At 57.0% G+C, this 68,797-nt stretch overlaps 2 protein-coding genes and 2 long non-coding RNA genes across 4 annotated transcripts in view; 3 read left to right on the forward strand and 1 right to left on the reverse strand.

Annotated features, from left to right (window-relative positions):
* The window catches only part of LOC118720569, a 23,150-nt gene extending 21,916 nt beyond the window's left edge, over positions 1-1,234 (forward strand). Inside the window, exon 3 of the long non-coding RNA XR_004988469.2 lies at positions 1-1,234. This exon is cut by the window's left edge and continues 33 nt beyond it. This is a non-coding gene — a long non-coding RNA (uncharacterized LOC118720569).
* A 4,044-nt stretch (positions 1,235-5,278) lies between these two features.
* On the reverse strand, positions 5,279-9,169 carry LOC118720568 (testis, prostate and placenta expressed). Its single transcript, XM_036440641.2, has 7 exons — positions 8,947-9,169; positions 7,861-7,922; positions 7,422-7,596; positions 6,683-6,744; positions 6,407-6,471; positions 6,089-6,121; positions 5,279-5,432 (listed from the first exon to the last, which is right to left on the reverse strand). The coding sequence occupies exons 1-7, from the start codon at positions 9,167-9,169 to the stop codon at positions 5,402-5,404; spliced, it is 651 nt and encodes a 216-aa protein (XP_036296534.1). The 3' UTR covers positions 5,279-5,401.
* Positions 9,170-13,612: 4,443 nt separating this feature from the next.
* CNGB1 (cyclic nucleotide gated channel subunit beta 1) lies at positions 13,613-54,969 on the forward strand. Its single transcript, XM_045582903.1, has 32 exons — positions 13,613-13,670; positions 15,619-15,822; positions 17,401-17,440; positions 18,137-18,236; positions 18,323-18,365; positions 18,546-18,582; positions 18,881-18,956; positions 19,178-19,217; positions 19,579-19,762; positions 21,472-21,547; positions 22,396-22,432; positions 26,303-26,394; positions 26,466-26,716; positions 31,263-31,290; positions 31,944-32,211; positions 34,786-34,948; positions 35,873-35,980; positions 36,527-36,684; positions 38,243-38,398; positions 39,678-39,886; positions 40,089-40,139; positions 40,353-40,439; positions 41,686-41,750; positions 42,439-42,561; positions 45,754-45,895; positions 46,749-46,908; positions 48,128-48,225; positions 48,312-48,395; positions 49,577-49,695; positions 49,902-50,048; positions 51,846-52,062; positions 54,252-54,969. Exons 2-32 carry the CDS (start codon positions 15,627-15,629, stop codon positions 54,483-54,485), a joined length of 3,789 nt encoding a protein of 1,262 aa, XP_045438859.1. The 5' UTR covers positions 13,613-13,670; positions 15,619-15,626; the 3' UTR covers positions 54,486-54,969.
* Positions 16,692-18,231, forward strand: LOC123652499. The gene is made up of 3 exons (XR_006741877.1): positions 16,692-16,859; positions 17,368-17,440; positions 18,137-18,231. It is a non-coding gene; the product is annotated as an uncharacterized LOC123652499 (long non-coding RNA).
* Positions 54,970-68,797: the final 13,828 nt, after the last annotated feature.

Raw genomic sequence — 68,797 nt, forward strand, 5'->3', positions numbered from 1 at the left:
GTCTTGGGGAGAAGCCCAGCCTCGTGATTAGTCTTGGGGACCAGGAGGGCGCCCCATGAGCCCCAGGCCTCTCTGTCCGCGCCAGCCAGGGGTTACCGACCGGGGAGATGGATAGGCGGGCTGCACACCTGTGGGCTGCGTCTGCCCGCAGGGCAGTCGGCCTGGCCAGAGGGAGGAGGCTGAGAAGTCCTCCTCCAGGGAGGACACCCAGCCAGGGACCGTCCACAGGGAAAGGGGGAGGGGCGGGAGGTCTAATCCCAATACTTTAGAAGCGCCCCTCCCCCCTCTGCGGCCTGGTTCCGAGCTCTGCTGGGGAGGGTGCTCTCAGCCGGACGGAGATGCCCATGTGATGGAGGGGGACTGTTAGGCCACGCGCATGATCTCCCCAGTGGTTGTGGACAGGTGTCCTCCCCCTTGAATTGCGTGAACCCAAGTGTCAAGGGTATGGCCTCCATCATATGGCCTGCGGACCCAGGGCGGGCAGGTAAAAGGACTGTGCTGATGGCCAGCCCACAGGAACCCTCCCCCGTCGGGGACTGCAGCGGTCTCGCATTGCCCAGACGGCCCCGGACGACATCCAGCCACTCCCAAGGCCAGCGAGTCCTCCCTCGGTTCTCCCTGCCTCTGGCTGCCCACACTGCGCGTGGAGCCGAGGCGTGGGCAGAGGGAGCCGGCGGGGAAGGGGTTAAGGAGATCAGTAGGTGGACGGAGTCCGCTGATGTCACTGGATGCAGAGGCCCTTGGGAAGCCCAGAGGACCTTTATCATGGAAATGATTGTTTAGGCCCCAGCTCTGCCCCCGCCTCTTCCAGCTCCTGCCCCGTCCCTGGTCCCGGATCTTAAAAGGAGACTTTAATCAATGCACCACGGACCCAGAGGAGCAGGGAGCCCCGCCCCGCCCCCCCACTGTCCCCTTAATACGCCTGAAAAGCACACCCACCTCCTCCGTCTGGCCGGGTCCCCTTCCCGACAGTCTCAATGCCTCAGAAGACATTGAACCCAGGCTGCCCACAGTCCCAGCTGCTCCCTTTTTTCTTTTCACCTTGCTTTCTGAAAGCTGTTGTTATACTCTCCGTAACATCGTCTGTTTTAATTTCATGTCGTTCTGGATCTTCTATAAAAACGTGAGCATTTGGATTTTTAAAAAGAACGTCTCCATTTTAGATAGCCCCTTTTGATGTTAATATATATAGTGAGTCCAATGTACGCTTTAGAAGTAAAGACATTGACCATCACAGACCACAGCGCTGCGTGTCCTGGTGGTTCTTCCCGGGGGGCGTGCTGGGATGCGGATGGGGGGCAGAGAGGGTGCGGGCCAGGGTGGCAGGCTGGAGACTGGGACCCAGGCCCGGTTCAGATCCTGAGTTTTGAGCCTTGTGGTTGGGTGACTGGGCAAGACTCTGGAAACTCCCTCGCCGGGACTCATCTGTAGAATGGGGAGCCTAACCCTTCTCTTGCTTGGCTGTTGTGCGCATTGAATGGAGTCATGGTGGGGGCCCCGGTGGGGGAGCCGTGAAGATGCTGACAGTACCAATGGCAGGCTACCTGGGACCCTCAGACACGGCCCTGCAGCCCTGGGTCCGAGGACTAGCAGGTCACGGATGGTCGGAAGGCGCTTGCTCAGCGCCCAGTGGAAAACCAGCGCCTGCCTAGAGCAGTGATGGACCCAGAGCGGTGCCTGCTTTCACCCGCTTCCACTTGCCCTGTGATCCATCTGCATGCCCAACCCATCCCTCCTACCTACACCCCTTTTCTCCTGTACCCCAGCCCTGAATCCCGGCGGACCAACTGCAGCTCAAGCTTCTTCCATTTCTCCAAGGCAGGGGCGGAGGTGGGGAAAGAGAGGGAGGAACAGCCTTCCCAGGTCAGGCGTCTGAGGGCCAGCGGAGGGTGGTCAGCAAAGACACGCTGTCCCGGGGGTGGGGGTGGGAGTTGAGGCTGGAAAATCAAGAAGACGGGGAGCTGCCCACAAAATGAGCACAGAGGGCTTAGTGGGAAGGCTGGGGGGGACCCCCGATAGGACCCGGACCTCACGCTTTTATTTCCTCTGCGTGTAGCCACAGGACAACCTGCCCCTGAGCCTGAGAAACCTCTCTGCAGGCGGCCACCACTCAGCAGGAGGACGCCCGGTCCTCTGTGCCTGAGCCAGGCTCGGGTCCAGCTTCCCTTCCAGCTGCATGCCCCCAGGCAAGCCCCACCCACCCCACGGAGATGCCTGGGAAGCACTGGCAGGGGGCTGCTGACTTACAGCTTCGGCTGCCCTGCCCGAACGGAGGACGGTCTGCGCGCAGCAGAGGTAGGAGCAGCCCTGGCTGGGAATGAGTGGCTGAGCCCACGTGGAGCCTGCAGTGACTTTTCCTCCCTTTGTCACCACCCCAGTGATTGGATAGAGTGTCGGCCTGCAGCCTGGGACCCTCCCTCCAGTCCTCTCCCTGCCCTCCCTCCTTCACAAACCACTGAGCCGCCTAGAGCTCCCCCACCTGGCCCTCAGCCTCTGCTCCAGCTGGGCCCACCCAGCGCCGTGAGGGAAGCCTGGAGGCTGTTTCCAGTCCCAGCCCTCTGATGACAAGGGCGCGCGGGCCTCTCTCTGCCCCTCTCGGGGCCTTCATTCTCCCTCTGAAGCAGCCAGAGGTCTCGACCCCTGATCTCCAAAGGCCCTTAGGACCCAATGGCTCTGATTCTGGGGAGGTGACAGGATCGATCCATCTCTCCTCCTCCCTCCGTGTCTCTCCTGGCCTCCCACCTGCCGCCCTCCGGCCTCCGTCTGCGTTCTCTCGGTTGTCAGTGGCGGGAACGGCACAGACGGGCTCACGCAGCTGCGCCATGCACCTGGCCACACACACGCAGGTGCCTCTCTCTCCTGTCCCGAGTCTGAGGCGACTCTCCTTCTCTTAGAGCAGAGGTGGGGAATGTCCGGCCCGAGGGCCATATAAGGCCACGGAAACCCCGTTCGGTCTGGCCCGGCCAAAGCAACTGCAGGCGGGACTCAACATTCAACAGATCTAGGAGGTTTCTTTCACAGCAACGTAAATTTCTATGAAGTGAATGACGTTAAGCAGATGGTGATATAAATATCCAGATGGCCCTCGGCAGAAGCAAGGTTCCCCACCCCCGTCTTAGAGCGTGGCATTCTCACAGGGGGATTCAGACGTGGTGGCCAGGGTGGCAGCCCAGCACTGTCTTCCAGTCTCTGGGTGATCATCCCCTTTGCCCCAGCCACTGACGGTACGGCAAGAGGGTGGCACCTTGTGGGGGGGGGTGTGTGTGACATCCGGATGCCAGCCAGAGCTGGGAGGAGCAGGAGGGGGAGGCCGACGTAAACTCTCCCTTTTGGAGTTAGTAATTCCCGCTGGCTGGGGGGAGGGCACTGCCCTGGTGGGGGTGAGGGCATTCTCCCAGGGTCCACAGGTCATCGCCGGGGCGGGCAGGGCCACCAAAGACAACTTCCCCGGGAAGCCATCACCCTGGCAGCTCCCTCCAATGCCCACCGTGCGGCTGGCTCTGTGCTCGGCCCGGCAGGCGACAGTGGGAGGGGACCCTGTGCTTGTGTACTGTGGCGGCGTGATGGAGCGTGCGCAGTCTCAGCTGGCTAGTGTCCCGCCGCTGTCACTCATGTGGCAGGTTGTTGACTTTCTGAGCCTCATTTTCCTCGCCTGTGAAATGGGGCCAGTATTGCTCTCCCCTGGGCTTAGGGCGAGGGCGTGGGAGAGGTGACCTGTGAGCAGTGTTTGGCACGTAGAGGGGGGTGAGGGGGCAGAGGAGGGAGGGGGCTGGCCAGGCTCTACAATCTGAATGCCAGGGGTGTCCCACTCCCCTCCACACCCTGTTCCCAAGACCTGTCCCCTCCCCCAGCTGGCCTGACCCCATGCCATCCCCCTGAGATGGGAGGGCAGACCCTTGAGATGTGCGGGGCTGCCGGAGGCCATGCGGTTAGCGATAAGGCGCCTGGCACTGCGGGCGCTGGCCAGACGGGTCTGGGACCGCACAGGCTCCAGCTCCAGCCACTGGCGCCCGGGGCGCTGGCTCCCACCCACTGCAGCTGACCAGGAAGCCGGGACAATGGCCGGCACTGGAGCTGGCACTGGGTCTGGCCAGGGGAGCTCTTTCCCAGCAGGCAGCGGGGGCGGCCAGCCCTCTGCTTCCTCAGAGGCCCAAGCCACTGGGCTCTGTCCTCCCATCTGTGCAGAGCAGCTTTAGAAAGAGCCCGGGCCTCCGCAGGCACCTGGTGCAGGCCCTTCTCTGGTCTCCAGTCCTCCCTCCTGGCCTCTCAGCCCCCTGCTCCCCCTCCCCCCTTCAGAGGGGGCCTCAGACAGGACAGGGCCTCCCAGCCTGGGCCAGGCTCCCTGTGATAAGCTGCCACCCTCACGCTGGCTGGCGGGTTTCTTTGTTCCTTGAAGGTCATGCCTCCAGGAAAAGCCTGACCTTCCGCAGATTCACAGGTTCCGGCTGGAATGCCTGGGGCCCCAGGAGAAGGTGGAAGGAGGGGGGAGGGGGGGACTGTGGGTGTCCCTGTCACTGAAGGCGTCCATCCCCACCGGCCAGCACTGGGAGCCGACAGCGTTTGCTCACACCGTCTGTCACTGGCGGGGCCTGTGGGGCAGGAAATTCGCTCCTCTGAGGGGCCTGGGGCAGCATCTTACTTTGTCTCTCAGCTGTGTTGGCTGTACCGCAGGGAAGAGCCCCCAGGCCTGGTCAGCCCTCCGAGCTGGCCACCACCTCTCCAGTCCTCTCCCCGCCCCCCAACGCCCCTCTCCCCTTCCCCCGTTCACTGTATGGTGTCTGAAAAAATCCCCTTTGAACCTCCTCTTTTCTCTTTAGGGCTCAAGTTCCCAGTCTGAGGCGGAGGGGACTTGCTTGTGGGGCCATAAGCAAGGGACAGGGGCACAAGGAAACCCCAATTCTCTGCCTGTTGCTGCATCTCACCCCTAGCTGGGCCTCGGGGTGTAGATTCTGATTTTTTCTCAGGATCACCAGACTTTTTCTCCATCTCCCCCCCACCCCCCCCCCCCCAGTCCTGCAGGAGTCAGGAGAAGCAGGAAAGGGTAAGATATTGTATTCTGTAGGTCCTGGCCACTCCCAGGCCCTGCCACACACACACACACACACACACACACACACACACACACACAGAGGCACACACACACACAGACATACACAGAGATACACACATGTACACACACACATATACACCCAGACACAGGCACACACACACACAGAGGCACACACAGAGACACATGTGCACACACATGCACACACACTCACAGGATATGAGCCCGCCGCCTCCCCATGGGAGCATTAAGTTTATTCCCAGTGAGGATGGACTCTCAGGGAGATGGGGCTGTCCGGCTGGGAACTGAGGTGGCACGGCCCAGCAGCCTGGGCAGTGGCCTCCTCCTCACAGACTAATGCCAGGGGATCAGGTAGTTGACACGACTGTGGAGAGAAACAGGGGTGAGGTGGGCGCCTCCGGGATATCCTGGGGGAAAATCAGGATGTCCACCCCTGTCCTTACCGCTCTGAAAACACAGCTTCCGCCCTGTCTCTCTGTGGCTCAAGAACCTTCCATGGCTCCCTAGTTCCCTCGTTATATTTCCAGTTGCTCTGCCTGACATCCAAGCCCCCTCCCTTCAGGTTTGCCTCACCTTTATCTCCCTCTCACCCCCAGCCATGCACCAAATTACTCACTGTCACCCCTTAGGGAACCGCCCTGGCAGGGTCACATGTCAGTAACCGAATCACACGTGCCCCTGGGTGTGCACCCCAGCTCCCACCAGCTCTGCATCCTCTCCAGCACGTGTCTTATATCTGCCTGCTCTCTGGCCCCTGTGTCCTCTCAGGCAGCCCCCCCAACCTGCCCGGCCAGGGGCACACTGGGGGGCACAGAGAGCTTGTCCCCCCCACCCCAGGTGGGTGCACTGTCGCCTGGGCGGGGCCCTGGGAGGCAGCCGCTCTCTCTGACGTGGTTGGGGGCTCCCCATCCCTCAGGAGCCTCCCTCAGGAGCCCAGGCGGAGGGAGAAGCCCAGGCGGAGGGAGAAGCCCAGGCGGAGGGAGGAAAGGCAGGCGCGGGGCGGGGCGGGCGGCTACCTACCTGTACTTGGAGCCGAACTGCCGGTACACATTCCTGCAGGAGAGGGAGGGCGTGAGCCGGGGTGGGAGGCGCATTCCCATCTTAGGGAGCCTCCCTCCCAGAGACCCGGCTCCCACCTCGGAGCCGCCAGGCCCCAGAAGGATTTCGCCCACCCGAAAGGGCGAGGTTGCCAGGGGACTGGAGGACAGGGGGCTCCATTGGGCAGTAGTTCAACAGTTATTCGTTTTGAAATTGCGATTTCCTTGCGGTGTATTGGAGCCAACCAGTTTTCCCTCGCCCCACAGGAGTCCGGGGTGGGGTGGGCTGTGGCTCACTTACAGGGAATCGAAAGGCAGGGGCTTCTGTCCGTAGCGGTCCAGGCTGGGGTTCTGGTTGAGACAGTACTGGGGCAGGCCGGAGGGATGGGGGCGGCCCGTGAGCCGGGAGACACGCACCCCCCAACCCCACCCGTGCATGCCCCAACCGGCGCTCTGGGCGGGAGATTTTGGCCCTGAGGACTGGGAGACACCCCTCTGCCCACGCCCCATCCCGGGCTAGCCGCTCCTCCCTCCCCCCGCCGGGCCCCCAGGGTCGGGCCAGCGCAGCCCTCCCTACCCGCCAGTTCTGGGTCAGCTCCGGCTTCAGGTAGCGCACCGCGTAGCCGCTGAAGCTCTCCACTGCGGAGGGAGAGAGCGCCATCTCCCGGCACCAGCACACCGAGCAAGCCCCGCCCCCTCACCGGAGCCCCGCCCCTCTCTCAACTGAGCCCCGCCCTCGAGCCAAGCCCCGCCCTTCTCTCACCTGAGCCCCGCCCCCGAACAAAGCCCTGCCCCTCTCTCATCTGAGTCCCGCCCCCAGACCAAGCCCCTCCCACACCTGCTCCTAGAACGATCCCGCCCTCTCACCTGAGCCCCGCCCCTGGGCCAAGGCCCGCCCCTCTCTCACCTGAGCCCCGCCCCTGGCCCCAGCCCCGCCCACACTTGCTCCTAGAACCGGCCCCGTCCTCTCTCTCACCTGAACCTGGAACCTGTCCGGTCTCCACTGAGTGGTGGGAACAAGCCCCGCCTCCAGACCCTGCTTCGCGGGTCGCTGAACCCACCCTGGGCTCAGCCTCAGCCCCAAAGGCTCCTGGCCCGGACCTGGCTCCACCCTGTCCCTAAAAGGAACCTCGCTTCCATATCCCTCAGTCCGTCCCAGCCCTTCCCTCTCTCCGTACCCCACTGCTCCCCAGCTTCCCCGCCCTGTCCTTGCTGGAGCGGCCCTTTCCCCTCCGCCCCATCCCTCTGTCCCCTGTCCGTGGTCAGCGCTGCGGGTCCCAGACTCCCAGGGCATCCTCCGCGCCCGGGAGACTCACCCCTCTTGCTCGGGCAGGGCAGCCTGAACTCGCCGGTAGACGACACGAAGCGGGACCAGTCCTCGATGGCGCGGGTGAATCTGGGCCAGCTGGCTCGGCTGATGCCCGGAGCGATGGGCGCCAGTTTCCCCTCGCGGCTCCTGTGGCGGATCTTCTGGCCGGTGGCGGTGATGTCCTGCCCGGGCGATGGGAGTCAGGGCCCCGGGGGCAGAGACAGAAGCCTGGGAGGCCGGTGCAAACTGCCCTGGAGGGCGGAGCTGACCGAGGGCCGCCTGCAGCCCCTGATGGAGATGGGAAGGGGACCAGGGTCCCCCGGGGCGGCAGCCGAGGAAGCACACAGAGAGCCCAAGAGCAGAGGTGCCTGGGGCTGGGTGCAGGCGTGGCCTGCCTTCCTTTCCCCTGAGCAAACCCAGGGCCAGGGCAAAGGACACCCGCTCACCAAGCACTGCAGGGGCTTGTTGGGGACACCGAGGAGTGTGTACTGTGCGTTGTCAAAGTCATCTGAAGGAGGAAGAGAAAGGCAGAGGGGATGTCTCCTGCACAGCAGTCACGGGCCCACACCAGAAGAGGTTTGGCCCACACTGCTTATAATTTCTTTTAGGGGAAAATATTTGACAACTTTAAGAAAACTAAGATAAAGTGGATTTTTACTTTATATGGCTTACAACAGAATAAACTCCAAGAGATCAAATATTTTACTATTAAGAAAACAGAAACTATAGAAGTACTAGAAGGGGACATGGGTAGCCCTGGCCAGCGTCGCTCAGTTGGTTGGGTATCATCCCATGCACTGGAAGGTTGCTGGTTTGATCCCCGGTAGAGGGCATGCAAGAGGCAGCTGATTGATGCCCCCCCCCCCCCGCCCCCTTCTCCTCTCCGTCCCTCTCTCCCTCTCAAAAAAAAAAAAAAAAAAAAATCAATTACAAATCATCTTTAGAAAAAAAGAAAAGAAAGACAATATGGGTACATTTCTTCCTAATCTTGGGGTGGGGAAGGCCGTGCCAACTCTAAATCTGGGAACCTTAGAGAAAAAGTTGGTAACTTTGGCTCCTTAACAATAAACCTCTGCATTGCAAAAACAACACGAGAAGTCAAAAGACAAATGGAAAAAAAGTTTCCACTTGTTTTCCAGGTGGAGAAGGGTTGGGCAGAAGTTGTTATTAGTGCTTATTTTTTTTAAAATTCCTGCTGCTGCATCTACTGACCTCTGCACAGTTGTTCTCCATGAATAATAATAACATCTGCATCAATATGCTCAATCTGTTAAGACCTGTTAGGTGCCAGGCAAGAGTCTAATTACTTTTCCCGCCTTTTCTCGTTTGAGCCTCACACTCGGCCTTGGGAGGCAGGTGCCATCCTCATCCCCATTTTACTGATAAGGAAACGGAGGCTCAGGTCTTGTGAGGTCTCCTGGGTAGGAAGTAGCAGCGCTGAGCCTTGGATGCTTCCACCTGCCACTCATGGCCTCGCATTCCCAGATCTCTTTCCTCCGAGCCATCCAGCCCTTTGCCAAAGGCCCACTGACCCTTGCGGCAGTAGGTGGTGGTCTGGCAGTGCTCGTCCGACAGGCAGGCCCTGGCAGAGTCCATGTCCATGCGGCGCAGGGTGGGCAGGGCCGGGTGGTAGAGCTGGTGCTTCACGCTGGCCAGCTGGTTTCTCCGCCGCTCCATGGGGAGCAGGAAGGCGGGGGACGCATACAGGTGGGTGGTGCCATCATCCCAGGGCATCAGGTCGATGATGCGGGCCATCGCTGGGGAACAAAGAGTTCAAAGGGGTTCACCCTGGGCTCGGGTCAGCCGGACACCCTTCCACGTCGGAACACCACCTTGGCCGGTGCTGATGTGTCTTCTGGCCCGGCATTTATTGAGCACCTACTGTATGCCAGAACTTAATTTTATTTTTTTCATGAGCTCCCAAGGGGTGGCAGGGACAGTCAGACAACATGGCACACACACGGGATGTGCTAGGGGCTCTGACAGGGTCAGGACAAGGGTGTGTGTGTCTGGGGAGGCTGGGGTTGGGGCATTCGGGGAATGGTCTAGAGGTGGTGGCATTTGAGTCTATTCTTAAATAACGAGCAGGAAGCGGCAGCAGCAACTGGGTTCAGATTTAGCTCGGAACGGGAACTAATTATGGACTTCTGGCCTTCGCTAAGGCCTCTGGCATTTACTCAAAATTCTGCAGGGAGACACGTGCATTTTAAAAGAAGGGGAGAGACAAGATACGAATGAGGGAGACATTCCTGCCAGGGCAGTGCCTCCCTTTAAAAAGCAGGTAGCCGAAACCGATTTGACTCAGTGGATAGAGCGTCGGCCTGCGGACTGAAAGGTCCTGGGTTCGATCCTGGTCAAGGGCATGCGCCTTGGTTGCGGGCACATCCCCAGTAAGGGGTGTGCAAGAGGCAGCTGATCGATGATTCTCTCTCATCCATGTTTCTAACTCTCTGTCCCTCTCTGTAAAAAATCAATAAAATATATTTAAAAAGAATTAAAAAAAATAAGAAGCAGGGAGTCCCAGGAGCCATTCTGCCTTTTCAAATCTAGTGAGGATTTGCTGACTTAGCTCATTTCCTTCCCATGCCCCCGTTAGAGGCCAGAGATGGAGGAGGTGGGAGGTGGGCAGGAGGCGAGGACGTAGGGCCATGGGAGAGCAGGGAGAGGGCACAGGGGATGGACGGGCTTGCAGGGGGAGGGCCAGGGAGTGGAGCAGGGAAGGGATGCTACCTGATCTGCAGGCCTCAGGCCCCAGGTGGTCAGGCTTATCGGGATTTTCTCTTCTTCTAGATGCTTGGGGCGGGGAAGAGGCAGGGACACGGGCCAGGCCCAGTGCCTTATAAGACACCTTATCCAGGAGGGCAAAGAATGTTCTGCAGGGACAATGCCCATTGCACCCTGATTGTGAGGGCACCCACTCCTTGGCAACCCTGGCAACCACAGGCTCTGGGGACAAGGGCCTGCAGCCAGGGGTCCTCTGTTCCTCCCTCCCATCCCTGCCCAGCCCTCTATCGCAGCCTTCCTGAAGGCTGCTGTCCCCTGGGCCACAGGCCAGGCATGTTGGGAAATGTCAGACAGGGAGCCGGGCTCCCTGGGGAGGGCCGTGCCAGGGCTGGCCAGGGCAGGCTGTGTGATCCTGGATGAGTTACTGTCTCTCTCTGGGCCTCAAGGCTCCTGTCTGTGTTAAGCAAGGGCCCCAGGCCCTGCCATGAGGGGTGTCTGGGGTCTGGGCGGGTCCTCCCTCCCTGTAAACCTCAGGAAAGAGGGCACTGTCCCCCCTGCCAGCCACTGGGGCTCCAGAGTGGAGATTAGTGGCGGCCAGTGTCCAGAGTCAGCATAAGGGGATCAGGGAGAGTGGTGGCCTCAGCAGAACGGAGATTAGCAGGTGATATATCATCCCCAGCCCCCTGCAGCCTCCCTCCCTCCCTCCCTCCCTCCTTCCCAGAAAGCAAGGTCACGAGTGCCCAAGCCCAGGACCCCGAAGCTCTGGGGCCAATTACCACCTTGGTCACAATCAGCGAGAAAGACCCTCAGGCAACGGACCCCTGGGAGAGCCTGAGCTATTTGCATATATTGGCATGTACATTGCATATGCCTGCCTGGGTGCTGAGCCTGTGAGTACACGTAGGATTAGGCACTATGAATGGAATCGAACCTGGGACCTTTCAGTCCACAGACCGATGCTCTATCCACTGCGCCAAACCAGTCAGGGCTCCATGAGATACTCTTGAGAATGCAAAAGAAACGGAGATATGTGCTATCATGTGGATGATCCTCAAAAACGTTATGCTAAGAACATTATGAAAGAAATCACACACAAAAACACTCCACAGATTGTGTGATCCATTTATATGAAATTAGAGGCCCAGTGCACGAATTCGTGCACAGGTGGGGTCCGTTGGCCATGCTGGCGATTGGGGCTGATTGGGGCCGATTGGGGCAGGCCAACCAGGGGGAGGGACCATGAGAGGTTGGCCAGCTGCCGGAGGTTGGCGGTGGGAGCACACTGACCACCAGGGGCCAGCTCCTGCATTGAGCATTTATCTCCTGGTGGTCAGTGCAGATCATAGCTACCAGCTTTTAGGCTTTTATGTCTATAGATATGCATGAAAGGCAAAGCCTGGGAGACAGAAGGCAGATTAGTGGTTGCCTGGGGCTGGGGCGGGACAGGAAGTGACATGAGGGATCTCATGGGGGTGGGGTGGGCGTGTGATGGGAATGTGCTAAAACTAGAGGGTGCTAATTTCCTAGCTTGGGCATGTTACTCAAGCTCATTGTACACTGAAACGGGTGAAATTTATGGCATGTAAATTATATCCCTTAAAGTGGTCCTGAAAAATAGATGCTAACTAAAGAAAGCAAAAAACAGAGTCTAGAAGCTTCCAGTACCTCTTTCCAAGTCACAGCCCCAACTTCCTACAAGTGGTAATTCGTTTTCCTGCTGCATAGTTTAACCATGACTTATCTTTTTTTAAAATATATTTTATTGATTTTTTACAGACAGGAAAGGAGAGGGATAGAGAGTTAGAAACATCGATGAGAGAAACATCGATCAGTCACCTCTTGCACACATACCCCCTACTGGGGATGTGCCCGCAACCAAGGTACATGCCCTTGACCGGAATCGAACCTGGGACCCTTCAGTCCGTAGGCTGATGCGCTATCCACTGAGCCAAACTGGTCAAGGCACCATGGCTTGTCTTTACCTTCGTTCGCAGCCACAGACAAGACAGGCTAACATGGCCCATCAACTAAAAGCCCCCTGTAAGATTTTCTTGTCGTGGCTTACAGGCCTACATGACATGCCTGGGCCTAATCTCCTGCCACCCTCCCTACACCCACTGAGCCCTCGGCCCCTGGCCTCTGGCCCTTGCCTGCTCAGGTGCATCCAAGCTCATTCCAGCCACAGGACCTTGACCTTGGCAGTGTCCTCTGCCTGGACCACCTTCACTCAGATCTTGCTTTTCCTGTCTCAGCTCAAATGTCTACCTCTTCACAGACACCTGCCAGGCCCTACTCCCTGCCCTTTTTGCTTCCTTCATGGGAATCAGCAAAATTTGCAATATTTCTTTTGTAAAAATATGTTTTTATTGATTTTTTTTTTTAGAGACAGAGAGGAAGGGAGAGGGAACGAGAGAGAGAGAGAGAGAGAGAGAGAGGGAGAGAGAGAAACATTGATGAGGGAGGAACATCAACATCGATCAGCTGCCTCATGCACACCTTCTGCTGGGTATTGAGCCCACAACCTGGGCATATGCCCTGTCCAGGAATTGAACCGTGATCTCCTGGTTCATAGGTCCACACTCAACCACTGAGCCACACCAGCTCGGCTACAATATTTCTTGTCCTTCATCTGTTGTACTTCTGTCCCCTCCGTTGAATAGAAGCTCCAGGAGGGCAGGCCTGTTCAATGTGCCAAGGTTGGTACGCTGAGTGGCACACAGGAAGAGCTGGAGAAATACGGTGGATGATCATGTTAGGTTCCCATCCCTTTGCTGAATATCCCGCTACCCCTCTGTCCGTCCAGGCCCTGCCGCCTCCCTGCATCCCTCTTTACTGGGCCTTTGAGCCTCTTGTCCTCCTCCCTGAGATCTCTGTCTCCCCTCGAGGGTCCCATCTCAGGTCAGGTGGCCAGCTCCCCCCAGTCAGTCACCCAGCAGTCCTTGGATCTTTCCTAAAGGCCTGGCCCTGAGACCACAGTGGTTCCGGCAGAGCCCAAGGCAGGGGCCTCTGAGGCTCTGCCTACCCCAGCTGCCCAGGATTCAAGGATTCTGGACCAGAAAGAATCTTCCTGAGTTCAGCCTTGGGGCTGGGGGGCTGGGGGGCTGGGGTGATTACTGAGAGTGTACAAGCTCCTGTCACTTTGAGGAGTTTCCCAGGACCAACTGGAGACCCCAAGCTGTCATTCTCCGACCAGCCACTCTGCAGCTTGGCCAAGGTATGTGGGGAGCCAGGCCCCTGTACCCCTCCCCACCCAGGCTCCCAAACCTGTCTCTTCCCCCGCCCCGCAAGGCTCCTTGCATGGACCCCAGATCCCTGCTGGCCTCTAGGGGGCTGCTAAGGTTGGCTCCCTGAGCATCCACCTTCTCCTCCCCCAGCTTTCATTTGGCACCAGTTAATCCTTTGCACACGGCCCGCCCTGTGCTGTCAATCAAGGGCCCTCCTGCCCGGTGCTGTCAATTAATCCCTGTCTGAGAGGGCGGTTGTGAGTGGCGGGGAGAAGGCACTTCCTGGCTGGTTGCCGGCCTCGGAGCAGGTACCTGGGGGTGGGGTGGCGGTGGGCCTGCTGGTGGGATTCCCGTGCTCTCCTTCTAGCAAGGCCTTTGGACACGGAGAACCCGGCGAGGCTGGGAACCAGGGCTACCCTCCCTCCTCCCCTCTCCCTCCCTCCCAGTGAGCCTCAAACCTTAGTGTGCATCTGGCTCCCAGGGCAGCCTGTGAAATGCAGATTCTAGGCCCAGAGAGGGCTTGGGGGCCTAGGAATCCACATTTCCGCCAGCTCCTCACCAGATTCTGAAAGGCTGGTAGGAAGGAGACCCTGAGAGGGCCAGCCCAGGACCGTGGTCAGCAAACCGCAGCTCGCTAGCCACATGCAGCTCTTTGGCCCCTTGAGGGTGGCTCTTCCACAAAATACCGCGGCCTGGGCGAGTCTATGTTGAAGACGTGGCGCTAGAAGAAGTTTAAGTTTTAAAAATGTGACTCTCAAAGGAAATTTCAAATCATTGTACTGTTGATATTTGGCTCTGTGGACTCATGAGTTTGCCGACCACTGGCCCAGGACAACAGCCACTACCTCTACCTCCCCCCACAACACCCCCTCAGCAGACATGGATGCCTGGAGGGGTCATGGTGGCCCAAGGTCACTCTTTCAGAGGCTGAGCCTCTCACAGGGGAGGCTGGCTGCGGAGGGAGGCCGGGTGGGGACAGAAGTCAGGTCTGTGAGCAGGAGAGGCAGCATGGCCCCAGGCCTCAGGGAGCGGGGCCCTGAGGCCGGGATCCTGGGCCTGGGTCTGCCCTGTCAGCCTGGGGCTGGGATCCTTGGTGGAGCAGGGACAGAGGAGCCCTCTGCCAACACCTGGCTGCCCAGGGCAGGGGCGGGCACACCAGCTGGGCATTGCCTGGAAGGGCCGGTTCTGGGCTGGGAGTTCGCATAGTGTGCCCGGTGTGGTGGCCCTGGGCCGGGCCCTCCTTTAGGGATCTGATCTCGAGGGAGGGGGCTCCCGGTCCCCGAAGGTAAGTGACACCAGAAACTGAACCCAAATAAGGCTAACCTCTCCCAGTGAACCGGGCAAGAGGGGCCTCGCTGGCATTTTACTGTAAAACATGGAAGTCAGGAAAATAGGTTAGTTTTGTCTGTATTCAAACGGATTCCCCCCCGAAACCGGTTTGGCTCAGAGGATAGAACATCAGCCTGCAAACTGAAAGGTCCCAGGTTCGATTCCGGTCAAGGTCATGTACCTTGGTTGCGGGCACATCCCCAGTGGGAGGTGTGCAAGAGGCAGCTGATCGATGATTCTCTCTCATCGATGTTTCTAACTCTCTATCCCTCTCTCTTCTTCTCTGTAAAAAAAATCAGTAAAATATATTAAAAAAAAACACCCAGAAAACAAACAAACAAAAAAACGGATTCTTCACTTACTTATTAGAATGTATTTATAAAAATTTGCTAGGGGAGTATGCTGAACGTGATCTTCCACAACAAGCATCTTTACTCCAAACAACAGTCACAGCTTCCAGTGTGTGCCACTCGCTGCTCTAACCAGTTTATTTCATCCTTACACTCGCCCCGTACAAAGTAGGCGCTTCTATCCCATTTTACAGGCAAGCAAACTGAGGTATGATGAGTTTCGCTCATTTGCTCACGGCTGGAGCATGTAAAACTTCCCGTGTTAGTAGTTCAGACAGATCCACAAGATTCCATTATTAGATGGAGTGTAATTTATTCAACACGCACCCCTCTTACAGGGGAACACTGAGGTATTTTCCCATGACCAGTCCCCTGCCGCGGGATATTTGAATTTTTTCATCTTTTGCTGTAACGCTGTTGTGAGCAGCCTCTTTCTACACATGTGCTTGTGGGCCTGACTATTGCTACGTGGCGATACGATTGCAAACACGTTCTAAAAGATGGGAGGAAAGGGAAATGGTGACCCCTGGAAGTGGCCCCCACATGGTGGGGGGCCTGAGGACGCTGTGCTCTCCAGGTGCCAGGATGTTGGGCTGGGTCCAGAGGGTGCTGCCTCAGCCCCCAGGGGCCCCTCAGAAGACCAGGATGGAGGAGGAGGAGGAGGAGGAGGAGGAGGGGGCACAATCAGAGCCAGAGCCAGAGCCCGGCCTGGAGGCGGAGCTGGAACCAGCGCCAGAGCCTGACCCAGCCCCCCAGGAGGCCACGCTGGTAAGAAGGGAGGGTGAGGGGGGACCTGGTCCATAGTAGAGAGTTCAGGCTTTGCAGGTCACTCCATCTCTGTTCATTGCTTAACTCTGCCACGGACGCGTGAAAACAGCCACCGGCCATACGGAAACAAAGGAGCACGGTTGTGTTCCAATAAAACTTTATTTACAAAATGCGCAGCAGGCTGGACTGGGCCCTCGGGCGTTGTTTGCCCGCCTCTGGAGCAGTGGTTCTCAGCCTTTCTAATGTGGCGACCCACAGGTGGAGAACCGGGAGCAGGGCCACCTGAGACCATCGGAAAACACAGACATTCACATTATGATTCATAACAGCAGCAACATTACAGTTATGAAGTAGCAACGAAAATAATTTTATGGTGGGGGAGTCACCACAACATGAGGAGCTCTATGAGAGGGTCGTGGCATTAGAATAGAGCTGTCAAACATGCATGCATGCTCATGTATGTCTGTGCCTGTATGTAAATGCATGTGAGAGTGAGTGTGCCTGTGTCTGCGTTTGCTGTACACGCACGTAAGTGCATGAAGCAGCAGGAGGTGCTGCTGCAGAGGCCGATGAGGGGCAGGGGGCAGGGGCCGGCTCCCCGGGGCTGCTGGAGGAGGTGGAAGGCTTGGCCCAGGAGAGGGAGAGCCTGACTGGGGCTTGGGGGGGTATGTGCTCCTCTCACCTCCCTCTTCCCCTGCAAGGCTACCCAGCTCTCTAACATCGCCCTCTTCCCAGGCCGCTGACATGGGGCAGCTCCCTGGGTAGCTTCTTGGGGACCTGGGGGTGTGTGAGGGCCCCACCCTGAATGAGGGGCCCCTGGGACTGGAGGAAGGGGAGGCCGCCAGGGTTTACAGAGACGATTATGACAACAGAGTTGTTTGGTCCTGTGGGAGGTGGGAGGTGGGAGGGTCCCTTACCGGTGGGTCCGGGGCTGCCCTGCCGGAACCGGACTGGCCTCTCGAGGGCTCACATGGTCCTCTCTGAACCCCCAGCCCCCAGAGGAGCCATCGGGAGGGGAGGACGGAGCTGTGGCCGCCCCAGGCCCTCAGGGTGAGTGCCGCTGCCCCGGATGGCAGGGCCCCGGTGGGACGGGCTGTGCTCCCCCCTCGGCCTGCAGAAGAGCCGGAGGCTGGCATTCCGGCTTCAGGGAGGCTCAGAGGAGCGAGGGGTGGGCTCCTGGGCACTTCGTGGCTGAGCTGAGCTGGAATCCCAGCCTCCTGACCTGCTTGGGGCTCTCCCCTCTCCCTTGCCTCTGACTTGACCTCCCAAACAGGGTAGAAATGGGCTCTCCAAGGCCCCAGTGTGGGAGACTTGCCAGGCCGGTGTGGCTCAGTGGTTGAGCATCGACCTACGAACCAGGAGGTCACGGTTCGGTTCCCGGTCAGGGCACAGGCCCGGGTTGTGGGACCGATCCCCAGTGTGGAGCGTGCGGGAGACAACTGATCGATGATTCTCTCTCTCATCAGGGATGTTTCTATCTCTCCCTCTCCCTTCCTCTCTGAAACCAATAAAAAGTATCTTAAAAAATGTATATGAAATGTGGGGCCTCTTTTTCCAGAGACCCAGAAAGCCGTCCCATCTCCGCCCTCAGTCCTCCAGGCCTGGGTGGCTGTGGACCCCGGAGTGAACAGGTACTGTGAACCTTCCCCCTCCTGGGGGCCGGCCCCCCACCCCAGCTAGGGAGCCATTTGGGGGTGGGGCCCCACCCACACTGCTCTCCGATCCACGGTCACTCCCAGGCCAAATGTGGGGCATTTGGGGAAGAAATAGGTGGGTGGTGGTCTCTAGCCAAATAGGTGGGTGGTGATCTCTTGCCAAAATGGGCCACACGACCAAGAGAAGTGAGGGTGGGGCTCTCGGTGCCAGAGGGAAGTAGCCAGAACTTCCAGCTTTTCCATGAAATCCCTGCTCGGCTCACACATTATCCGAGGCAGTGAGCCCGGGACCCTCAGAGCTAGCATGACCAGCCTTGGCCACAAGGAAGCGACCCTCTCCTTCCCCTCTCCGCCCCCCTTCCCCCCAACCCTCCATCCTCTGGAGGCAGGATGTGTGCCAAGTGCAAGGCGGGGAGCCCTGAGCCAGGCCAGGGGGAGGCGGGATGATGGCGAGAGCTGGCTGCTCTCGAGCATGGGCTCGGGATGGCATCGGGCACACCCAACTCACAAAGACTTGGTGCCACTCCTGAGGCTCAGGGGGGGACTGAAGGCTTGTGATTCCAGCCAGTTGCTTTAGGTAGAAAAACCCAGGATCTTTGTTCAGTTGTATGGCCACTCGGACCAGGCGGGGCTGGGGAGGCTGAGGGGGGCGTGTGCCTCTGTCCCCCGCAGTCCCGGTGCCTGGCTGCTGACCTGGCTGAGGAAGGGTGCGGCCAAGGTCATCCCACAGCCCGTCCACGGCCCTGCAGCCTGCTCCGAGGGCCCCGCTCAGGTACCTCCGGGACTGGGAGGGGCCCCGGGAGGCTGGCGCACCTGGGCTCTGCCCACAGCTGTCTGTCTGTCTGACTGTCCCCACAGGCGGGGGCTCAGATCCTCGGGCACGGCAGCCCAGGGGCCTCAGGTAAGGAGGGACGGTGGCTATAGAGCTGCGGCTGAGGGGCCACGGGCATGGGCCTGGCCCAGGGGAGAGTCCACGGGCCGAACTTTATGGGACTGGCCTTGGGTTCGAACCTGGTTTTGAGTTGGGGAGGGGGCCTCTGGGCAGGCCTCTTGCTGCTGACCGCCATGCTTTCTTCTGTAGATGGATCCAATGAGGCCTCCAGGGCAAAGGACACTGGGTGAGTCCCCATCCCTGAGCCTCATCTGTAGTGTATGTGCATGTGTGCGTGCGTGCGTGCGTGCGTGTGTGCGTGTGTGTGTGTGTGTGTGTGTGTGTGGAGAGGGGCGGGGGCGGTTAGGGAGGATGAAGGGGGGGCGGGCAGTGTGCAAAGAGCCCAGGGTCTTGTGTTTAAGAGAAGGGTCCACCACCACCTCAGTGTGTGACCTTGGACATGCCATTGGTCTCTTCTGGGCCTCACCTTTCTCATCCACAAAATGGGGCTATGGGTTCCTGGCTGACCACGGGCCCCCGTGCAGGCCAGCGCCCTGGCTGCTCAGGTGGTTGGAGCAGAACCTGGAGAAAGTGCTGCCTCAGCCTCCGAAAGCCTCCGAGGTGAGTGGAGGACTAGGGGCAGCAGGAAGCGGACCACCTGGATGGGTCTCTGGGGTCTCAGGCAGTCTGTCCCCACCCCTTCCCGGAGGGTCCCTGGTGGGAGGGGTGCCTGGAGGAGGGCCTGGATTGAGGGGAAGGCTGGGTGGTCGCACGGCTGGCCAGGGGCGGGGGTAGGTGTGGCTAGCCCTGCTCCATGACCTCTCTCCCTGCTTATGATCCAGGGCTGCAGAGACGAGCCTGCAGACGCTGCCTTGGGCCCAGGTACAGGCAAGGGACCTGGGAAGGGGCTGTCTGAGATGGTCACGGGCTGGGCTGGGGTAGCCCTGGGGCCCAGGGGTCCCGGCGAGGGAGGGGTTCAGGGCTTGCTGGTCTATTGTGGGGGGCACTAGAACCCCCTTCCCAGTCCAGGCTGAGGAGCCAGTGGCCTGGGACAGCCTAGTGAGGTCTTGGACATGTCTCTCTGCTCCCTGGGCCTCCGTCCATGTCTGTCTGCTGATGGGGGTGGTGGGTGGTCCCCAGGGGCTCCCCATTCAGTCATGGTTACTACCCCTCAGATCTGGTCCCCTGGGTCCTTCAGGGGTCCCCTGGAACCCGGTCCGAATCTCCTCTCCCTGCTGCTCAGAGATGTCAGAATGCCCCTTGGAAACGGAGTCCATGCTGCAGCCCCCAGAGAGTCCCCCACTGCCTGCTCCTGGCCCCCCAGAACCCCAGGAGGAGCCTGAGGAGGAGCCTGAGGAGGAGTCCGCTCCAGAGCCCCAGCCCGGCTCCCAGGCTTCCTCCCTGCCACCCCCCGGGGACACTGCCAGGTGAGCCCCCTAAACGCCACACCTCCCGCGGGGAGCAGCCCAACACCCGACCTTCGACAAATTCTTTTATTTTTTATTATTATTATTTTTAAAATATATTTTATTGATTTTATACAGAGAGGAAGGGAGAGAGAGAGAGAGAGAGTTAGAAACATCGATGAGAGAGTGTCATTGATCAGCTGCCTCTTGCACACCCCCTACTGGGGATGTGCCCGCAACCAAGGTACATGCCCTTGACCGGAATCGAACTCGGGACCCTTCAGTCCCCAAGCCGACGCTCTATCCATTGAACCAAACCAGTTCCGGTGCCAAATTCTTTTAAAAGTTATACAAGTGACACATGCCCCTGGGAGGGAACTCAAAGGGGTTTCCAGGGCCCCTGCCCAGGGCCACCCCATCAGCGGCTTCTCAGCCTTCCCGGCATTTTCTAGGCACAGACAAGATTGCGTGGGTTTCACTTTTATTATTATTTTATTTTATTTATTTATTTTGAAATATATTTTATTGATTTTTTTTACAGAGAGGAAGGGAGAGAGATAGAGAGCTAGAAACATCGATGAGAGAGAAACATCGACCAGCTGCCTCCTGCATACCCCCCACTGGGGATGGAGCCCGCAACCAAGGTACATGCCCTTGACCGGAATCGAACCTGGGACCTTTCAGTCTGCAGGTGGACGCTCTACCACTGAGCCACACCGGTTTTGGCATGTGTTTCACTTTTAAATGCACCTGCCCTGACAGCAGCAAACCGTGCGTGCTGTTCTGCACCTTGCTTTCTTCACCCCAAAAGTGGTTTTAGACCTCCAGGCCTGCTTCCTGCTTTGTGTGGCTGCATAGCACTCCACTGTATGGGTGTACCGGCTTCTCTTTAACCACTAAAAAGGCCCAATGCAAGAAGATTCAGAAATAGGCCTTCCTTCCCCTGGCTGCCGGCACCACCTTCGCTCCGGGCCACAGCTGCCTTCTGCCTCTTGCCTTGTTACGTCAATTTGTATATTCCCTCCTTATTGGCTGTGGGGGCTGGCGTCTTTGTCGCGGAGTTACGGTCAATTTGCATATCCCATCTTTATTAGCTAGGATGCTGTACACAGTTAGGTGTGCTTCCACTCTTTTACTGCAAGCAATAGCCTGTACGGGCGTCATTTCGCCACAGGCAAGCAAATGTGAAGGATAATTCTGTGGGAGATGAAGTTGCTGGGCCAAAGGATACATGCATTTAAAATTGGTGTGCCTCAATGGTTGATCATTGACCTATGAGCCAGGAGGTCACAGTTCGGTTCCTAGTCAGGGTATATGCCTGGGGTTGTGGGCTTGATTCCCAATGTGGGGGGGGGGGGCATGCAGGAGGCAGCCAATCAATGATTCTCTCTCATCATTGATGTTTCTGTCTCTCTCTCTCCCTTCCTCTCTGAAATCAATACAAATATACACAAAAAATAAAATAAAATTGGGCTGGGTACTGACCATTTCCCACCCTGGCAGTGGGGAAAGAGCCTGAGGGGCACCTGCAGGGGGTAGGGGTGGAGGTGGGGAGCCGGAGCTCCCTGCTGGCGCCTGAGCAGTAGCCTGAGACTTGTCTACGGAGGCGGGGGAGGGAGGCCGTGGCCTTGGGGGCTGGAGGCCTGGGCTCTGGTCTGCCTTCTGGCGGGCTTGCTGTCTGCCTTGGGCATCACTTCCGCCTCGACATGGCTACTCTCTCTCACCCGCAGGCTGATGGCGTGGCTCCTGCACAGGCTGCAGATGGCCCTGCCGCAGCCGGTGCCCCGTGGGAAGGCTGCGGAGCAGGTGGGCGCTGGGCCAGGGGAGGGAGGGCCCGGATGGGGGGCAGGAGTGGCGTGGTTGGTCTGTGTCTCAGGGGGGCCATCATGCAGAAGGAAGAAGGGCGCCAGCCACAGGACTCCAGCCCGCCCAGCTCACCCGTCTGCCCCGCCCCGCCATTCTGCACTCCCTCAGGCCCCGTGTCTATGGGGCTCAGGGGGCCGGCTCAGCCCTGCCTGTGAGAGGTCACAGTCGGAGGGGAGGTGCTACTATGGTGGAGCAGAGAGGATGAGGGGTGCAGAGGAGGAGCCGCCCGGGAGCAGGACGGAAGGCTCCCCGGTGGAGGTGGCCTGCGAGCTGAGCCCCGGGGAGGAGGAGGAAGTGGGTGGGTGGCAGTGAATGTGGGTGATTGGAAAGGCCCAGCATGTGTGGAGGCCGGAGGTCAGAGGTCAGAGGTCAGAGGTGAGGGCTGGCATGCTCTGGGAAGAATGGGGCTGCAGGAAGCCCGAGGCTCTGCGTGCCTCCTCCTGACAGCCAATGTGGGTGGGTTTGGGGAGCAGGACCCGAGCTCCTCTTCCCCTGGTCCTTCTCTCCTGGGGACAACTGGACACCTTCACAGAAGCACCTGGAGCTGGGGTGGGCGCCCTGGATCCCGGCCTGCCGGGGTAGGGGGTGGAGAGCGCCTGGAGCAGAGCCGACCTCGGAGGCAGGAGAGGAGAGGCAGGGAAGCCCGGAGCAAGGGGATCTTCTGCGAGTGCTGGCGGCGGAGGGGGTGGAGGGAAGGGGATGGAGAGTGTCCTGCTGGGAGAAAGTCTCTTGGAAGTGGAGAAGCCGGTGGGGAGGCCACATGGTTTTCCCCTTTTTCCCCCGTGCAGGAGCCTGACTCCTCCGGGACGTGTGACGTGCAGACCAGTAAGTGACAGGGTGGTGGGTGGTCTCGTGCCTCTCTGGGGGGGTTGCTGGGCCACGGGGTGTCCCCTGCCGGGCCTGCACTGGTGCGGGGGCACAGTCAGGGTTTCCTGAGGGAGCCCGTGCTCCAGAGGCCCCGCCTCAGTCCGTCTGGCCAGGGAGCCCAGCCCGGCCCAGAGCAGATGGGGGCTGGAGGCCCTGCTGGGGCTAGGGAGAGGGGGGAGGGGATGGACTTGAGCGTCCATGCAGAGGAGCCGGTCCCGCTGGGACCCCCTGAGAGCTCCTCACTGCCCCTGGCAGCTGGGCCGGGGGTTTAGCTGAGCAGAGTCCCTGGTTGAGGGGTGAGGGGAGGCGGACAGGGACCTGGAGCCCTCAGGCTTCAGCTGCCTTGAGCTGGGAGGGTATCCCTCACCTGTGACCTGGTTGGCAGGTGAGTGTGTTGCCTTTTGTCTCAGACCTGCATCAGGACTGGGGAGAGGCTGAGGCAAGAGGGATGGGCCAGGGTGCAAAATCTGCTCGTCTTTCATTTTGTGGGCTCAGGAAAGGCCTGTGAAGGACAGGTCATCCATTCATCCATCTATCCACCTACTCACCCACCCACCCATCTATTCATCTATCCATCCATCCATCCATCCATCCATCCATCCATCCATCCATCTATCCATCCATCCATCCACCTACCCACCCACCCACCCATCTATTCATCCATCCATCCATCCATCCATCCATCCACCCACCCACTCATCCATCCATCCATCCATCCATCCATCCATCCATCCATCCACCTACCCACCCACCCACCCATCTATTCATCCATCCATCCATCCATCCATCCATCTACCCACCCACCCACTCATCCATCCATCCATCCATCCATCCATCCATCCATCCATCCGTCTGCTCATGTAAAGGAGGGCCTGCTCACACATGTAAAGGAGGGCCTGCTATGTGCCAGGCCTGTCATGAATGCTAGAGGTGGCAAAGCGGTGATCTGGCCCTGAGGGCGGTGGCCCTATCCACCTGGATCCGGGCCCTGGGACTGTGGGTCTCAGGGCCTCCCAGGGCTGCTCTCACCGTGTCTGTGAGGCTGCGGCCAACCTGTCCCACTAGGCCGGTGGTGGCCTATATGAGAACCTCGAGGCAGGGGACGGCCGCTGTGACCTGGGCACAGACAGGCCAGCTGACCGTGGAGCTGGGGTCTGACAGAGCCGCTGTAGGGGGCGATGGGACCTGTGTAATTGTGATGACTTTGGAAGGAGAGGCCTCAGAGCAGGACTCACCCAGTCTCATGGAGCTCATGGCTACCCTGGGGGACACAGAGCAGGGACCCCCAGGCTGTCAGGACAGGGACCCCCAGGCTGTCAGGACAAGGTCACCGGGCAAGTTCTCATGGACTTTCAGAGACTAGAGTCCATGTGGCCTGGCCGCAGCTTCTCGGTCAGGCTGAGGTTAACGCTCGGAAAATGTGCCCTGGGACAGAGACCCCTCCCTTGGGTTGAGAGCTTTGAGGGTGGGACCCCTGGCTCCTCTTTTCCCCCCTAAAGACAGAAGAAGGGAGAGGAAGAGAGAGATAGAAACATCACTGTTGAGAGAGAAACATCATTGATCAGCTGCCTTCTGCACACCCCACACTGGGGGTGGAGTCCGCAACCCGGACATGTGCCCTGACCGGGAATCGAACGTGACCTCCTGGTTCACAGGCCAATGCTCAACCACTGAGCCACCCTGGCTGGCCCCATTGGCCCCTCTTTACCTTCTCTCTGCTCCTCTGGAGGGAGGAGGATTCTCAGCCAGCCATGCACAGAGCGTCCCTGTGTGCGGGAGCGTGGGAGTCAGGGGTCGGCAGAGGGCGCTGGGGCCGCCATGGGGCAACTCAACACCCCTCCCAGGAATCCGGGGGCCTCCAAACAGCAGAACTGTACCCTCCCCCAGCTTACGGGGCCAGAAGTCCAAGGACAAAGTGCTGGCAGAGCTGGCTCCTACTGGGGCTCCGAGGGGCACACACCATCCATGCCTCTCTCCTGGCTTCAGGTGGCTGCGGGCACTCCTTGGTGACCCCAGCTTGCACCTGCCTCCCCACCTGTGCCTCCCCCTCTGTTTTCTCTCAAAGGGGTGCTAGGCATTGGATTCGGGGCCCACCCTAACCCAGGATGATGTCATCTCGAGATCCTTAACTAGCGACCTCCGTAAAGACCCTTTTCCCAAATAAGGTCACATTCACAGGGGTCAGGAGTAGGGATTGAGTTATGTTTTGGGGGCTCCTGGAGGCTGGGGATGTGTCCCCCTACTCCCCAGTCTGCCCCCAGCCTCCCCAGCCTTCACCCACTCAGGCACTCACTCATTCAGCCCCTCCGCCGGGCCACCCGGCCACCCACCCTCTGTCTTCTCCTTTGTTTCAGGGGTGGCAGCAGCAGGAGGCCTCTGAAACAGGGGAGAAGGGAGCCTGGGAGAGCACAGAGGGACAAACAGACGGACGGATGGAAGGGAAGAAAGGTGTCCGAAGAGAAGACCTGCAGGGGCGGGGATTGATTGGCCATTGACACCCCCCCCATCCTCCTTGAACAGTGAGGGGGGATCCCAGTCCCTCCCCATCCCTGTCCCAGAGCTGCCTGTCGGGGACACGGGCTAGGCCCTGCCCACCAGAGCAGAGGGAGGTCAGGGGGACAGCCTGTGGCATTGAGGCTGAACAGCAGGAATCCCCCCGCAGGCTGGGGAAGGCCACCAAGGACGTTCTCAGCACAGGGCCTGCCACAGCGTTGGTGTCCCCGTGGACACAGGTTTTCCCAGATGCTCTTCTGAGGCTGGGCCCAGAGGGTGGGGACCGCCGTGGACAGCAGCAGATGCTTCCATTGACATTAAGGAGCATAAGCAGCCAAGCTGGCACGGCTCAGTGGTTGAGCATCGACCTATGAACCAGGAGGTCACGTGCACATGCCCGGTCAGGGCACATGCCCGGGTTGTGGGTTCAATCCCCAGTAGGGGGCGTGCAGGAGGCAGCTGTTCCATGATTCTCTCTCATCATTGATGTTTCTTCTCTTTCTTTCTCTCTCTCTCTCCCTTCCTCTCTGAAATCAATAAAAAACATACGTAAGTCACCATTCGTCATGCATGCTTGGCGTGAGGGCCACCTGAACCCCTGGGGCTTTTTGGAAACCCCAAGACCCTGGCAAACCTCCCCCTTTCTTCCTCTCTCCTGCCTGGGGGTGGGCTTACGTTCCCGATGAGTCTCCCCTGGACCCACTTCCGCCAAGTTCACGGCCCCACAGAGTTTTCACGGTATGGGGCCAGGGCACGTGGAGAAATGTTGCAAACTGCAGATTCTCTCCGAAAGTGGCACCACCTTTATGAGAAAGCTGGCTCCTGGGGGGCAGTGGTGGGCAAACTCATTCGCCCACAGAGCCAAATACCAACAGGACAACGATGGACAATTCTTTGGAGAGCCACATTTTTTAAACTTAAACTTCTTCTAGAGCCACTTCTTCAACATAGACTCGCCCAGGCCGTGGCATTTTGTGGAAGAGCCACCCTCCAGGGGCCAAAGAGCCGCATGTGGCTCTGGAGCCACAGTTTGCCAACTGACCACTCCTGGCCTTGTGGGGTGGAGCCTCTAGGTCCAGGAAGGAGGAAAAGATGCCCCGGGGGCAGGTGCTGAGCTTACAGGTGTGCAGTGTGCTGTCACCAGGGGGCGGCATCGAGAGAGCAGGCCCTGGGCAAGCTTTCTCTGCATCGCTGGGCCTCTCAGGCTCCCTGCCCCAGGCATGCAGGTGGGCCTTGGGTCTCTGAAACAGGGGAGAAGGGTGTCCTGCAGGGAAGACCTGCAGGGGCGGGGAATGAGCGGCCATTGGACCCCCCCCCCCCCCCCCCCCCCCGCAGCATTGTTGCTGCTTCTGCACAGACGCCAAGGAGAGACAGAGACCAGCTCTGATGGAAGCTCTGTCTCCAGAAATCGAATGGCAGGAGACAGGGTGACTGATGGCGGGTTGCAGCCCATCCCCGCTGACCACGGTGCCGGGTCCGCTGCTGGGCTGAGGCCAAGGCTCCCTGGGTGGCCCCTGGGACTGAGCCCCACGCCCACTGTCCCCCACGCTCTGTGTCCCCTGCAGTCCGCATCCTCCCGGGAGGGCCGGAGGAGCCCGAGGATCTCATTCTGGAAGAGGTCGACCCTCACTGGGAGGAGGACCTGCCGGGGGACGGCAGTGCCAGCCCGCGGGGCGCCGAGGCCCTGGCGTCCGCTGACGAGGAGGAGGAGGAGGAGGAGGAGGAGGAGGCCGGGGCAGAGACGGCCAGGTGGGAGCCTGGGAGGCCCTGAGCAATGACTGGGAAGGTAACAGGCACGTAGGGCAGAGCCTCGAGGACTTACAAGGGCGCAGAGAGTGGACCAAGCCTGCCTCTCCTCCCTCCTCTCCCCAGACACCCATCCCTTCCCACGTTCTTCTGTGCCATCCCAGGGGCCACCGGAGCACATGCAGGCGTGGACTCCACCTTTTTTATTTTTATTTTTATTTTTCACAAAGCATAGCTGCCTCACAGCACTTTGCTATATTCACTTAGCATTCTATCTTTTTTTTTTTTTTTTTTAAAAACACATTTTATTGACTTTTTACAGAGAGGAAGGGAGAGAGGGATAGAAAGTTAGAAACATTGACCAGCCGAAACCGGTTTAGCTCAGTGGATAGAGCATCGGCCTGTGGACTAAGAGGTCCCAGGTTCGATTCTGGTCAAGGGCATGGACCTTGGTTGCAGGCACGTCCCCAGTAGGGGGTGTGCAAGAGGCAGCTGATCGATGTTTCTCTCTCATCGATGTTTCTAAATCTCTATCCCTCTCTCTTTCTCTCTGTGAAAAATCAATAAAATATATATAAAAAAAAAGAAAAAAGAAAAGAAAAGAAACATTGACCAGCTGTCTCCTGCACACCCCCCAATGGGGATGTGCCCGCAACCAAGATACATGCCCCTGACCGGAATCAAACCTGGGACCCTTCAGTCTGCAGACCAACGCTCTATCCACTGAGCCAAACTGGTTTCGGCTAGCAATCTATCTTGAGATCTTTCCACCTTCAGTACATAGAGATTGCTCATACTTAAAAATAAATAAATAAATAAATGCATCATATTCCGTCATACGGATGTGCCAGAATTGATGTAACCTGTCTATTATTGATGGGCACTTAGGTTGGTTCCAAAAATGTGTTATTGAAAGGAATTCTGCAACAAACATGCTTGTGCACACCTGTGAGTGTGTCCGCAGGGGGTCTCAGGTCCCCAGCCCCCGCCCCACATTGCACAGTTGGGGGGGGGAGAGAAACTGAGGCCCAGAGAGGATCAGGGGCTGAGACAGGCCCCTGTGCCATGAAGAGACAGGCCTTGCTGTTAGCGAGCGCCTGAGGCTCCTTGGGCGGGGGCTCCCAGGCTGATTCTTGGTGGAGGGGTTCAGGTCTGATCTCAAGGGGTCCCGGGACATCTTCCTGAAAATTGGGGCAGGAGGTGCATCTTCAGGGGGGGCTTACCTCTTGCCTCTGATCTCATTTCAGGGAGTTTCCCTGGATTCCAGAGGACAGAGAAGATGAGGAGGATGGGGAGGAAGAGGAAGAGGAGGAGGAGGAGGAGGAGCCTGGGTAAGGCACTACGCTCTTGGCTAAGAAGTGGCCTGGGGAGGTGGGGTAGAGGTGATAATTCTCTGGGTGCCATATTGCGGAAGGCCTTGAATTGAATGTCCTGGGAGCCACGGGGAGCCATGGAAGGTCGGTGAGCCAGGGAGGGGCATGACCTGGCAGCGCATTGTGGGGAGATGGAGGCAGGGAAGAGCCTGTTATCCCATCAGGCCAGCCTGATTGGACGGGCCCCTTTGCTCCACCCCCTGGCACTATTCCCTGGCACTCTGCCCTCCGTGGTACCCCCTGGCCCACACCCTTCTCCCTGACCGGCCCTCCGGCCGTAGCCTGGGGCAGGGCATCCCCATGAGTGTTAGGGGCACAGGCTGTGCCGCTCGGAGGGGCCAGGGCATCCCCGCCCAGAGCTTCTCCCCACGCCCGTCCTGCAGGGTGGCCGTGGGCCCGGATGTCCGAATCCCCACCGAGGGCCGGTTTTAGTCCCTGCCAGGAACGTGTTAAACCCCGAGGCCAGCACAGGAGCCCGCTCAGTGTCACCCACCATTAGTCTACCCTCTCCCAGGCCGCATACAATCTCTTCATCCTCGGCCAGAGGCCACACAGCTGCCTGCTTCCCTCCGATGATGGGGAGCTCACCACCTCGAAGAGGCTGTGCCCTCCATCCGTACACCCTCCTGGCTTAGGACATTATTTCTCCCAGAAAACCAAGCGTGCTTCCTTTGGCTTCTGTCACCTGGTCCTAAGTCTGCCCTCTGGGCCCCCGGGCCAGGCTGCTGTCACGGATAGGTGGCCTGAGAACCCCTTTCTGTGCCATGGCTCCCGAGCGAAATAGGCCCTGAGGCCAGTGACCCAATGGGCTAACTGCACGTGTCCTCACGCACACAGGTAACACCCATGCCTGCACTGTCACGCACACCAGCACACAGGCACAGACACACAAGTCTGCATACCTACACAGCACACTCAACACACACACACACATGTTCACATGTGTGTGCTCACAGACACACATGTACACACTTAGCAGATGCCCACCGGGCACCCAGCACGCATGCTCATGCACACAGCACATGCAGCCACACACACACACACACACACACACGCGTACACAAGCGTGGACCCTGAGTTTCAAACTCGGGGGAAGTTTCGGGCCCGGGCCTCCAGCAGGGGTGGGGGTTCTGTGGTGAGAGAGCACGTGATCCCAGAGGCGGGGCCACAGGGGTCTGGCGTGGGCAAGCGGCCTGGCTGTCACTGGTGGGGGAAGGAGGCTCTCGGCCAGCTTCGCGGAGGCCCAGGGGTGACTGATGATGCTGGCAGACGGTTGCCTAGCGACCAGGTCTCTGCCAGCAACAGCTCGGCTCTTCCTAGCAACCGCAGCCTTTGGGTCCCCACCTGGCCTCCCTGGGGGCGCCGCTGCAGAGTCACCCGCACAATCTGATTAGAAGCAGGAAGAGCTGGTGGCTCACCCGCCACCCAGGTCTCACTGGCTCCGGAGCCAGTCCGGCAGGCGGGCACAGGCTGGCAGGCTCAGGCTCAGGCTGGTAGGCTGTCCGGTCCTCCACTTGTCTGCGCTGCCTTGGGCCCCGGGATACATGGCACTGCCCCCCGCTGAGCTCCTGCACCATGGCTGTCCCAGTCGGCAAAGCCCGTGAGAACCAAGTAGGTGGCTGCTCCTCCTGAGGGCTCCCCGTTCCTCCTTTTGGGGTTGGGGTGCCGTGAAGAGTCTGCAGAAGGTGCTGTGAGGACCTTCACTGGGGGACTCGGGGGAGAAGGGGGCTGGCAGACCCTGGCAAACTGCCTCCCTAGGCTCCTCCCTGCACCTTCAACCCTTCCACTTAGAGAGCCAGCGCTGGGTGGGGTGGGGGGCGGGAAGAAGGGGGGAGAGGCTCCTCTGGGATGCCCACCTTAGCCAGTCTCTCTGACCCTCCATTTAAAGTTCCCTGGGATTTGGGAACCTTCCAGAAGGTGACAGCCTGCTGCTTCTGGGACCTGCAGTCAGGGGTCTTGGCAGGCACTGAGCACCCTGCGGGCCAGAGGCAACCACAACTGTGGGTCCCCAGGTCCCCAGACAGCCCCTGGGGTGCCAGCAGGGCCACCGCAGGGCCGGCGAGGCGTCTCCGTGGCTGGAGATGTTTGTGCAAAATGCTCCCCAATCCACGTGGGCATCTGTTGTGAACACTGGACCGCGCCCTCCTGTCACACCCAGAGGACGGCTCCTGAACCGCCCCGCACACCTCCCTTTGCACATGCCGTTCCCCCCTCCCCCGGACACCCTTCCTCCCATTCCTCGTGGGTCATGCTATGTCATCCCTGAGGGTCAGCTCCCAGGCCGCCTCCTCCGGGAAGCCCTCCTCCCTAGGCCGGACTGTGGCCGTGGCCTTCCCCGCCCCCCTCGTGTCTCAGACCGGGGGGTCGTCAGCAGGACACGCGCCCGCCGCCTCCCTGAGTGGGAGTCTCACGGGGGGAGGGCCTATTCGAGGGCATCTCGGTGCCCCGGCTCCCAGCACTGAGCTGGCACTCAGCCCTGACCCCAGCCTCCTCCCCTCGGGGTCACAGGGTCCTGCTGGATAGCTGTCTGGTGGCCGTGGCCGGCGAGGACGCGGGCGGCATAGACAGGACGGTCACCCGGAGGGCCTCCTGCCAGGTAGGGCTCGGCCCCGGGCCTGGCCCTGGGTGCCCTGGGGGTGGGCTGGCCCCGGTGGGAGGGGCTGGGACCTGGGCTCCCTCGTCTATGGGGGGTTTTCAGCGTGTGGGATGCCCGTCAGACAGAGGGAGCAGGGTGGTGGGACGGCAGTGCCCTGCTGGACCCGGGGTCTGATGGTGTGAGGAGGGGCCTCCGGGGGAGTGGGTGGGGAGCCGCTGGACCCGCCCTTCCGTCCTCACGTGGCTGTGTGACCCTGGGCTGGTCACCACCCCACACTGGGCCTCAGCGGCCACCTCTGTGAAATGGGGCCAACCCCGCCCCCTGCAGGCGGTGCGCAGTTGTGCGCTGTGAAGTGAGGTGCCCGTGGGGAGGGCTGTGGTGGCTGCTTTGTGCCTGTGTCCCCACATGCACAGGTGTGTGTGTGTGGGGGGGGTGGGGGGAGGCCTGGGGCTCCTGTACGCACTGCCTCTACCAGTGGGAGACCACCTGCCGCGGTGCCCCAGGAGACGGGCTGGACAGGGCTAGGGTGGGGGCGTGGCTTTGCTGGTCTCAGCTTCTGTTCCCACTGTCTGTTTTGCAGGAGGAAGCCGCAGCCGCCAGCTCAGGAGGTAGGTGGGGGGGGGGGCGCGGGGGTGGAGGGGAAGGTTGCAGAGAATGTGCAGGGTCACCCCACCTCCTCTCCCTCCATCTCCACCATCCCTGTCCCCCTCCACCTGCCCCATCCTCAGGCAAACCACCCACAGCGCCTGGGGCCACATTTTCTTTCTTTCTTTTTTAAAAAATATATTTTATTGATTCTTTACAGAGAGGAAGAGAGAGAGATAGAGAGCTAGAAACGTCAATGAGAGAGAAACATCGACCAGCCGCCTCTTGCACACCCCCTACTGGGGATGTGCCCGCAACCAGCGTACATGCCCCTGACTGGAATCGAACCCGAGACCTTTCAGTCTGCAGACTGACGCTCTACCACTGAGCCAAACTGGTTTTGGCTGATTCTGACGTGTTTTGAGTCTGAGGTGGAAAATGCTCCCGGGGGTTGGCTAACAGAGTGCAAGGCGTTAGGGGCTACAGGCTGTCTCTCGGAGCCGTGGGGAGAGCCGGCCACAGTGCGTGGTGATGCATGTGACAACGAGCTCCAGGGACGAGGGTGATGCTCCAGATTTTGGGAGCAGGTGCAGCTGGGTACTGGGCTGGCCTGAGTTGGTGCTAATGGGGGGACCCCACTCCCCTGCCTCTCCCAACTCTGTGCTCCTCATTGCAGTCCCCAGGGTCCCGCCTCTGCCTGAGAGCCCCCTGCCCCAGCACCATGGCTACCCTCGGCCGGGACAGGGAGCCGAAAGGCCAGGTCCAGGACCAGCCGCCTGGCCAGGTGGTCCCCAGACTGGCCCCCCTAAACCCGGCAGAGCACCTCCCCAATGTGCCCAGCTACTGTCCCCCCATCACCCGCATCCCTGTCCTCGTCTCCCGGAGGACGGCCTTGTCCAGCTCCAGCTTCGCCAAGGAGACCAGGAGCTCTGTCCGTCGCCTAGGTAGCGTGGTCCCACCCTCCCAGCCCAGCATGCTCTTGCACCCGCGCCGTGTGCTTCTGCATGGCTTGGGCTGTGTCCCAGCGTGGCTGCTGTGGCCAGCATGGGGACCACTCGCTGGGCTCGTGGGAAACCACCCCATCCTCTGCCTGCCTCCCTCATGCTTTGTGGTGACGTGAGGGGTATTGGTATGCCTTTACTAAAATCTCACAACGGAGTTTTGAGTGGACTAAGGAGTTTGCCGACCACGGCTCCAGATCATCGTCATTGGTACAAATAGTCACTCACACCTAGTGTGAACAAGCCACTCGGGTCTCCAGGCCCAGAGCAGAGGCGTGGGGCAGGGAGCTGGGCGGGGGAAGAGAGAGGATGAGTGGAAGGCAGATGGAGCAGGGGAGACACACTCTTCTGACCTTGAGAGCTGGCCGAGAGTTGGGGTCCCTGAGGACCGCGGGCATCCGCCCGGCAAATCCCACGTCAGGGAAGGAGCGGCGGCAGGTGCCGGCAGGCGGAGCAGGCGGCGTGGCCTCCCCGGGGGCCTGGGCAGAGGCGGCCGCCTGGGTCTGCTCCGGCGCCCTCCGGGGCGTGCAGGCTGGCTGTGTGCTGTCTGGTGATAATGTGCTTGGGGGCATACTGACCCCTCTGGGCTGGCCCCTGCCATTTCCTGCCTTAGCTCCAGCCAGACCCGCCCACTCTCCCTTTCTGTGTGTGTGTGTGTGTGTGTGTGTGTGTGTGGCTGGCACGGGGGAAGGCTGCCCTGAGCTCAGGAAGCAGGGAGCACGGAGCGTCTCCCGCTCCTAACGCGGGGCGGGCAGAGCAGGGGGAGGTGGCACCTTCTGACAAGGGTGCCACCCAGCTCCCGTCTTCTGGGCGAGCCCGACACCCACTCACTCCAAAGGGTCCCCCACTCCGGTCTGGTGCCAACTCTGCTTTTATTTACTTACTGTTTTTTCCTTTTTAATTTAAGGAATTGCGTTTATTTATTTATTTATTTATTTTTAAATATATACACAATATATATTATTGATTTCAGAGAGGAGGGGAGAGGGAGAGAGAGAAACACCAAGGATGAGAGAAAAAAACCATGGATCGGCTGCCTCCTGCAGGCCCCCTGCTGGGCATCGAGCCTGGCTCCCAGGCCTGTACCCTGACCGGAACGGAGCCGTGACCTCCTGGTTCCTAGGTGGACGCTCCACCACGGAGCCACGCTGCTGGGACTTACTGAAGTGTATCTAAGCAGGAGAATTGCCGTTTCTATAAACATGAACGCCGGCGTGCCTTGCCATAATGGAAGGCACACATAGAAAGAACCACGAAGACACCGAAAACAAAGCGATGCTGGCAGTTTTCAGGGGCACGGGCCAGCTGGTGGGGGCTCGGGCGGAGACCTGCTCTCCGGGCACAGAGGGGAGGACAGGGGGTCACTCAGGTGGAAGCCAGCGCGGCACTAGCCCGAGACGTCCTCTCCGGACTCAGAGAGCGCTGGGCGAGAGGAATGCCCTCGTTCTGCGCTGTCCTTTGCCTGCTCTGTGCCACCCGGTCATCCCGTGCCCTCCCTGGCCCCGGGGAGCCCCACACTGGGAGAAACATTCCCAGTGACACAGTGCGACAGAGGGCACTGGGCCCCGCAGGCCCGGGGGTGGGGAAGGGAGGCTGGGTGGGAGGACCAGTCTCAGGATGTGGGGCTTGGCACCGGGCCTCTCAGAGGCTGGTGAATTTGGGGGGCTCCTGGCACGTAGAAAAGCAGGGAAATACCTTTGCCCGGCCAGTGTGGCCCAGTGGTTGAGCCTCTCACCCATGAACCAGCAGGTCACGGTTTGATTCCCGGTCGGGGCACAGGCCCGGGTGGTGCGCTCCGTCCCCAGTGTGGGGCGTGCAGGAGGCAGCCGATCCAGGATTCTCTCTCGTCATTGATGTTTCTCTCTCTCTCTCTCCCTCTTCCTTCCTCTCTGAAATCAATAAAAATATATTTAAAAACAAAGAAACACCAAATCGGGTCCCCCAACAGCAGTAACGCTCATTACAGAGACAGGCTGCTACCCTTGCCTGGAGGACACTCCACATATTTCCATGGAGGCTGCCTTCTCCTCCCACCCCCAGGCCTGGGAAGGCATCCTTTCCCCTTCCTTGGAATGGGGAAACTGAGGCCCAGAGAAGGGAAGCAGCCGAGCCAGGCTGTGCTGGGCCAGGCGCTAGGCCAGTCTCCGCCCCCCCCCCCCCCCCCATCGCCATGCCTTCCTGAGGCTGTAACCCCACGCCCTGCCTCCCTGGCTGCTTGATGCTTCCCGGGCCCAGGGAATGCAGGTGGGCGCTGGAGACCTGGACTCCAGGCCGTGTCCTGTGGCTTCTGTGGCATCACAGCTGCCTCTGTGGGTCCTGGGCTGGTGGCTGTGGCTGTGTGGCCCCCGGAGGCCTCTGGGCTCTGGGCCTTGCGTCTTGTGCATCCTGCATGGAGCTCCGTGTGGGGCCTTGGGAGGTGGCTGCCAGGGGCTGCTCCGAGCCTGCGTCTGTGGCCTCTCTCTCTCTCTCTCCCACCCTCTCTCTCTCTCTCTGTGTCCTCTCCTTCCTCTCCCCCAGTGCCTGCCACCAAAGAGCACCCGGAAGTGCAGGTGGAAGACACCGATGCTGACAGCCGCCCCCCCATCGCGGAGGACAAGCCGCCCTCACCGGAGCCGCTGCCGCCTTCTCCTGCCAAGTCCGACACCCTCACAGTCCCGGGGTCTGCCGCGGGAACCCGCAGGTCAGCTTTCATGCTCCTCACGGGCTCTCCGCAGCGCGGGGCCACCTGCCCGTTTGGCAGATGAGGAGACTGAGGCCAGGGAGGGGGCGCAGCTGGCCTGAGGTCACCCCTCGAGGTGGGGTCAGAACCGGGACTGCGCCCTCCCTTGCTGGCTCTCCTAATTCTCTGCCAAGAGGTCTCCAGGGAAGCCCGGTCCCCGCCACCCTCAGCTGCATGCTGGACGCGGGTGGGATGTGACAAGCCTGAATTCTAACTCCCCTTTTAAAAAATGTTTTTAAAAACCGTTTTTATTGATTTTAGAGAAAGGAAGGGAGGGGGAGAGAGAGAGAAACATCAATGAGAGAGAATTATTGATTGGCTGTCTCCTGCACGCCCCCTATTGGGGATGGAGCCCACAACCTGGGCACGTGCCCTGACCGGGAATTGAACTGTGACCTCCTGGTTCATGAGTCGATGCCCAGCCCCTGGGCCACGCTGGCCGGACGAGGGCAGTGACTGCAGACTGGGACGGGAAGGGAGAAGATGTTTAGGCCGACGCCTGGCTGAGAGGCCAGTGTCTCATTGCGTCGGGTGGATGTAGGCCCATTTTACAGAAGGGGAAACCAAGGTGGCACAGAGAGGTTAAGCCACTGGCTGAGGTCACACACCGGGAGGAGGCAGGGCTGGGTGCGAACTCAGGTTTGCCTGAGACCAAGGCTCTGCCTCTGAGCCATTGAACCGAGTGGAGCCTGAGGTCAGAGAGCAACTGCGAACCGCCCCTCCCCCTTTCTGTGTCCCTGCGGGGAAGTGAGGTCCCCTGGGCCCAGCATCTCCTGTCCCATCCCCACCCGGGATTTGGCTCTTGGTGATCTGCGAGGGGCCGGCCGGCTCCCCGCCCCCAGGCCTGCCCTCGCCGAAGGCCCCGCACATACTGTGTCCTTGCAGGAAGAGGTTGCCCTCCCAGGATGATGAAGCGGAAGAGATCCAGGAGCTGCCGCCGGCCGAGACCCCCGCGGTCGCCTGGTCCGACCCCCCCACCCCGCAGGGCACCGAGTGAGTGGGGGCCACCCCTGGGGCTTCGGGGAGTCAGAAGGCTGGATGCGGATGGGTGGCCTTTCTTTCTTTCTTTCTTTCTTTCTTTCTTTCTTTCTTTCTTTCTTTCTTTCTTTCTTTCTTTCTTTCTTCTTTCCTTCCTTCCTTCCTTCCTTCCTTCCTTCCTTCCTTCCTTCCTTCCTTCCTTCCTTCCTTCCTTTTTAAAAAATATATTTTATTGATTTTTTACAGAGAGGAAGGGAGAGAGATAGAGAGTTAGAAATGTCGATGAGAGAGAAACATCGACCAGCTGCCTCCTGCACACCCCCTGCCAGGGATGTGCCTGCAACCAAGGTACATGCCTTTGATCGGAATCGAACCTGGGACCCTTCAGTCTGCAGGCCGACGCTCTATCCACCGAGCCACACTGGTTTCGGCTTTGCTTGACGTTCCTGATGTCCGAAGGACTCACCTCCTTCCGGCCGGGGGGGGGGGGGGGCAGCTCTTGCCCGGGGCTCAAGGGTCCCTTCCCCCTCGGCCGGCTCAGCTTCGGTGGTGTTTCCATAGCGACCAGGACCGGGCGTCCTCCACCGCCAGCCAGAACAGTGCCGTCATCAACGAGCGGCTGCAGGAGCTGGTGAAGCTCTTCAAGGAGCGGACGGAGAAGGTGAAGGAGAAGCTCATTGACCCCGACGTCACCTCCGACGAGGAGAGCCCCCCGCCCTGTGAGTCCGGAGCGGGACGGTCCGCCCAGGAGGGGTGGGGTGGGGCCTGAAAGCCCTGCTGCCTCCTGGGGAGGGCGGCCCCCCCAATGACTGGGGTATTTGAGAGAAGGTGTGGATGGTGGGGTCCTGTCTGTACAGGGTGAGCTGAATACCCAGGGGAGGGAGGAAGGTCAACGTTCTGACCAAGGATCTAGTTGTCCTTGGCTCCCCTATCCCTCATGGACACTCCTTTTATTGTTATTAAATATATTTGTATTGATTTCAGAGAGGAAGGGAGAGGGAGAGAGAGAAACACGAATGATAAGAGAGAATCATGGATTGGCTGCCTCCTGCATGTCCCCGACTGGGGATCAAGCCTGCAACCAGGCATGTGCCCTGATGGGAACCAAACTGTGACCTGGTTCATAGGTCAATGCTCAACCACTGAGCCACACCTGGCCAGGTGACCCTTCTGTCTTTAAAAAAAAAAAAAATTATATAGATATAGATATAGATATAGATATAGATATATTACTGATTTTTTACAGAGAGGAAGGGAGAGGAATACAGAGTTAGAAGCATCGATGAGAGAGAATCATCCATCAGCTGCCTCCTGCACACCCCCTACTGGGGATGGGCCCGCAACCAAGGCACATGCCCTTGACCAGAATCGGAGCTGGGACCCTTCAGTCTGCAGGCTGATGCTCTACCCACTGAGCCAAACTGGTTAGGGCGACCCTTCTGTGTTTATCCACTGGCATCAGGTGGTCACCCTGGGGCGTAGCTCTCGGTCTCACACTCAGGAGGTGTCCGTAACTCACACTGGAATCAGACGGTCTTGTTCAGATGCCTCCCTCGCACTGCCCTCCTGGGGCTACCTGAGCGTCTCCTGCTTTCCAGGTGCCAGGAGGAAATATGGAATGTGCTCTGTTGCTGGGAGGCGGGGAGGGGTTTCCAGGTCTTTCCAAAGGAGGACCGTGCCTTAGAACTCATCCATCCATCTACTCATCCATCCATCCATCCATCCATCCATCCATCCATGCCTGCACTGAACCGGCAGAACCTGCCTTTGCAATCCTACTGCTAGGAACGTAGCCACATTGAACCTGTAAGAGCCTGTCTCTAGGTCACCCACCTCGCCATCCCCTGGCGGTGATCCCCTTCAGTGTCTTGTTTTAGAGACAAAGGAGCTGAGATTCCTGCTCTGAGGAACCTATAGCCGTGCTGCCCTGGGGTGGAAGTCCTGGGTCCGAGGCGCTCCCGGCCCTGCAGGGGGCACCAAAGGGAGCCAAACAGTTACACAAGCAGACACTCACCTGACACAGCAACTGGCCCAGAAGCGCCTCCTTCCGGCCGTTTCGGATGGGTGGCTGGGGAGCGAGTCTGGACTCTAAGGTGGCTGTGAGGAGGGCGCTCAGGGTTTTCCTCCAGGAGAGCTCCCTGGCGCCTGCCCGTAGAGCTGGGAGCAGAGCCAGGGTCCCTCAGCTCCAGTGAGGGGTCTGCAGCTGGGAGCCTTCTCTCTGCATCCTCTGCCTCAGCCTCAGGGCTGGGTCAGGGCGTCACCAGCACCATCCCACAGCTCCGGCCAAGCAGGCCCCGCAGCCGGCCACGGGCTCCGCGCCCGCCGGGGAGGCGCCAGCGCAGGAGGAGCACTACTGCGACATGCTCTGCTGCAAGTTCAAACGCCGGCCCTGGCGGAAGTGCGAGTTCCCCCGGAGCATTGACCCGCTGACCAGTGAGTGCCCGCTGGGCCGTGGGCATGGGCGCCACGGGACACGGGAGGACGGGAGAGCGGGCGGGGTGGAGGGGCTGAGCTGGAAGGAGGGCTGGGAGGCCGTGGACACCCAACACAAATGCACACAACCCTGGAATGGGAAGACAAGGTCACGGCCATCGGACAGACAAGGGGACAAAGGCACAGAGAAGGCCAGTGCCAACACTCACAGAGAGTGCTGGCGCCTGGGCTCCCGACTGCTGGCCGGGTCTCTCTGCTCAGCTCCTGCTGGCTCCTTCCTGGAGTGCTGCTCGGAGCAGAAAGGGGAAGGAGTTCTTCCCACATCGGAAGGGAATCCCCTCCTTTAGCCCATTTGATATCCCGCAGGAGTAACAGTCCTTCCTGTGTGCGCGGCTCTGCGCAGTTTACAATCTCTCTGTGGTTCTTATCTGACCTCCCTGTGTGACTTCTCTGAGGAGGGTCAGGCAGGGCAGGTGCCATAGAGGGACTTTCTCAAGGTCACACAAGCAGTCATTTGGGGGACACTGGTGTCCACGGGGCCTCTAAAAGGACCAGATGATCTATGGTATCCATCTATCCATCATCCATCCATCCATCCGTCCTTCCATCCATCCATCCATCCATCCATTCATCCATCATCATCCATCTACCCATTCATTCATCCTCCCATCCGTTCAACCATTCATCCATCCTCCCATCCATTTAACCATCCATCCATCCATCCATCCACCCATCCACCTATCCAACCATCCATCCATTCATTCATCCACCCACCTATCCATCCATACATCCATCCATCCATCCATCCATCCACCCACCCACCTATCCAACCATCCATCCATTCATTCATTCATCCACCCATCTGTCCATCCATCCATCCATCCATCATCCATCCACTCATCCACCCACCCTCCATCCATCATCCATCATCCATCCATCCATCCATCCACTCATCCACCCACCCTCCATCCATCATCCATCATCCATCCATCCATATATCCACTCATCCACCCACCCTCCATCCATCATCCATCATCCATCCATCCATCCACCCATCTATTCATCCATCCATCCATCCATCCATCTGTCCATCTTCTGTGCATTACTTCCTACTATGTATTTCCTAAGGCAGGAAGTCGATTTTACCAAGTTACAGGAGTGTCACACTTACACAGCGCTTACAGGAAAGTGCAGACAGACAAGTGGAGCAAAGAGAGCCCACCTGGCCGCCCTGGCTGAGGCTCTGCCCCCTTCCCCCCCACCCCTCCCGCCCCCGCAGACCTGATGTACATCCTGTGGCTGTTCTTCGTGGTGCTGGCCTGGAACTGGAACTGCTGGCTGATCCCGGTGCGCTGGGCCTTCCCCTACCAGACGCCGGGCAACCTCCACTTGTGGCTGCTGATGGATTACCTGTGCGACCTCGTCTACTTCCTGGACATGGCCGTGTTCCAGACCCGCCTGCAGTTCGTCCGGGGAGGGGACATCATCGTGAGCCACTGGCAGGCGGGGCGGGGGGCTGGGGGCTCCCTCTCCACACCTGGGAACCCGGAGGCTGTGCCCGGAGCTCAGCAGCTCCATTCTGGCTCCTCCCGGTCTAGGGGCTGCAGCTCTGATAGGAGGGTGGGGGAGGGCCATTAGGGACTGCCATGGCGGCTCCCCATCTCACGGCCATTATTCCATTTCCTTCCAGACAGACAAAAAGGAGATGCGCAATAACTACCTGAAGTCTCCTCGCTTTAAGGTGTGTGCCAGGGGTGAAGGTGGCACCTCAGGGGCCCTGGGTGCTCCAGGCAGGTGTAACGGGGTTCCCCAGGCTGGCACAGGCTGGGCAGACGGCAGCCTGTGGGTGGGAGGCCTCCTGGACCTCTGGAGCTCCCCTGTCTGCGGAGGGTAGAGGCCCCAGCCCAGCCTGGGGCTTCCCGTTGCACACACCGCGCTGCCGCTGGGGTTGCAGATGGACCTGCTCTGCCTGCTGCCCTTGGACTTGTTCTACCTGAAGCTCGGCATGAACTCCCTCCTGCGGCTGCCCCGCTGTCTGAAGGTAGGCCCTTCTCTGTACCAGCAGCACCGGGAGCGGGTGGGCGGGAGGGTGTCCGCCTCGCAGAGGCAGGGCGGGTCAGATCTGGGTTCGAGCCCTGGCTCTGCCACTGCCTGCCCGTGTGCTTCGGTGAGTGCTGGGGGCCCGTTTCCGCTCTGCAAAAGGAGGCTGCTGATATATACCGCACATGTAAACCACGGACCAAGGTAACATGTATGCAGCTATACAGATAGACACACATATAGACGGTATAGCTGACCTTGAACAGCACAGGAGTCAGTCTCTGCATGGGTCCACTTTTTAGATTTTTAAAAATGAATACATACAATATATTACTATAAATGTATCTTCTCTTCCTTATGACTTTAAAAAATATATATATTTTATTGGTTTTTTACAGAGAGGAAGAGAGAGGGTTTAGAGAGAGTTAGAAACGTCGATATGAGAGAGAGACATCGATCAGCTGCCTCTTGCACACCTCCTACTGGGGATGTGCTCGCAACCAAGGTACATGCCCTTGACCGGAATCGAACCCGGGACCCTTCAGTCCACAGGCTGACGCTCCATTCATTGAACCAAACCGGTTTCAGCAGGACTTTCTTAATAGTATGTTCTGTTCCCCAGCCTCCTTTTTGTAGAAATACAGTGTGTAACACACACAACGTACAAAGCATGTGTAAACCCGCTGGTTATGTTATCGGCAAGGCTTCCGGTCAAAGTGGGCTGTCAGTAGTTAAGTGCATGTGGGACTCAAACTTGTACACGGACTTCCGGCTGCACAGGGGTCCGCAGCCCCGCCCCCGCCCTCTTCCCTGCACAGAGCAGTGGTGGGCGGGGCTTGGCCCGGAGAGCGGCTGTGATGGTTACTTTGGTTGTAAGGAGGGGGTTAGGGCACGGCTCGCTGTGAGATTGTTTCCTAAGCTGACACTGACAAGCGTCCGTACCTGGGACACAGGTGCCCTCCAGGTCCATGATCAGATCCAGGAGATTAAACTGCCAGCACATGACGGCGTGTCATTCCCAGAGGCAGAGGGGCCACGGTTCCCATCGGATTAGTAGCTGGAGTCTCTGGCCCTGTCCCTCTGAGGACACGGGACCTGTGATTTCGAATGTCCCCGCTCCAGCCCCCTCCCGAGTCCTGGCGCCCAGGGCGGTGGGGGGGGAGGAGGGGGGAGAAACGGGGCTGTGGGGCGGGGGCGGGGCGTCCCCCACAGACCCCGGGCTGCCCTGTGTCCTGCTCTCCCTCCAGTACATGGCCTTCTTCGAGTTCAACAGCCGCCTGGAGTCCATCCTCAGCAGAGCCTACGTGTACAGGTGAGACACACGCCCACGGGCACACACACACACACATACACGCACACGCACATGCACACACACACACACGCACACACGCCCTCCGCCCCCGCTTCCCCCAGCCCGCAGGCCTCCCCCCGGCCGGAAGCTGGGCCCCTTCCTGCCCTCCTCCGAGGGGATGTTTGTGCTTTAGGGAAGCAGGCACGTCTCATTTCCCGCGATTGTGAGGAGGGCACACCTAGGCCGGCACGCATGGCTCACCCGTGTCTCCAGGGAGTGAAGCCTCATGTTGGTCTCAGATCGGGGAACGGACCCCCCCCTCCCCCGCCGCCCTGGCCCCATCGCTCAAACCCAGGGGGACCCGGAGCCAGGACATAGCGGGCCGTCTGGTGGATGTCCGAGGATGGCCAGCTGGGGCAGGCCCGGGGGCAGGGTCCTCCCCTTCTCTCCTGGGTTGGCCCTTCTGCACACACCTGTCCCTCCTCTGCCCTGGCCCATCACGCCCTGCCCAGGACAGTCTGTGCCAAACCAGCCCTGGTCATGACAGCGCTGCTCCGAGCCTCCACTCCCAGCGTGCGGTCTCCAAAGAGCGTCCGGTTGGCTCAGGTCACTGGCTCCCGCGCTGTCCCCACTGGCCGGTGACCGCCCCTGGGTGAGAGGTCACAGCCACCCCGCCCGTTGCCATGTTCACGCCTTTCCTCCCTGGCAGGGTTATCAGGACCACGGCCTACCTGCTCTACAGCTTGCACTTGAACTCGTGCCTGTATTACTGGGCGTCGGCCTATCAGGGCATCGGCTCCACCCACTGGGTGTACGATGGCGTGGGAAACAGGTGAGCCGGCCTTCCTCCCAGGCCGTGCCCCCCGCCCAGGGACTCCCTTACACAAGTCCCATCCCCGCATGCTCCCCCGGCCGGCCTCCTCCATCCCAAGGAACTCCACTGGGATGAGGTTGAGGGGCCGAGTCTGCCATCCTCGCTGAGCTAACATCCGAGCCCCTGCCACGTGCCAGGCAGAGGGGGCACAGCCATGAATGAGCCAGACCTGCTGGAGAGACCCTGCAGCGCCCCGGGGTCTGGCAGCGATGGCAGAGTCCCCGCATGTGTGCAATGGGGTGGGCACCCTAAGGGCACAGCAGGGCGGGAACGAGGGCACCAAATCGCAGCACAGCTCCCGGGCAAGGGCTGGGCAGCAAGGCAAAACCTACTTGCCCTTTTCGGCCGGCATGGCTCAGTGGTTGATCGTTGACCTTTGAACCAAGAGATCACGGTCGGATCCCCTGTTGGGCACATGTCCAGGTTGCGGGCTCCATCCCAGGTGGGGGTGTGTGTGCAGGAGGCAGCCAATCAACGATACTTTCTCATCATCGATGTTTCCATCTCTCTCTCCCTTCCTCTCTGAAATAAATTTTTTTATTTTTCATTTTTTTAAAATATATATTTTATTTATTAAAAAAATTTTTTTTTTTTTTTACAGAGGAGGAGAGAGGGATAGAGAGCTAGAAACGTCGATGAGAGAGAAACATCGATCAGCTGCCTCTTGCACACCCCCTACCGGGGATGTGCCCGCACCCAAGGTGCATGCCCTTGACCAAACCTGGGACCTTTCAGTCCGCAGACCGACGCTCTACCACTGAACCAAACCGGCTTCGGCTCTGAAATAAATTTAAAGAAATATTTTTTTTTAATAAAAGAGGAAACCTACTTGCCCATCCAGAGAGCTGCCATACACTGTGCTCAGGTGATGATGATGATGATGGTAATGATAAGAATAATGATAACAGCAGGCACCACAGAGCAGTTGTAACGTACCAGCCCTGCGAACACAGTCGCCCACTTAATCCTCCCCACAAGCACCCAGGAGAGGTCCTGTCATCGCCCCCCTTTTACAGACCAGGCCAGAGGGGTGCTGTGACCTGCGAGGGCAGCACCGGTCCCACGTCAGAGAGCTGGGATTTGAACCCAGGGGAGTGGCCACGGTGCCTGCCTGGGGCTGTAGAGGTGGAAGGAGAGGTCAGGTTGGGAAAGGTTGCATTTGACCTTGGCCTCGGCAGGTGGAGAGGAGGGCAGAGAATGCCTGGGGGAGGGAGCACCATGAAGAAAGGTATGGAGTTACAGGACAATGGCGTTAAGGAGGTTAAGGAGCAGGGTGCCGTCTTGTGTCCCCGGAGGGAGGGGGCAGGATGAGGGATTTCTAGGGAAGGTAGGCGGGGCCTTGTTGCCCAGCAGCCTGCCTACCTGAGCAGGTCCAGCCTCCCCTTCTAGGCCTGTGCTGCCCGACACCGGAGCCACCAGCCACACGGCGGGCCGCCCGGCACTTGAAACACAGGTGCCGCTAAGATGTGTGGGGCATGCTGGCTTTTCGAAGGAGAAGTCCCTGGCTTTCCTGGGATTCTCAGAGGAGTCTGTACCCACGTCCTGGGCCTGGGCCTGGCACGCCCATCGCAGGCACAGGGGCACAGGGGAGGAGTGGCCAGCAGGGAGGGGAGAACAGGGCCTTCCTTCCTCCTGGAGGGCCCCCGGGAGCTCTCGGTGCTCAGCGTGGAGGGCACCCCTCTTTTGGCAACACTGCTCTTTTCCGAAGGAAATCCTCCAGGGAACCCCGGTATAGGGCCAGAACACAAGTAGCGAAGGAGGATTCCTCTACAAGCCCAGAAGTCCAATACCAGGGCTAATTATAATTTTCATAACAGCGACCATTTGTCCAGTGCCTGCCATGGGCTGGGGCTTGAGGATCTAAATTCCTACGTAACTGGTCCTTCATCCTGCAGGGTCCCCGCCGACCGGGGAGCATGGCAGACAGGGCTGCAGGGAGGCCCCTGAGATGTGCCAGGCCAGTGGGAGGTTCCTCCCACCAGGAAGGGTTTGGGGGAAGGCTGAGGTTTGCTGACATCACGCTGCCTGTTTTCTTCCTGTTGGCTCCGCAGCTCCCAGCTTCCTTGCTCAGCCCAGCTACAGGCGGTTCCTGCGCCCTCTGGTGGCGAGGACCGGTATGACAGGGGACCTCACAGGGCCGGCCTGCATTGTGTCCTGAGATTTCCCTGCGCCAGGTGGGAAGGAGGGACAGGAGGGACAGGAGGGACAGGGCGGCTCAAAGCCCTGCCCCCGGCCTCCAGCTAGTCAGATGCAGTCAGGGCCAGAGACCCCTCCCCTGCCTTGGCCAACCACCGCTGCTTCCCGCCCCCATTACGTTTGCTTGCTGGTGGTCCCCACTAGACGGTGAACTCCCTGAGGACACGGGAGCCTATTGTGCCCACAGCAGGCACGTGGCAGGTGCCCTCACAGCGAAGGCTCTGAGGCTGGCATTTACCGAGAGCCCCCCGGGCACCTCAGCTGACCTCGTGGTCCCCTGTGAGGGATGTTTGCTGTGAGCACACCACTTGAGCGAAGGAAGCTGGGGCTTTGGTCAAGATTATGCAGCTGGAGGGTGCAACACTGGGTTTGTGTCCAGGAAGCCCAGCAGTCCAGCATCAAGGCCCGTGTTCCTTAAAAAAAATAAATTAAAAAAAATATATATATAAAATTGATTTCAGAGAGGAAGGGAGAGGAAGAGAGAGATAGAAACAACAGTGATGAGCCGAAACCGGTTTGGCTCAGTGGATAGAGCGTCGGCATGCAGACTGAAAGGTCCTGGGTTCGATTCCGGTAAAGGGCATGTACCTTGGTTGCGGGCACATTTCCAGTGGGGGGTGTGCAAGAGGCAGCTGATTGATGATTCTCTCTCATCGATGTTTCTAACTCTCTATCCCTCTCTCTTCCTCTCTATAAAAAAAATCAAAATATAATATATATATATAAAAGAAAGAAGCAACAATGATGAGACAGAATCATGGATCAGCTGCCTCCTGCACGAGTGTCAATCTGACCGGGAATTGAACTGTGACCTCCTGGTTCAGAGGTCGATGCTCAGCCGGCTGGCCGGCAGGGGTTTTCTCTCCTGCACAAGCACACCTGCCAGAGCCGGGCCACCTGGGTAGGCGGAGCGGGGCCTGTGATGCCTGAGCCGCCCGCCCTCTGCCTCCCCAGCTACATTCGCTGCTACTACTGGGCGGTGAAGACCCTCATCACCATCGGCGGGCTGCCCGACCCCAAGACGCTGTTTGAGATCGTCTTCCAGCTGCTGAACTACTTCACGGGCGTCTTCGCCTTCTCTGTGATGATCGGACAGGTAGCTGGGCCCTGGCCCTGCGTCCCACACCGGGCGGGAGCTGCCCGCCTGCCTGGGCCTTAGACTGAGCCTGGAGCCTGGGCTCGGGGCCCAGCCCTGGGGCGGTGGCTTCCCTGGGAAAGGCCCCCCCCCCCCTCCCGGAAGTCCGGAGAGCTGGCTGATGGCTTCTGCAGAGGCTGAGGAAGTGGAGAGAGCAGCCCCTGGGGTGGGGTTCTGATGTGCTGGAGGGCACACTCAGCAGTCCTTTGGGGGTCCCGCCGTCACCGGGCATATTTCCCGCCGCCGGGGGCCCCAGTGCCCCTGGCACCAAGCGGCTGTGTGGTATCAACATCAGCCCAGCCCTGACTGGTGTGGCTCAGTGGATAGAGCGTCGGCCTGTGGACTGAAAAGTCCCAGGTTCGATTCCAGTCAAGGGCATGTACCTGGGTTACGGGCACATCCCCAGTAGGAGGTGTGCAAGAGGCAGCTGATCGATGATTCTCTCTCATCGATGTTTCTAACTCTCTATCCCTCTCCCTTCCTCTCTGATTTTAAAAAAAAAAAATCAATGAAATATATATTTTTTAAAAACCCCACAAAACCAAAAACACCAGCCCGGCCCCTGGGACCTGAGGCCGCCCAGGGGGCCTGCAGCCTTCCCCGTCTATCCCCCCTCCATCACCTCCCGTTGTCTATCCCCACTCCATCACCTCCCGTTGCTGGAGACAGAACTCCCTGCCAGCAACTCCTTCTCTGGGTGCACGTGGGCCTCCTGCCCTCTGAACCCCCACTGCACCCTGGTCCCCGAAGCCCATGGAATGGCCCCATTCTGACCCAGCGGCTCCCCGCCCCCCGCCTCTCCCTCTCGCCCCAGATGAGAGACGTGGTGGGGGCGGCCACGGCGGGGCAGACCTACTACCGCAGCTGCATGGACAGCACCGTGAAGTACATGAACTTCTACAAGATCCCCCGGTCTGTGCAGAACCGCGTCAAGACCTGGTACGAGTACACCTGGCACTCCCAAGGCATGCTGGGTAAGACCCCCCCCCCTGGGGCCTACATTTAAGTGAGAGGGACCCAGGGGGAGCGGAGTAAGGGGCGCCTGGAGCTGGGCCGTCAGGAGGCCCTGGAGATCTGAGGGGCTTGTCTTCTGGGCACGCTGCCCACCTCACTCCACCCACCTTGGGATGGGCACTCATTGGAGATGGGAGTCCAACTGAGTCAGGAGAAAAGGAAGCCCCTCTCTCTCTCTCTCTGTGTGTCTCCAAATATATACATACACTAAAGGCCCGGTGCATGAATTTGTGCACATTGAAAATAAATTAATTAGAAGAAATATTTTAGAGGCCGGGAGGTTGGCTTCAGGGTACGTCCAGCCTGTCTCACCCCGTTCCCATCAGGACCAATCAGGGCCAGCTGGCCAGGGAGAGACTGTGGGAGGGCTCCAGGGTGTGTCCAGCCCATCTCACCCAGTCCCAAATCGGCTGGACCCCAGTAGCAAGCTAACCTATGGGTTGGAGCATCTGCCCTCTAGTGGTCAGTGCGCATCATTGCAACTGGTTGAACAGTTGACTGAACAGTGGACCAGCCGGACACTTAGCATATTAGGCTTTTATATACACTGAGTGGCCAGATTATTATGATCTCTGAACGCATAATAATCTGGCCACCCAGTGTGTGTGTGTGTGTGTGTGTGTGTGTGTGTGTGTGTGTATGTATGGGTGTGGATGGGCCGAGTGCAGTGTGGACGGGGCCGGGTGCAGTGTGGAAAGAGCTGGGTGCAGTGTAGACAGGCCGGGTGCAGTGTAGACAGGTCGGGTGCAGTGTGGATGGGCCGGGTGCAGTGTGGATGGGCCGGGTGCAGTGTAGACAGAGCTGGGTGCAGTGTGGATGGGCCGGGTGCAGTGTAGAGAGAGCTGGGTGCAGTGTGGATGGGCCGGGTGCAGTGTAGACAGAGCTGGGTGCAGTGTGGATGGGCCGGGTGCAGTGTAGACAGAGCTGGGTGCAGTGTGGATGGGCCGGGTGCAGTGTAGACAGAGCTGGGTGCAGTGTGGATGGGCCGGTGCAGTGTAGACAGAGCTGGGTGCAGTGTGGACAGGCCAGGTGCAGTTAGCTGGGTGCAGTGTAGACAGGCCGGGTGCAGTGTGGATGGGCCGGGTGCAGTGTAGACAGAGCTGGGTGCAGTGTGCACTAGGCCCACGTGGTGGGCGGAGCCTGGCTGAGCCTCTGACGGTCGCCGGGGTCTCTTTGCAGATGAGTCGGAGCTGATGGTGCAGCTTCCAGACAAGATGCGGCTGGACCTGGCCATCGACGTGAACTACGACATCGTCAGCAAGGTGGCGCTCTTCCAGGTACCCCACCACCCACACCTCCCCCGCCGCCCGCACCCCAGGCTCTGGGCGCCCCCCTCCCCCTGACGGGCTCCCGGCCCCCCCAGGGCTGTGACCGGCAGATGATCTTCGACATGCTCAAGCGGCTGCGCTCTGTCGTGTACCTGCCCAACGACTACGTGTGCAAGAAGGTGAGGGGCTCCCCGGCCCCGCTGCGGAGGGCTGGGGGGAGGGGGCTGTGAGGCCCAGAGGGTGGGCGCAGGGGAGGGGACTGGCAGGGAGGGGAGAGTGGTTGCGGGGATCCTGGTTCCGTGGCCCGGAGGCCTTGCCTGGCCCAGGCACTGAGCTTGGTGAGGCTCAGGCTCTGCTCCCCGGACATGGGGTCGGGGGGGGCGGAGCAGGGTGAGGAGCCCCCCGTTACAGAAGAGGGACGAGGGAGCCTGAGGGGGGCAGGGCGTGGCTGTGCGGGTGGAACTGTGCCAGAATCCTGGTCCTGCCCCGGGGAGGAGGGGGCGGGAGTGGAGGTGGGCCAGGGCCAGCCCGCAGCTGATGCCCCCGCATAGATGTCTGTGGGGTTTTCCACCTAACCTTTTAAAATTAATGTATTATTATTTTAAAATATATATATATATTTTATTGATTTTTTTACAGAGAGGAAGAGAGCGGGAGAGAGAGCTAGAAACATTGATGAGAGAGAAACATTGACCAGCTGCCTCCTGCACACCACCCACTGGGGATGTGCCTGCAACCAAGGTACATGCCCTTGACCAGAATTGAACCTGGAACCTTCAGTCCGCAGGCTGACGCTCTATCCACTGAGCCACACCAGTTGGGGCCACCTAACCTTTTTGTAAAGTTTTATATATATAAAGTTTGTGGGCTTGATCATTGATCGGAGGCAGCCGATCAATGATTCTCTCTCATCATTGATGTTTTTATCTCTTTCTCTCATTTTTCCTTCCTCTCTGAAATCAATAAAATATATATTGAAATATATGATCAATGATCAAGCTCACAAACTGGACAAGTGGTCGACGGGGAATCAAACCGTGACCTCCTGGTTCATAGGTCCATGGGCCCTCATCGGGGCGTGTAGCAGGAATTTGCAAAGCACCATTACACTTGCCCCTTCCATCCAGCATTTCCCGTTCCCCACCCACTCCCCACTGCAACCCTGTCACCGAGGCAGGCCGGGGGGGGGGTGGGCATTCTCCCCAATTTACGGAGGGAGAGGCTGGGCCCCCCCCCACACACACCACGCTGTGGCCAGCTGGCCCCCGGGGCGGGCTCCTGGCACCGTGCCACTGGCCCAGGCCTGCGTGTCCGTGGTCGCCTTTGACCGTGACAGAGGGTCGTCCCCTCCCGGTTCCAGGGGGAGATCGGGCGCGAGATGTACATCATCCAGGCCGGGCAGGTGCAGGTCCTGGGCGGCCCCGACGGGAAGTCCGTGCTGGTGACGCTGAGAGCTGGCTCCGTGTTCGGAGAAATAAGGTCAGCGGGGAGGACGGGGTGTGTGTGTGTGTGTGTGTGTGTGTGTCGGGGGGTTATGGGTGGACCCTCAGGGCCCCGGGGGTCAGAGGGAGCCGCTGAGGATGCACGGCATGCAGGTGGCATGCTCTCACGGCTGTGGGGCTGACACGGTGGGGAGGAATCCCGAAGGGCCTCACCCCACACCCACCCCGTTCTTCCTCACCCAGCCTGCTGGCCGTCGGAGGCGGGAATCGGCGCACGGCCAACGTGGTGGCCCACGGCTTCACCAACCTCTTCATCCTGGACAAGAAGGACCTGAATGAGATCCTGGTGCATTACCCCGAGTCCCAGAAGCTACTCCGGAAGAAGGCCAGGTACTTTTCTTTCTTTAAAAAAAAAAAAAAAAAAAAAAAAAAAAAAAAAAATTAAAAAAAAAATATATATGCTTTTATTCATTTCAGAGAGGAAGGAAGAGGGAGGGAGAGAGATAGAAACGTCAGTGGATAAGACAGAATCATCGATCGGCTGCCTCCTGCACGCCCCAGCCAGAAACCTGGGCATGTGCCTGCCCTTGACTGGAATCGAACCTGGGACCCTTTGGTCTGCAGGCTGATGCTCTAGCCACTGAGCCAAACCCGCTAAGTCCGGGTTTGCAGGGACTTCATAGAATTTACCCAAGTAATGGGAATTGATTGATTATGTCTGAGAACTTACCCCAACCTGTCTCTCCCCCGCCCCGCCCCCCCGCCCCCCTTCGTCCACCTGCAGCCCCCCCCCCCAACTCTTCCTCCCCCGGCAAGAAAGCCAGGCTCAAGTGGCAATGCCATCCCACCGGCTGAGTTAGGTGAAGCTTTGCCAAATCAGCCAGATCCTGCAGAGGCCTGGCTCCTGACCTGCCTGCGGGACAGGGGGTGGGGGAGGGGGCAGCCAGAGGAAGGAGGAGGGGCTGATTCTGGTTCTCGGGACAACAAGTTTGAGGGGAAAGGCAGGGGGCCATTAGTGAATGCTGTCCTGCATGCTGGGGACATGGGCAGACACTGTGCTGGGGACACAAGTGGACACTGTGCTGGGGACATGGGCGGATACTGTGCTGGGGACACAAGTGGACACTGTGCTGGGGACATGGGCGGATACTGTGCTGGGGACACGAGTGGACACTGTGCTGGGGACATGGGCGGACACTGTGCTGGGGACATGGGCGGACACTGTGCTGGGGACACGGGCGGACACTGTGCTGGGAGCACGAGCAGACACTGTGCTGGGGACATGGGCGGACACTGTGCTGGGGACACAAGCGGACACTGTGCTGGGGACACGAGCAGACACTGTGCTGGGGACATGGGCGGACACTGTGCTGGGGACATGAGTGGACGCTGTGCTGGGGACATGGGCGGACACTGCGTGTTGGGAACAGGGGCAGACACTGTGCTGGGGACATGGGCGGACACTGTGCTGGGGACATGAGTGGACACTGTGCTGGGGACATGGGCGGACACTGCGTGTTGGGAACAGGGGCAGACACTGTGCTGGGGACATGGGCGGACACTGTGCTGGGGACATGAGTGGACACTGTGCTGGGGACATGGGCGGACACTGTGCTGGGGACATGAGTGGACACTGTGCTGGGGACACAGGCGGACACTGTGCGGGGGACACAAGCGGACACTGTGCTGGGGACATGAGTGGACACTGTGCTGGGGACATGAGTGGACACTGTGCTGGGGATATGGGCGGACACTGTGCTGGGGACATGAGTGGACACTGTGCTGGGGACACAGGCGGACACTGTGCTGGGGACACGAGCGGACACTGCGTGTTGGGGACACGGGCGGACACTGCGTGCTGGGGACACGAGTGGACACTGTGCTGGGGACATGGGCGGACACTGTGCTGGGGACACGGGCGGACACTGTGCTGGGGACATGAGTGGACACTGTGCTGGGGACATGGGCGGACACTGTGCTGGGGACATGGGCGGACACTGTGCTGGGGACATGGGCGGACACTGTGTTGGGGACATGGGCGGACGCTGTGCTGGGGACATGGGCGGACACTGTGCTGGGGACACGGACATGAGCGGACACTGTGCTGGGGACATGGGCGGACGCTGTGTGTTGGGGACATGGGCGGACGCTGTGCTGGGGACACGAGCGGACTCTGCTTCCTTGCAGGCGCATGCTGAAGAGCAACAGCAAGCCCAAGGAGAAGAGCGTGCTCATCCTCCCCCCTCGGGCCGGCACCCCCAAGCTCTTCAACGCCGCCCTGGCCGCAGCGGGGAAGATGGGCGCCAGGGGGGCGCGAGGCGGGCAGCTGGCCCACCTCCGGGCGCGGCTCAAAGAGCTGGCCGCGCAGGAGGCGGCGGCCAAACAGCAGCAGCTGCTGGAACAGGTAATGTGCCGGGACCCGCCCCCGACCCCGGTCTGCTCGGTGCCAGGCAGAAGGCAGGCCCGGGCCTCCGAGGGGACCCACAGCCCATTCCAGGGAGAGCTTTCCTTCCTCCCTCCCTCCCTCCCTCCCTCCCTCCCTCCCTCCCTCCCTTCTTCCTTCCTCCCTCCCTCCCTTCCTTCCTTCCTTCCTTCCTTCCTTCCTTCCTGTCCACCAGGGCTTCTTTGGTTGCAAGGGACAGTGCAAGCCCATATTCACTTGAGAAAATGGAATAATTAAAAAGTTCGGGCAAGTGTTACCGGAAACCCCTGTTGGGTTAGGGTTGCCTGTCGCTGTGTCCAATAAGGAAGGCAGGGTTGAACCATATTAGTTAGGCGTTTATGGAGAAGACCAGCCAACCAAGAAGTCAGGGCGATCACAAGCATCAAATCCTGCCTTCCAGCAGGTGCAGGGGGGAGGGAAGTATAAAGGGGAAGGGCCCAGGGTGCTACCCGCAGCCCCAGGGGTCCACAGACATCAGCTATTGTCTTTAGTCATTGAGGAGATGATGTTGGCGAGATGATGTTTTAACTCCTGGTGGGTCGGCCTGACCATGCTTATTAGGTCTGCTTGCTGGATTCCCAGCTGAGTCGCCTCGTAAAATCGCTTCGCGCAGGCCTTGAAAAGGAAACTTTAAGAAAAATTTAACTCCCTGTCTATACTAATAAAAGCCTTGGGGGTGATCAGGCCGGCAGGGGAGAGCAGTTGGGGATGGTCAGGCGGGCAGGGGAGCGGTTAGGCGACAATCAGGCCAGCAGGGGAGTGGTTAGGGGGTGATCAGGCTGGCAGGCGGAAGAGGTTAGGGGCAATCAAGCAGGCATGCAGGCAAGTGGTTAGGAGTCAGCGGTCCTGGATTGTGAGAGGGATGTCCGCCAGAGGGTCTGAGATTGGCAAGGGTGCAGGCTGGGCTGAGGGACATCCCTCCCCCCGTCCCACCACACACACACACACTGTGCACAAATTTAATGCACGGGGCCTCTAGTTCTCATATAAGAAACGTAACCCCCTATTCATGTAAGTATATGTGTTCCAAGATTTAAAATAACACTATAACTTTTCAGATGAGCTCAGGTTATAGGTCCCCCTCCCACATGGCTGGGCCCAAACCCCAAATGATGCCAACAGGACGAGGCGTATCACCTGTTTTCCTGGGAGAGGACTCCATTCCTGGGCAGGCCCCAACAGAAAGTGTAGCAACTCGCCAAAACCAGTTTGGCTCAGTGGATAGAGCGTCGGTCTGCGGACTGAAAGGTCCCAGGTTCGATTCCGGTCAAGGGCATGTGCATTCGTTGCGGGCACATCCCTGGTGTAGGGTGTCCAGGAGGCAGCTGGTCGATGTCTCTCTATCCCTCTCCCGTCCTCTCTGTAAAAAAATCAATAAAATATATTTAAAAAAAAAAGAAAAGAAAAGAAAAAAAAGAAAGTGTAGCAACTCCAACAGAAAGAAAGCAGCTCTTTTCCAGTAATTCCAGCAAAAATCCCAGGGCTCGCTGTCATTGGACAGAATCAGGTCACATGCCAATTCCTGAGCCAATCGGTGGGGTGCTCCCCAGAGGCCTGGCTCACATGCCCCGCCCCAGGTGGAGGCGGTAGAGTGGCTTTCCCACCGGGAAGTCCTGGTGTGGGCAGCGGACGCCTCTCCCTCCCCAGAAAAGAGGGATGTTCTCCTCGCGAAGGTTGTGTCTGCTGAAAGGATTTGCATTTTTAAAAGACTTGGAAAAGGCGACAGGCACGGTGCAGGCTGCTCCCGCCCCCATAAATCTAAAGGGAATTTTTAAATTAGTTCCGGGACGGTTTTTCTGTGACTAATGCCCAGAATGCCAATTAGAATGATTGCATTAATTATGGCTGCTCATTACTGTCCTGCAGGGAGGCTGCCAGGAAATGGGGGGATGGGCTTAGGCCGGAGCTCGGTGGTGGGGGTGAGGGTGGGTTGGGGGGGGGGCAGCAGGCCATGGGAGACAATTCGGAGGAGCTCCCCATAACATAGCATTTCTATAAGTCGCCATGACGGCTCCACCCAGCCCCCACCCGCTGGTTGCACCTGCTGAGCTCACCATCCTTCCCCGTGGGGGTCCGACGAGGGGAGCAGCGAGGTAGCTGAGATCCCTTGGGCATTCTCAGCCTTACCAGCCACCCTTTTGGGATTCTAGGCCAAGAGCTCGGAAGACACTGCAGAAGAGGTGGGCTCTGCCGCTCCAGGCCAGCCTGTACCCCAGGAATCCCCGGCCCCAGACTCTCAGCCACCCGCCTCGCCAGGGGGCGCCGAGGAGGGGGCGGCTGGTCCTGAGGAGGAGCCCTCGGTGCAGGTCCGTGTGAGCTCCGGCCTGGACCCTGGCGAACAGATCCTGTCGGAGGAGATCCCGGAGAAGAAAGAGGCGGAGTGAGGGGCCCACCCCGCCCCACCCAGCAGCCCAGCAGCCCAGCAGCCCAGCAGCCCAGCAGCAAAGACGCTGGTCCACAGTGGTGGCCTGGGTGGCCGGCCCTCAGCTCCCTGCTGGTCCACACTCCTCTCCCACACCAGCTTCTCCTGGCTGGTCTTGGCGGCACCAGATTTCCCAGTGTCCCTCAGTTCCCACCTCCCTTGACCAATGTTTTCAAGAACAAATATATATTTTTTCCAATTTTCCAATTTGCAAGTTCACAGGCAGAGTCTAGAATGGGCTTGAACACCAGGGGGCGCTTTGCTGGAGGTCGAGGGCTTTGACTGTTGGGGGTTTCCCTTCAGGAATGGGGCTTCCGCGTTTCAAGGACAGGAAAGGTCCAGCAGAAAGGCAGGCAGTTGTACTGTCCTTTATTTTATTTTATGAATTTTACAAAATATATTATTGATTTTTGGAGAGGAAGGGAGAGAAAGAAACATCAAGGATGAGAGAGAATCATTGATTGGCTGCCTCGTGCACGCCCCCTACTAGGGATTGAGCCCATAACCCCGGCAGGTGTCACGATCGGGAATTGAACCATGACCTCCTGGTTCATAGGTCAACGCTCAACCACTGAGCCACACCTGCCGGATGAGCCACTGTTACTTTTCACTTGATTTATCTGGGAGTGTTTCCCCCTTCAGCTCCTAAAGGGCCTGCTTGTTTTGTGATAATTGCACTCTGGTCCGTGTCTGGAAATATCACAACATTGAACTGTTCCACCGTTCACACGCATTTGCATTATTTCCCATCTTAGGCCGTTAAACGAAATGCTTCAGTAGAAAATCACACCCCGACGTAACTTCACTGGTAAACACTATTTCTAAACAGGAGAAGTCTGGAGGTTTGGGCTAATGCTTTTTCTTTATCTTTCCCATTTATCATTCTCATATTTGCATTGTGCATCCTAATAGAGGTCCAAGCATAGGGAATGCTTTCATCCTGAGCAAGCACTTCAGATAATATCAATACAGTAAGCGTATCGCCCTTCAGTAGATGACAACATGTCTCAAGGGCACTCTCACTTATGAGGATTTTTTGTTTATTTTTAATATATTTTTATTGATTTCAGAGAGTAAGAGAGAGGGAGAGAGATAGACACATCAAGGATGAGAGAGAATCATGGATCGGCTGCCTCCTGCATGCACGCCCCTTACCGGGGACCGAGCCGGCAACCAGGGCACGTGCCCTGACCGGGAATCGAACCATGACCTCCTCGTTCATAGGTCAATGCTCAGCCCTTGAGCCATGGCAGCTGGGCTATGAGGACTTTTTAATATGAATGTACTTATCCTTTTAGATCTCAGCCCCTTGAATGTATACTGCTTATTATATAAAGCGAGAGATTTTTTGAGGTTCCCAAGAAGTGTCCTTGAAAGAAAATTGATTTCTGAGGCGAGATTAGCGGCGTCTTAATTTCACCGCGCTATCTCACGGAACGGGACGATGTCACAGAACGTGGGTATTGGGTACATGGAGTCAGAGGCTGGCATTATTCTCCAAGCAGACTCAGATGGGTTGGTCGCCCAGGTGTAGATGGAACAGCTCAGAAACACTAATTCTGCCGCCGAACCGGGACCTGTATTGATGCCTGTGGAATCTGGACTGATTTAAAACGTCTCAGCGTTGCCCGCCTTCGGGTAGAAAATGAATAGCAAGCTGTGTTTTTCTTCTAACTGCGTACACATTTTAAATAAAAACGAACACCAAGGAGCTGCTTAAAATTCCATTACCAGAATGTGCTCAGCTTAACCTGGAATACTCTCCGCTGTTTTCTTAGTACATGGGCGGCCGGCCTTGCACGCTCTGGCTCCCATCCCAATCACGGCGCGTTTTAATTAAAAAAGATTCAACCCGCGGCCCTGGCTCATGGGTTCATTTCGGAAACGGACCACGCGTGACAGACACTTTGGTGAGGAAAGCCCCGCCCGGGGCCTGGCTCAGGCTGCCTGGCCCGTCCCCACTGCCCGCTCTGGGGCTGCCCTCCGGCCTGCAGTGCCGTGGCTGAGTGACATCCCGGTGGCATGCCTTACCAACTTCCCTGAGCCCTAGGATTCTACCCCCCCCCCCCAAAGAAAAATGCCCAGCCCCTTTGTATCCGGTCTCACCTATTGTCCTCACCAAGCCCACTGGCCTCATTCAATGGTGCAGAGTGCTGACCAGCCGGGCCAGGGGTTCCGAATGCCTGGCTTGCAGCCCGCAGCTGGACCACTTCTGTGGGTGGCCATGGACCGCTCTGAGCCTCAATGACCTCATCAAGGAGATGGAGGTGATACACGCACCGCCCAGGGCCACAGAGATGGGCAGATAAGAGACTGATGTCGCTGGTCGGAAGGGGCGTGAGGACGCAAGCGACTCCATCTCCTAAGGTGACCAGACATCCCGCTTTTGGCGGGACAAGTGGGACGCCTGGTCTCCTTAATTAGACCGACAAGGAAGGCAAATGGGTCGAGAGCTCCAACTGCGAGAGACCACCTTTTTTTTTTTTTGTATATATATTTTATTGATTTTTAACAGAGAGAAAGGGAGAGAGATAGAGAGCTAGAAACGCTCATGAGAGAGAAACATTGACCAGCTGCCTCTTGCACACCCCCTTACCGGGGATGTGCCCGCAACCAAGGTACATGCCCTTGACCGGAATCGAACCTGGGACCTTTCAGTCCGCAGACCGATGCTCTACCACTGAGCCAAACCGGCTTCGGCGAGAGACCACCTTGAAAGATGCTCAGAAGCGGGTCTGGAGCAGATGAGCGTGGAGGGGGAGGACGGGAGTCACGGGCTGGCATGGCCAGGAGGGGCTTCGTGAAGACCGAGCTGCCCGGGAGGAAGGGAAGGCTGGCCAGGAGCGGGGCTGCAGTGGCAGACCGTCCGGACGCACACCTTGTGCCCGAAGAGAAGGGTTCGCAAAAGGCGAGGTTAGGTGATCAGGCATCTCTGGTCCACTCCCGAGGCCAGCATCCGAACGCTGACTGCTCTCTGTGACTCAGCTGGCTTCCGGCCTCGTGCCAGACGGAGCAAAAGAGAATATTTCAGATAAGCAGCAGAGGGAGGGCTTTTCCTGTTCAGCGTATGGGCCTGCTCACTATGTGGGATCTGTCGATGCTAAACATTATTTGTGATTTATCCAGAATTCCCATTAGACCACGGCTGGGGTGGCCGCCACCTCCCTCGCTGGCCTAGGCCCTGAGGCATCCCAGCACGGCCCAGCCGGGAAAGGCTTCCGATTGGGTGCCTCGCTCCCTCCTTCTCCAGAGCGGGGTCGTGATTGGCGGAGGAGGAGGGAGAGGACCCGCCCCTGTTCTGTGGGCAGGGGTGTTCGGTGTTTAATAGTCACCGTTATTCGCTTTATTCTGCACGCACCTAGGATAGGAGATGTTCTGCAGGTTTCTTCTGAATGGCCTTCATGTAGATAATACCCTGCTCCACCCGCACACCCGAGAGGCCCAGGACCCATGCAGGCAGCCAGACGCTGCCCAGGTGAGGGTCTGGGGAAATGAGTGTGTCTGCTCCTGAAGGGGAAGGAGGTCATGGCACCCCTCCCCTCCGGAAACCTGGGGCCTGGCACCTCCCTCCCTCCCTTTGGTATGTAAACGATCTCCCCTCCCCCCACCCCTCAAGCCTGACAGCCCCGGGGTCTCCCTACCCCTGGCTCCTGGGGCCCCCCAGTCCTGGGACTTCACCCCCTTGGTTGTCAGTGTCTGTGGAGACAGGGCTGGGGCCTCCTGACACGTTGGGCTGCACCTGGAGGCCTGGGCCCAGCTGCAGCCCCTTGGCCCTGGATCACCCTTCCAGAGGGGAGCAATTAGCCAGACAAGCGGCTGCAGGTCTGATGAGCACAGTCGCTGCAGGAGGCTGGGCTTCCCTGCGCCCCCTCCTTACCCCCACAACGCTGAGAAATCCAGGGACCTTGTGCTTCCCAGAGTCGGTCCCTATAAAAATGTGCATGCGGACTGGACTGCCGGGGCACCCGCCCTTCCCATTTCTAGATTTCTGAAACCAGAAGAGCCCTGCTCCTGTAAGAACGGGACGTGGTTCCAGACAGAACCAAAACAGGCGTTCAGGTGAGACCGAAAACATCCGTATGGAAGCCGAATGTTAAGCAAACGGTTTTAAAACCAGCCAAAACCGGTTTGGCTCAGTGCATAGAGCACATGTGTCAAACACAAGGCCCGCGGGCCAAATCCGTCCCGCCAGGCCTTGCAATGTGGCCCGAACCGCGCTGTCATCACTGCACTTTGCTGCGTTTCCATCACAATGACAGTTTATGACTGTTCAGTAAACCGTTCGGCCCGTGATTTAGGCTGGATTTTAGATGTTGGCCCCTTCTCTGATTGAGTTCGACACCCCTAGCATAGAGCATTGGCCTGCGGACTGAAGGGTCCCAGGTTCGATTCCGGTCAAGGGCATGTACCTTGGTTGTGGGCACATACCCAGTAGGGGGTATGCAAGAGGCAGCTGATCGATGTTTCTCTCTCATCGATGTTTCTAACTCTATCCCTCTTCCCTTCTCTCCGTAAAAATATCAATAAAATATATATAAAAAAATAAAAATCAGATCTGTCTCCATTCCGTGGAGGACGTGGTGTCGGGTGATGGTTGGCAGGTGAGTGGTGCTAGGAAAGAAGCTGCTAGGACGGAGCAGGGGCCTCGAAAGTTGGTCCCCGAGAAAGAACATGCTGCATGCGGTCAGCATCTCAGTTTGCTCAGAGGGCGGAATTGAGAACGGAGGGGGGTCCTTTTTGAAATTGCCCCCAGAGAAACATTACGTGATGACTGTGGAGAAGAAAAATGTGAAGCCTAGGAAAGGAGATCCAGAACTCCGAGTGATTCAGATTTGAATGACAGGCCTTAGGAGCCACAGGTGTCCTTAGGAGGAAAATCAAAGGGCAGCCACCCACCTTTCCTAGCAGGGCCCTGCGTGAGATTGCTAATAGGAAAGTAAACAGGAATGTTTCTCTTAAACTTGGCAGCAGATAGGACTTTGAATGGCAGAATGATGTATGCTAGGGGCCTTGGAGCTGTCCTACTTAGCAATTCCGTTTTGATGTTTTTAAATATTGTTTAAAGTATGACATATGTCTCCTTTTCCCCTATTGACGCCCCCCCTGCCACTCCCATCCTCCAGGGCAAGCCCCACTGCCACAGTGTCTGTGTCCATTGGTTAGCTAATATGCATGCATACAAATCCTTTGGTTGATCTCTAACCACCCCTCCCCCCCCCCCCCACTTCCCTGGCCCTCGTCTCTGTATCTATTTTTGTTAATCAGTTTATGTTTATCATTATATCCCACATATGGGCAAGATCATGTGATGTTTATCTTTCTCCAACTGGCTTATTTCGCTTAGCACAATGCTCTCCAGGCCCATCCATGCTGTGGCAAATGGTAAAAAAAAATTCTTTTTTATAGCCGCGTAGTATTCCATTGTGTAGATGTACCACCGTTTTCTAATTCACTCATCTGCCGATGGGCACTTAGGCTGTTTCCAAATCTTAACTGCGGTGAATTGTGCTGCTATGAGCATAGGGACGCATATATTCTTTCTGATTGCTGTTTCTGGTTTCTTGGGATATATTCCTAGAAGTGGGGTTACTGGGTCAATGGGCGCTCCATTTTTAACTTTTTGAGAAAATGCCATACTGTTCTCCACAGTGGCTGCGCCAGTCTGCATTCCCATCAGCGGTGAAGGAGGGTTCTTTTTTCTCTGCATCCTCGCCAGCACTCGTTTGTTGATTTGTTGATGATAGCCATTCTGACAGCTGTGAGATGTCATTGTTGTTTTGATTTGCATCTCTAGTGACTTTGAGCATGTTTTCACATGTCTCTCCGCCTGCTGTATGTCCTCTTTTGAAAAGTGTCTATTTAGGTCCTCGGCCCATGTTTTGATTGGATTGTTTATCTTCCTTTTGCTAGGTTATGTGAGTTTCCTGTAAATGTTGGAGATTAAACCCTTCTCTGAAATAGCGTTGGCAAATATGCTCTCCCATGCAGTTTTGTGGATGGTTTCTTTTGCTGTGAAGAAACTTTTATTTTGATGTAGTCCCATTTGTTTTTTTTCTCCTTAGTTTCCATTGCCCTAGGAGCTGTCTCGGTAAAGATATCACTACGACATATATCTGAGATTTTGCTGCCTGTGGAATCTTAGATTTTTATGGTTTCCCGTCTTACATTTAAGTCCTTTACCATTTTGAGTTCGTTTTTTCATGTTGATGTTTGTAGAATATCTCTCAGAAAAGATAATTATTCTTAAGATAATAGACAAAATAAGGAAGTGGTCAGCTATAGATACTTTGTGCCTTTCTTTAATGCTTTTTTAAAAAATACATTTTTATTGATTTTGGAGAGGAAGGGAGAGGGAGAGAGAGAGAAACATCAGTGATGAGGGTGAACCATTGATCGGCTGCCTCCTGCAAGCCCCCTACGAGGGATCGAGCCCGCAACCCAGGCATGTGCCCTTGGAATTGAACCTGGGTCCCCTCAGTTTACAGGCCAAGGCTCTGTCCACTGAGCCATCGCGGCTAGGGCTCTTTAATGTTTTATTTCATCGTAAACGTTGGTTCCTTTTTTGTGGTGTTTGTGTGTTTGCTTTTTGTGGTATAAGAGGAAGCTTCTTTAGGAAGTCACAGAGGCAGAAGTGAGCGATAGAAGACATGGGCTCAGGAGACAAGTTGCAGAGGCCAAAGAACGGCTCTTGGAGCTTCGGGGGGAGAGAGAGCGGCCAGGAAAACAGCCTGGGGGGGGGGGAGCGGGCAAGGCGCTGGCGTGACCCACAGGGAGCCTGCGCCCCGTCTCTGTTCCTCGGACGAGGAAGCGGCCTGTGTGCGGCATGTTCAGTAAACGCCCGGAGACTGCAGTCCCTGCAGAGCTTCAGGACGGGACTGAGCTCAGAACCGCTGTCCTCAGGCCGCTGGGACGGCCGTGAATAGCAGCCACCACGTCCCCTCCGTGGTCACTGGTCCTCCATGGGGTTTTGACCGTTAGTCTTGCTGTTGCTAGGGTTTGGTTTGTGTGGGACCTGGAGGTCCCTGTTCGGTCAGCCTCTGCTGCTTCCTTTCCACTGGACGCCGTGTCTCACTTTCTTGGTTCTGGCCTTACGTTCCTTTTCTTATTATTTTTATAGCATTTTAGGTTTTTATGGTTATGGACATTATATATGCACATACCTATACTTTAGCTCCTGTTTCTTTTGATGCCTACAACACACACACACACACACACACACACACACTCTCTATATATAATAAAAGCCTAATATGCTAAGTGTCTGATCATTTGTTTGACCTTTTGACCAGTCGTTATGACCACCAGGGGGCAGACACTCTGACCCATAGGTTAGCTTGCTGCTGGGGAATGGCTGATCGGGACTGGGGGAGACGGGTCAGACACACCCTGGAGCCCTCTTGAGGTCCCTCCCTGGTCTTGATTGTGCATTGATGGGGTCCCTTGGCCTCGCCTGCATCCTCTTTCAATCCGGGACCCCTCAAGGAATGTCGGAGAGCCAGTTTCGACCCAATCCCTGCAGGCCAGGCTAAGGGACCCCACTTGTGCATAAATCTATGCATTGGGCCTCTGGGCACTGAAAGAAGTATTTTTATTTTTATTTTTTATTTTTGCTTTCTTTTATTTAGGCTCCTGCAGAACATTTGGTACTTTCCTATAGTCACATTATGGATTAGGTTTTTGGGGATAGTCCAGTGTTTTATAACTTTGGGATCACTAGTCTTCATAATCCCCTTGAAAGGCATTCTACCCAAAGGGTCATGCCACTATTCAAGAATGTTGTCTATCTAGAAGCTTGGAGTAGGTTATAATCCTGTGCATTTGTAATCTGAGCGTTTGGATTCTTCCATGGAAGTGTAATTCGACAGCATAACAACACATACCGAGTGAACTGTCTAAGATACAACCTAGCCTGTGTCTTTGACTTACTAAAGCAAAATATATTTTTATTTAAGAATTATCTTTCCCCTCACCAACAACTGTTCTTGCAAGGCTTTTATCTCCCGGCGGAATCTAGAAAAAAAATTAATGGTGTTTATATTGATCTATACATTGATTTCAATGGTTGAGGAGTAGTTCAGCTGACAAAATATAGAAAGGAAAAAAAAGAAAGAAAGAAAGAAGAAAGAAAGAAAGAAAGAAAGAAAGAAAGAAAGGAAGGAAGGAAGGAAGGAAGGAAGGAAGGAAGGAAGGAAGGAAGGAAGGAAGGAAGAAAATTCCACCTGGACACATTATTTGAACAAAAGAAATTACTTCTACCGTGTTTCCCTGAAAATAAGATATCCTCCGAAAATAAGACCTACTTACAGGTTTCCTTCTGAGTGAAATATAAGGCATCCCCCCGAAAATAAGGCCCCCCCTAGGCTAAACATGAGAAATTTGGTCCACTGATTCTGAAAGAAATGGAGTCACAAGAAATTCACTAGAAAATTCGGGAATTGGATTGTTATGATGATGTTCCAGAAGATGATGACATGATTGTTATTGACAAAATGAGTAAATTCTTGATACTGTAGGATTCACAGTTTGTCTGGTTTGTGTTGACAACTACTGTACTACCGTACCATATACAGGTAATAAATTTCCTTTATTTTTATTTAACAATAAATGTGTACCGTATTCTTCTTCATGGAAAAATAAGACATCCCCTGAAAATAAGACCTAGCCCATCTTTGGGAGCAAAAATTAATATAAGACACTGTTATTTTCGGGGAAACAGGGTATCAATTATATAATCCAATGATCTACTTTAATGTGACTTCTCTCATTTTGAACTGAACCCAAAATGAAATACGAGGCTCCCAGAAGGGAGGTGCTTGGACATCCGGGATAAGAAGGGACATTTTTGAGCAGAGTCTTTGTTGTGTGACATCAGCTCACCGGGCTGACAGGCCCATTAATCAAAGAACACACGGGCGTCCCTGGCTGAGTGTTCATTCCGGGGAAATATCTCCCACGGAAACCTGGAGCCCAGCCCTTATCAACACGACGGAGGCAGTGAGGTGACATCCCAGGTGACATCCGGGGGAATAGTCGGGATTTCCAAATGGAATTTCAGGACAAAAAAAAGTGTGTGTGTGTGTGTGTGTGTGTGGGGGTGTTTGGAGAAGATAACATATTTACATTTCAATGGGAGCCAAGGTGGCAGGTAATTTTCCATTATAACTAATACATTTTAAATCACCGTGAAAATAACCACAGAGTTTTCCATGTTCGGATTGTGTTAGGAAGCTGGTGACTGAACACTGGGCTCAGGGACCCTTTCTCCCAGAGTGCACTGGCTGCCGATGGGAGCAGGGTTACGTGTTTGCATTTTTATTTATTAACGTCCGTTTAATAAATGAAAGGGAGCCAAGTACACGGTGATGGGAGATGATTTGACCTTGGGTGGTGGGCACACAGTGCAATATGAGTACAGATCAGGTGTCATGTACACTTGAAAGATACATGATCTTAATACCCCATGTCACCCCAACAAACTGAATAAAAAAGTTGTCGTTCAGCTCTGTATGTCTGACACTCTTTTTGAATTTGCCAAATAAAAAAGAACATATTTGCCCTAACCGGTTTGGCTCAGTGGATGGAGCGTCAGCCTGCGGACTGAGGGGTCCCAGGTTCAATTCTGGTCAAGGGCATGTACCTTGGTTGCAGGCACATCCCCAGTGGGAGGTGTGCAGGAGGCAGCTGATCGATGTTTCTCTCTCATGAATGTTTCTAACTCCCTCTCCCTTTCTCTCTGTAAAAAAAAAAAAAAAAAAAAAAAAAAAAAAAAAAAATCAATAAGATATATTTTTTAAAAATTCCTCCCATTTAAAAAAAAAGAGAGAGAGAGAACATATTCTTCTTTATGTAACTGTATTCGGCTTAAAAGAGGTGCTTACTAGTTGAGCCCCGTCAGTCAGCATGGGTCAATAGTTGAGTATTGACCTTTGAACCAGGAAGTCACTGTTTGATTCCTGGTCAGGGCACATGCCCAGGTTGCGGGCTTGATCCCCAGGATGAGGTGTGCAGGAGGCAGCCAATCAGTGATTCTCTCTCATTATTGATGGTTCCATCTCTTTCTCCCTCTCCCTTCCTCTGTGAAATCAATTAAAAAAAATAAAGCTTACTGGTTGAGGCATAGATTTAAAGGCGGGGAGAACATAAACATCAGGCCCAGACCTGCCTCACAGCCCATCCCTCATTACTGGCTCCATCCTTGTATGCTGTGACAGCCTGTAACGCCGGCACTCAGAGACTCACCCCCTTCCTCAGACCTCCCACTGGACTCTGATTCCGGTCATAACAGCGCTGATTAGTTTTTCCGCCTGTAGTGTCTGCTGCTTTCAAACACGTCTCGATAAGTTTCCTGAGACAGAGAATCTAGGCGTGACATGTATTGGTAATCTCGGTTTCTCCTTTGTCTCTGCCTGCACATTCTTGTCAAGGGGCCTTATTTTTGGTCCAGGAAATGGTCCGGTTTCAGTGTTCTATGTGTTCCTGGGGCATGCAGTAATGCTGAATGCATAGGTAAGGCTTCGGTCAATAGTCACCAAGACCCTGCGGAACCGCGAGGTATCCTATATAATAAAAGGATAACATGCAAATAGACTGAATGGTGGAACGACTGGTCGCTATGACATGCACTGACCACCAGGGGGCAGATGCTCAATGCAGGAGCTGCCCCCACGTGGTCAATGTGTTGTCGTGTAACCCCCATCTTACAAAGGACGCCTCAAAAAGTCGAATCATGGAGTCATTTATTAACGTCCAGTGGCATAACAGGGGCTAAAGAGCTCCAGACCTTGCAGCCTTGAACAGCTTGCCACCTCTGGCTTGTTGGCAGAATATCACAAAGGTATCGGTTACCTCTTTGGGTCTGGAATGAGGAACCTGTTTCGTGAGCAAGTTCGTTATCAAAAGTATCTATGAATCACGGAATCAACAGAAACACGTTATCTGGGACCACTGGAAATTTAGAATAATTGTGCTGTCCAGATTCTGGGACCACTGAGTCAACTGAAACTTACTTATCTGTAGCTACTGAGATAATTTAGGATAATTGAGCTGTCCTGTCTGGGGTCCTCAGGGTCCCAGAAGAACGTGCTTCAATGACCAGTGAGATCACAGTTAATGGGACATTCAAACCATCATCCATGGAGTACTGGGATAGCATACGTAAGTTCAGAAAATCAAAACAACTTTTAAATGAGTACTGAACCAAAACTAGCAAGGTTAAAATATGAAACGGCAATTTTTACCCAAGTATGGTTGCTACACTTCAAATGCACTCCCATGGGGGGGGGGGCAGGGCTAAGGAGCAGCGAGCAGGCGGGCAGTAAGGAGTGGGGGTCCTGGACTGTGAGAGGGACTTCTGACTGCCTGCTTAGGCCTGCCCGGGGAGGGGGCCTAAGCTGGAATGCATTATTTAAAAATAAATTTAAAAATTAAAATTAAAAAAAAAATTTGTTTGCTCATTTGATTGGCAGATTCTTATTTTGGGCAATTAGAACATCACTTAGAAATCAGCTATCAGGTTAATAAAAATTTTAGGTCATTTTTAGTGGAATTTATTTAGAAAACAAGTATTTCGTGACTATTTTGCCGCTTCTCTCTGAAGCATCCTTCACGTTGCCCATAATGTTAATTGGCCATATGTGGGTTTTTAACATTGCTTATCACACCCTGGTAAAGGTTTGTAAAAAAAGGGATTTGGAAAATACATCTATGCTCTTAATTAAATACTTGATTTGTGGCTTTATTGGATTCTTAGATTCTGTGCGATAGGTTTTTTTGTTTTTCTTCTTGTTTTTATTTTTAAATTTTCTTTGTGCAATAGGTTCTTCAAAATGACACTCTCTCCCGGGGGGGAGGTTTGATGGGGAGAACACAGTGAACTGATCAGAGGAGGAGAGGACCCCAGGCCACAGCAACCACAGCTGCCTTTCCGGGCACCGGCGTCCTCCTTGGCCGCTTCCTGCAGGCGCCGAGGTTCACCGGTTATTTATTTATCAGGAGGACAAAGGGTTCAAAGTCACTGAAGTTAGGCCTCTTGGTGTAACTTCACAAGGGGCCTAATTCTACCGCCGCCTCATATGTTGAAGCTTGGAGTTTCCCCCTGTGTACCTGTCCCACACCCCACTTTTCTCCCCACTGCCGCAGTGCCTGCTTACCACTAGGTGGCGCTAAGACTCGGGTTATAGCTGCCAGAAACTGGGAGCAGGGGCAGAAGCAACTGGTGATCCTGGAGGCCAGGGGCTGGCCTGGATGATCCCTTCAAAGCTCATCTGAGCAGCACATTTGCTTTACAAATGAGAGAACAAACTCAGTAATTTGTTTGAGTCCCATAGAACTTTCCGCTCCTCCTCCTCCTCCTCCTCCTCCTCCTCCTCCTCCTCCTCCTCTTCCTCTTTCTCCTCCTCCTCCTCTTTCTCCTCCTCCTCTCTTCCTCCTCCTCCTCCTCCTCCTCCTCCTCCTCCTCCTCCTCCTCCTTCATTTTTCTCTTCTTCATCTTCCTCCTCCATCTCTTCTTCCATCTTGCTTGTTAATAGCTCCCAGTGTTGCGTCATCATCTGAGAAGGAGCCCAGGAAGGAATGCAGCACAAAGGGACACACTCAGATCTGCTTTGCAGAAAGAGCTCTGGCAGCTGCAGAGTACCATTCATTCATTCATTCATTCACTCACTGATCCATCCATCCATCCATCCATCCATCCATCCATCCATCCATCCAAGAAGCTGTCTTCAGATATGTGCTTTTGTCTTTGCACAGCGCTAGGCACCGAGAATTACAGACAAATAAAGCAGGCTGGCCTGTGGCTCAGAGGCTGAGCGTCGACCCAGGAGGTCAAGGTCGATTCCCAGTCAGGGCACATACCAGTGTGGGGTGTGCCAGCGGCAGCCGGTTAATGATTCTCTCTCATCATTGATGTTTCTGTCTCTCTCTCCTCCCTTCCTCTCTGAAATCAATAAAAAAGTATATATTTAAAAAATGAAGCAAGGCCCTTAGCGACTCACATTCTCTTAGGGTAAGCAGAAATGGAAAAAAAAAAAATCGCTCTGCTCTGGCTGCCTCCACGGATGACGGCTGAGGATGCTATTTCTCCCTCCAGGACCCAGTCCCCAAGGCCAGCCTGGAGTGGCCTGCTTGTGGGGGGGGACGGGCAGAAGCGGGGAGCACTGCCTCTCCTTGCAGCTGGAAGGGCAGCACTTGGGGGGCCGGTGAGGGGGACTCCTCTGAACGGCCACTATTCCTGGAGGATCTTGTCTTTCGAAGAATTTCTAGGTCCAGAACCATCCGCTTCCCTTTTGTCCCCCTCGGGCACTAACTGCATCTGTGATGGCGATGCCTGTGGGTGGCGAAACCCAAATGAAAAGCTCTGAGCGCTGGATTGCGTTGCAAACGTGCCCCCAGGACTGTGTGTGCAAAGAGGTGCAGCACAGTTCCTGGGGGAGTGGGGCCCCTGGAGATGTTCGGAGCACGTGGTCACGTCTTTGTTTTGTCTGCGCTGATGTCCAAGTGGGGGGTTTTCTCAGAGAGGCCACAAAGGCTCCCATTTACTGAGCGCTTCCCACGTGCCTGGCAGCGTTGGCATTTTGTCTGCAGTCCTCCGGGGCCCTTCCCGCCAGGAGAGCTTGGCTCAGCTGTCCTTCCCGCCTTCCCACGGCCCCTCCAGAGCCCCCTCAGTGCCAGCTCAGCATGGGGCTCAGCACAGGAAGCTGCAACGCAAGCCATGGGCTCTGTTTTTTTACAGAGGTATCTCTAATAATAAAAGCATAATATGCTAATTAGACCAGACGTCCTTCCGGATAAAAAAGCCAGGGCTGTGAGGGAAGCTCAGTCCTGGGTGCAGAGCGAAGCCGGTGCTGGCAGCCCGGGGAAGGAAGGCCTACTCTTGCATGAATTTTATGCATTGGGCCTCTAATTTATATATATATAAAAGCCTAAGGGACTGGCCGACCAGTAAGTATGATGTGCATTGACCACCAGGGGGCAGACGCTCAACGCAGGAGTTGCCGAGTGACTGATCATGTGTTTTGAAATGAAACCAATAGTTCAGTTTTTAGTTACCTACACAGTTACCCTCCCCATTGTCACTGTCTTTAGGAGGTGTGTGTGTGTGGGAGAATCACGCTGTCAAGGCCAATGTAATTAGTATCTAATACCCTTTATACTCCCAACTGAAGTCATTCATGCCATTTGAACTGCTCTAACCACATTTCGGAGGGGAGTGGGGGTTGGGGCAGGAATGCAGCCTTTTCTTACATTGGGGAGTGGAAACGGAAAAAGAAGCAGAGA

The sequence above is a fragment of the Pipistrellus kuhlii genome, unplaced genomic scaffold (genome assembly GCF_014108245.1).
Source record: "Pipistrellus kuhlii isolate mPipKuh1 unplaced genomic scaffold, mPipKuh1.p scaffold_m20_p_17, whole genome shotgun sequence".
NCBI classification, from domain to species: Eukaryota; Metazoa; Chordata; class Mammalia; order Chiroptera; family Vespertilionidae; genus Pipistrellus; species Pipistrellus kuhlii.

Excerpts from the sequence above, each read along its gene's own strand:
- LOC118720568 (XM_036440641.2), bottom strand. The coding sequence starts at position 9,169 with ATGGCCCGCATCATCGACCTGATGCCCTGGGATGATGGCACCACCCAC. Across the intron at positions 6,122-6,406 it reads CCCCTGCCTTTCGATTCCCT|GAATGTGTACCGGCAGTTCG; the intron begins GTAAGTGAGCCA and ends CCTCTCCTGCAG. Across the intron at positions 5,433-6,088 it reads CAGTTCGGCTCCAAGTACAG|TCGTGTCAACTACCTGATCC; the intron begins GTAGGTAGCCGC and ends TTCTCTCCACAG.
- CNGB1 (XM_045582903.1), top strand. The coding sequence starts at position 15,627 with ATGTTGGGCTGGGTCCAGAGGGTGCTGCCTCAGCCCCCAGGGGCCCCT. Across the intron at positions 18,957-19,177 it reads AGCCTCCGAAAGCCTCCGAG|GGCTGCAGAGACGAGCCTGC; the intron begins GTGAGTGGAGGA and ends CTTATGATCCAG. Across the intron at positions 36,685-38,242 it reads CGAGGAGAGCCCCCCGCCCT|CTCCGGCCAAGCAGGCCCCG; the intron begins GTGAGTCCGGAG and ends ACCATCCCACAG.